Genomic DNA, 69,515 nt, shown 5'->3' on the forward strand with positions numbered 1-69,515 from the left:
TCCTAGGCTTGCGCCTAGCACTAGCAGCAACAGTGAAATACAATAAAAGAATTTAAAAATAAGTAAAATGAAAAGATGGTGGGGACCATCTTAATGATAAAACCGTGCAATTAAACAGACAAAAGAGCTTCATCTTCTTCCTCGCACAACGTCGGGCTCTGCAACAAATTTTTTTTTAGATTCCGCCGTTCTCCACATATGCCCGCCTAGACCCCGCTCAGCCCCGCCTAGTCCCGCCTAATCCCGCCCAGACGTCCGCCTAATATGCTTTCCGATTTTGTGACCGATTAGGGCTTAATCGTGGCGGTAACTGGCCGTTCAGCGCCTAGGTGCCGCCTAGACCGATTTTTAGAACACTGGGTACACCACATGTCACTATACAATAGTGTGAATTGTGTATTAAAAAGTTAATAACTTAAAAAATAAAATTTCTCGTCACTTACATAAAAACACGTGATGCACTACCCGTTGAATGTTAGCCTAGTTTTCATATATTTTATTAAGAGTGTTACTAGGCCCACCCCAATGTCTTATTTCTTCACCCACCTTTTTATAAAAAATTTAATGACATATTTACTTGTTGATGCACAAAACCGAAAGGTCTTGGAACAACGTAAATCCGACCGTGAATCATGCAAACGCCCAAGAACACAAAGATGTATCGTGGTTCAACCTAATGTTTGGGTTACGTCCACACTGATGTTGATTGTATTTCTCTGTATGGATGTATGGATTACAAGTGTGAGGGGGAGTCTCCCAGAGAAAGAGAGTGTTGTCTCTGAGTTGTTTGAGACTTGTTTTGGGGGTATACCCTAGTCTGATTTGTGAGGGGGGAGGAGTCCCCTTTTATAGAATAAGGGGCTCCTCCTTTTACATAATTATGGGTTGGGTAATAAGGCCTAAATGTTGAGGCCCAATGTGTCAAAGTCTGAGGCCCAATATGTGTGGTACCAACATTACTCTTATTAAAAGGACTTTTAGACCCCTATTTATAAATTCATTATAATGTTCTTATAGTTATAATAAAAAAATAATAAATAAATTGGCCTAGCGAACTTTTCCTTTCCCCCACCTCGTTTCTCTATCCCCTGTCTCCAACAACATTGATCAAACCAAAAAAAAAAACACAATTCAACTCATGGAATTAGGGATTCTGGGAATGAACTACAACTGTGAATTGCAAAGGAATGAGGGAGGGGACAAGACTTACGTGTCGGTCAACCTAGAGATGACCAGATCCAACAGCACATGCACGCACATGATGGAGAGTACTAAGAGAAAGACATCCAACCTCCGACCCATTTCTCACTCTCTCTCCGATCATTTAGTATGTTAGTCCCCTGTTTCTCTGTCTTTCCCCTGCTTCTTTCTCCTCGTCACCCTCCTATTTTGCTCTCTTCGATGGCGAGTACGAGAGGTCGATTGTTTCTTTTTAATATTTTTTTAAATCAAAAAAGAATTTCAATATATTAAATGTTATTTTAGGAATAATGGTGGGTGTAGAAATAACATATTACTTTTTTTTTAATATTTCATAGTGGGTGAATTTATAATGTGGGTATAAAAATAAGATAATTAGGTGGGTTTAGTAGCACTCTTTATTAATTCTGACCAAATTTATTGCTAATATACTGAAATGCCCTCACAACAAAATAAAGTGCAATTTTATTCAAATGCAAAAGTTGGGATTAATTATACTTAACACCCCTTGAAGTTTATCGTTTTTTCACAAAAACCTCCTCAAGTTTGAAACATTACACTAACACTCCTTCACCTTTTGATTCACTTTCACATCCACCCCTCAAGGACCCCTTAAGGACGAAATTAGCCTTGTAGTTAATTATTTAAAAATAAAAATTAATAAATAAATAAATTAAATTTTAAAAAAATATATTACAATGAAACATTAAAAAAAATAAAAGAAACCCTAGATGCATGGCTTTTAATTTATATCATTGAATCCAGACTAGGATCACCTTTGGATCCTAGCCTGCGGAACCACTTGACCACAACATTCCAGTCTTTCATTTTCATCTTGCCTTGTTTTGTGTGAGAATTTTTCATTATTCATGACCACATGATGAAAAATGGAAGGATGGGATGTTGTGGTCATGTGGCTCCACAGGCTGAGATCCGGAGGTGATCCAGTCCATTGAATCCCTTCCTCATTACCAATTTATTAGGCAGCACCCTAAATGCATATATATCATATATCATCAGCATTAAAGCTTTGAAAACAAGGGGCGATGAGCATCCTAAGCTAGAGAAACATTTTTCCCTGTTGATCTCATACTGTTCACATACTCCACCCAAAGACAAATGGGGCATATATGCAAGGTCATTTTTACTGAAGGAGTCATTAATAACATGCATAGCCATTGCTTCTTTTGCTATAAGCCTTTTCTGGTGATCATATCGAAGGAGCTTATCTAGAAAATCAATAGCCTCTGGAGAAACCAGATGCTGATTTCACACATTGATAAATCTTATAAGAGGATTTCTTTTGTTTTTACTAGTGTTCAAATGTAATTTTTTTTATTTGATTTATTTATCTATTAATTTTTACTTTTAAATAATTAACTACAAGGGTAATTTCATCCTTAAGGGGTCCTTGAGGGGTGGATGTGAAAGTGAATCAAAAGGTGAAAGGGTGTTAGTGTAATATTTCAAACCTGAAGAGGTTTTATGAAAAAACGATAAACCTCAAGGGGTGTTAGGGCTGGGTTCGGTTCATTTTTTTTCGGTTCGGTTCAGTTTTTTCCATGAAAATTGTTTTTTTTTTTTTAAATCTAGATATTGGTATGTTATTTAGCTGCCCTAAAATCATTCCCAAAAACATAATATCGTTTAGACCTTAAACTTGATAAATAGGGTGATAAACTATATTACTGAAACCTAGCTACTCGAACAAATAATATCAAATCAAGTTGTTTTCATGACTACCTGGAACAATAGGCTCTTATTCTGTGTATGCAAGAAAAACCATCCTCATGGCATGACGTCCATCCAAGCGGAGAACAGTCATCAACCTGTGATTTATAAATTCTCTCTGAGAAGCTTACGGTTTTCCTTGCAGTATCCGTGGGTGGGTGGGTTATATATTGCATAGGAGATCAATGAGATGGGAAAGGAATATATGCCTATTATCATCCTAATGATTGTTATTTGCTGCAGGTTTGATATACATAGAGAAATACATATCCAATGCAAAATAATATTTGAAATGTGGCATGCATATAGTACAGTTTACTCTTGTTTTCATGTTTCATCTTGTTTTTTTTTTTTCTTTTATTAAAATCTAGATATGGGTAAAGAAACAATATTTTGGGCTTAAAGTTTGGGTTTAGAGTTTCTAAATGTTTTATTTTTAATATTTTGGGTTTAAAGTTTGGCAACATATTGGACTTGGCATATTTGAGCTTACAAATTGGGTTTAGAAAATACTACCCAAAACAGATAATTAAATTAAAAAAAAATATATTAATTTAATTAATTCTGTTCAGTTCAATTTCTAGACCACTAAAACCGAAACCAAACCAAAAGAATTCGGTTCGGTTCAATTTTTTCGGTTTCAGTTTCGGTTTTCGGTTTTTTTAACCCACCCCTAGGTCTTAGTTCTTCCCTTCTCAACATTTTTTTTCTTGATTATTTTTCTTCAACATTATTTAAGCATGAGTAATGCGCAAAAAAGAAAGTCCCGGGCATATACTTTCCACATGTTGTACTAAGCTCAAGATTGTTTCCATTGTAGTGGTGAACGCCAACCTTGGCGAGCATATGTATTATATAGTACTCGATCTTAGATTTCTAGAAAGGTGGGCAATTGTTGGAAACGATAACCAGCTTCCCATCGGAGTTGCGGAGGGAATCGATGACATCTTGTAGCCGATACTGTGTACTTGCCACACTTCATTACGTGAGCAAACCGGGTGTTGATGCTCTCGTGGGTCTTCTTTGTCTTCTTCGGGGCCACAATTTTCGATGATGGAAGGTTCTTCATTTCTCGGAGGAACTCTCTGCGGCCGAAGGTGAATTGGTTTGAAGAAGTCTTCATCCCTTTTGAAATTGTTTTTTCTTCAATCATTTCAATCACTAAAAATCTCAAACCTTTTACAACTAGTTTCCAACAATCAATTCAAATAAGTAAATCCAAAAGGATTCAAATCAAGCTTGTGAGAAAGGAGACGGGAAAAGAAGACGGCAACAAAGGGAAGGGTAATTATTATTATAACAGTTTAGAAAACTTGGCTAAAATTTATTTTGTGCCTTTAAAAATGGCCAATTTTCCAAAGTTTCCGCCTTATTTAATTTTTTTAGCATAAAATTATTTTATTTTATAATTTTATTTTTTATTCACGTGGTCTTCCAGGTTAAAAAAATATGAACCTCCTTTTGCCACATCATCACTTAACGTCCAATTTAACAGATTAATTAATGGAGGTCTAACATTATAACGAATTCATAAATTGATATTCATAAATTAAGGTACGACATTCTAATGTTTAAAATATAAAGTATGAGATTGTGCTGCGACTTATAATTGAGGTAGATTTGTATAATTTGCTCTATTCTATAAAAAGGGCACGAACTGAGCAACTTTTTTTTTTTTTTGAACAAGCGATATTATTTTTACCAAGGAGAAGGGTAGGTTTAGCCTCACAACGAATTAGCAATAATACGGTTCAAATTCGCCTTTGACGAGAATCGAATATAAAAACTCCCGCTTAAAATTAAAAAAAATACCACTAGATTGTAATACGTAGAACAAAACCTCAGCATAGCCACAAGGATCCGTTGCTCCTAGGTTTAAGTCAAGTGAAGTTGGGAAGCCAACACTATTTGGATCCTTCACACTTGCAAATAAGGGTGAGTTCGGTTCCATTTGATTCGGTTTTTTGTCGGAACCAGAAATGAAACCGAAATTACTGTTTGGTTTAGTTCGATTTTTTTTTTTTTTTTTGATTTTTTTCAATCCGATTTCGGTCTAGTTCGGTTTTTTCCATGAATTTTTTTTTTTTTTGATAAAAAGTAAACTTTCATTACTAGAAAGTTACGTACATAACAAAAGGCCACAACTAACCACAAACAAAAAAAGGGCCAGCACAACAACAACCAAACCCAGGGTTGAGACCGAAAAAGAAAGAAAAAAACCTAAAAACCTGAAAACCCTAGCCGACGTTAAGCAAGCTCCGGCGACCATGAACCAGCAACCAACAAACACCAGAGGTGAAGACCAACCAAGCCCCAACAACAAAAAGAGAAGCAGACGTCGACGTCCTCCATCGAACTCCACACAAAACTCATTCGCCCCCACCAATAAAACCTTGATGCAGTTGTATTATATGTGAAGATCCGGTAGACAATAAAACGATTAAATGTAAAAACATGAAAGAAATAGCCAGAATCTTCAATTCTATATGACATACAAATATACTAAATATAAAGGAAACAAATAACACAATAAATAGAACCGAAACTGCATCCTACTTACAAGCTGCCGCAGGCTTCTCTTCGAGGCCACCAAGTCAGCCAAACAATAGTGAGCAAATACAGCACACCAAGAAATTGGGCAGTGAGTTCTGCCGATTTGACACGAAAACTGAGGGGAGGTGGGATTGGAGGTTGGGGAAGTGGTTGAGCTTGATTTCTGAGGTGGGATTTCTGGGTTTTGGTTGTGTTTGGTTGGAGAGAGAGAGAGAGAGAGAAGAGGATGATGAAAGATGGGAATTGGGAACGAAGTGGCTAGGATTAAAGTCTTAAAGAAAAGTTGGGATTGGGATGAAAGATGGGAATTGATAACCTATTAAACAATTATTTATGATCCAGGTTTTTTAAATATGCTACTCATAGTGGTATTAGTAAGAAAAAACTTACTGTCAAAATGGTTTTAAGTGAAAGATACTCAATCAGGAATGGGTTCGTCGACCCCCTTGGTTATAATTTTTTTTGTGTTTTTTATAATTAAAATATTTTTCAGTTCGGTTTTAGTTTTTCGGTTTGACAGTTTCGATTCTTTTTGTTTTTTCAGTTCGGTTTATTTGGTCTTGGTCCTGTTTTTAGGACTGGTTTGGTATTGTTGTGCTTTGAAAAAAAACTGTTGTGCTGTGAGAATAAGCGGCTGTGAAATAAATCAGCAAAGTGTTTGGTAAACTTTTTTGTAAAAGTGCTTTTGGAAAAAAAACAGTCTGATAGTGGGTCTTTTCATTAAAAGAGCACTGTAGCTCCGTGTGCTTTGAAAAAAAACCAGTTTTCCAAACCTGCAAATAGCAGCTTCAGCTTTTTCCTTTGATTTCAGCTTATTCTCACAGCAACTTCCAAAATAAGCCCCTTTTTTTTCAGTTTACCAAACACTTAAAACCCTCACAGCTTTTTTTCATGGGTTTTTTTTTTAAAGCACCTCACTCCCAAATCACCTCTTAGTCTAGTATTTTTTTTTTCCTGTTTTTAGTCTAGATTTTTCGAACCCACCTCTACTCGTAAAGGTAAGAGACAGATGAACCCATATTCATCTCCCTTCATCCCACACACGTCATTACGATTTTGGTTTCCCTTTCCCTGTTTGCGTCCTACACATTTGCAGGCCGCAAAAGTAGCTATCTTCACCTCCTTTTCATCCGACATCTTTAGGAACGATTTTGTTTTTCCCTTAACTCTGTTTGGATCCTACCCACTCGCAATAATAAGACCATTTTTGTTTTGTTAAATAAGAGTAATAATAAGGCCCACTTCACCGCCCTTTCCAACACACGTGCCGGCAAAAGTAAAGCTATCTTGACCTCCTTTTCATCCCACATCGAACGATTTTGTTTTTCCCTTACTCTGTTTTGGGTCCTACCCCCTTGCAATAGTAAGATGCGGAATAAATCTCATAAACGATGAATGAGCGTCATGACATATTAAATATGACATACGCGCAATGTCATATATAGTTTATGGAAACACGTAACAAACATCATTGAATTAAATAAAGCGCGTCATCTATTTCAATTTGAGACGTGGAATATGTGTTATAAACAAAGGAATAAGCATCATGGTATACTAAACATGGTATATGTAGGGGTGGATTTTTTTTGCCAAATTGCCGTACCAACCGAATTGCCAACCGTGCCATACCGATTTTGTGCCAAATTTTTTGTACCAATCGGTAATGGTACGGTATTGTACCGTACCGAAATTTCATGGTACGGTATTGGTAATGGATACAATTACCACGGTATTACCGTACCATACCGAAAATACAATATAATTTATAATTTATATAATACATAATTATATAACACATATTTATAATATTCCAATAATTTGAAAATAAAACCGTATTTATATTAGCATTGTTGTTGGTGACTTTGATCTCTTAAAATTGTGGAAATCAAACACAAAAGACTTCCTAATTCTTTCACAAATAGCCAAAATATCTTTGTAACCCCCACTTCTACTGTTGCTAGTGAAAATGCATTTAGTCTATGGATGAGGGTTGTGAACCCTTTTAGGGTATCCTTGACTCCTAAAATAATTGAGGCACTAGTGTGTACTAGTGGTTGGCTTAGGGCATGTGAAGTAAACTTCTATAAGGACCAACGGAAGATATGCTTCAATTTTACAAGGAAATAGAAGAAGAGAAAACAAGAAAGATATGCTTTAATTTTTTTAGTAAATTTGTTATTAAATGGTTTTCAACTTTAATTCTTCTTGCTACTAATTAATATGTTTTATTTGTTTGTAATGTAAGCTTGACACAAACTCAATCTTCTACAGGTTCAATGCCTCCTCCAAAAGCTTCGACATCTCAAGCTTGAATAACTGATCAATGAATTCTCCTTTTTGAAGTTTACTTCCAATTTTCATTTGGTTTGAAACTTTAATTTCTATTTGGATTGTTAACTTCTATTTGTTTTGGTTCGTAACTTTTATTTAGATTGTAAGCTTAATTTTCATGATGAATCTTGATCCTTCATTTGAATTATTATGTGTGTGAATTGTGAATAATGAATAATAGATGAATTTAATCTATAATGTATGAGATAAAGGTACAAAAAAAAAGTTTTGCCCTTGAATTGGGTTAAAAAAACAAAAACATATTTTGTCCCAAAACAAAATGGCAATTACCATTGCCATACCATGCCAACCAAACTTTTGGCAATACCAAACTTCGGTATACCGAAAGTTTGGTACGGTAATGGTAATAGATTTTTCCAAACCGAAAGTTTAGTACGGTAATTGGTACAAGGGTTTTGGTACGGTAACCGTACCGAACCCACCCCTAGGTATATGCACATAAAGTGTGTCATAAATCGTTCAATACATGTCCTGAAATATGTTTAATGACATATGTAATGTATTTTTTAATTTGAAAACAACATAATCCATCTAGAAAGCAAGATATTTACCTCAAATAAACTAGTATTGATTCCATTATCAAAGTATTACAAAAGACAATCTCACAATCAACACATTTAATAAAATGTGCAGAGCTATCCAACTAAAATAAAATTATAAATTCACTTAATTTAAAATTTCACACACTAGCTAGTCTAATGTTTTACCTATTGGGATGAAGTCATCAATATACTCAACCCACTATATTCTTAATGCATCAATTTCCCATTGAGTACATGTAGCTTTTTCTCTGAACTGCAACAAATCACAACCAAAGGAAACGTGTCACGACAAAAACTAATTTCAGTAATACATAATTCAATATTAATTGACTTGTTTTATTAACACCCCATATTTTTTTGACTACACCCCACATACTTAATACACCCTACATCTATTTTTTAACTAAAAATTTATCTTAATACACCCCACTTATTTTCCAATACTACCCTTACACCCCACACCCCTCTACATAAACCTCACACCCTACTTAAACCCTACAATCAAACTCTTCCTTAATTAAATTATTCAAATAGTTTTTTATGCTTTGTTTTTCTACAAAGAACGTGCTAGAGTTTTGGGGGAGAAGATAGTCATAGATTTCTCAAATATGTGGATCACATTATGAGAAGAAGTATATGCCCATATTGTCTTTCTTGCTTATTTTATTTTTGAATATTTCTGGGCAACTGTAGGATCAAAAAAGAAATTTTAATGTTACGATTCATGCCTAGTATCTAAAGCTCCACCCAAAAGTTCCCTTTGCATATCAATTAGAGATTTTAAATGATTTTCATGCAAAGGAAAATGTAAGTCAGGAGATGTATTTATGAAGAAATATATAAGCACATGCATTTTTTTTTAAATTCTAATAATACAAAAGTTGGAGATGACATTTTAGTTTCAAACTTATGGATGATATAGATGTTGGAATCTATGTCGAAGTTACAAATTATACAAATGTTGTAGTCAATACCCAAGTGACAGAGCTACGGACGACGTCGAAGCCTCCAAAACATTGATTTCATGTTTCATTCGTCAAAATTAACCTCTTTTTTCATTAACTATGTTGTGCTTTTAGTTAGGGTTTTGTTTTATAATGGAGGTGAGAGTATATTTAAGAGCTTGAAAGAAAACAATCTGGCCTCGTTTGGCAGCTCGGACTGTACTGATTATTTCTGTCGGATAGGATAAATAGCCATCGGATAGTACTGACTAAATTAGTCGGGCGTTTGGTGCAGTATCGGATTAATGACCGTATTATTTATACTGTGTTTGGTATTATACCGGATAGAAGGAATCAAACTTAAAATAAAATTAAAAAAAAAAAAAAAAGCTGAAATCATCTCTCTTGTTCCAGATCTCTCCGCCGTACCCCCCCCCCCCCAAACTCCCTCCCTTTCTATCCCTTCTTCTTCTTCCCCGTCTGCTCCCCTGAACTAAACCCCACCACAAAGGCAGCAACAAGAAACCCAGCAAAACCCACCTTTCAGATTCTCATCGTTTTTTTCCCAATCCTTCTCTTTTTTTTTTAGCTACAAATCAACCCAGCAAAAAAAACACACCACAAACCAAGAAAATTCACACAAGGGACTTTGTTTTCTATTAGTCCTAAAAAACAATTGGAAGGAAATTCACAGAGGACACCTTTTTTTTCAACAAACCAAGAACACTCATCGGAGAGAAAAATGGGGCTGACTGTGATTTTGGGCATTAGGTTGGGGAAAAACATTGACAAAATTCGATTTGGAGGAGGGGAAGAGCTGAGTGACGCCTCCAGTTGGCGAATTCCTCAGCTTCCATCCGCCCCTTTCTGTATATCCCTGTGGAATATGTTGTTTCGCTACTGGTCTCCTTTTGTCTCTCTTTCACTCTCTTCTTTGTTCCTCTGTATGCTTTCCGTCGGACGAGACGGGAAATTAGTCGGCGAATGACTGCAGAGGAGTGGCGCCCGGGGTGGAGAACTCGTCGAGGAACTGCTCGAAGGCCCACTTTGAGAAGTCGTTAACGGCGGCTTCGTGAAGTTGGAGAGGACAGCGCCCTGACTAATTATCCCGAGCTTTTGGGCTGTTTTAATAGTACGGTGTCAACTGTATAAAATTTGATGGGCCGGATAATTAAGTGGGTGCTTTTTTAGTACGAGAGTGCACTAAACAACTGCTCCCGTATTATTTATCTTATCCGATGCTTTATACGGCATGCCAAACGAGGCCTCTTAGAATACATATTGACAAATAGTTGGGGTGTATTCAGAAAATAAATTTTGTTTTTTTAATACATATATGGCCTAAATAGTAATTGCATATTAGGGTATATAAGTTATTTAGTAATAAAATATTATGTAGGGTTTATTCAACACTTAGTGGGGTGCTAATAAAAAAAACCTATTAATTTTCATGGTTTATATTTGTCAATGACGACTGCAGAAGCAGGTATCCCTTATCAGCCTCCCCAATTGCCGGTAGTGCATGTACAAATTCTTGAACTCGCCGAAATATAACCCCGACCATTTTATACACATTTGTTAATTGAAAATAATTAGTGATTAGACAATATTCTGAACACCTAGTTTTCAACAATGTTAGGAACATAAACAATGTTATATAAATGGAGGTGGATTGTCAGCATTTCCATGTCCATACTTTTCTCATCCCTTCTTGTTTTGTGTAGTCACGGTTAAGTCACGTCAACATTTTATATTCATATTACTTTTTGTTTTATTATTTTTGTAAAAAAATTAATATAAAATATTAACGTGGCTTAATCGTGACCACACAAACAAGAGGAATGCGAAAAGTATGAAAATGGGAGGGCATATAATCCACCTCCAGCAATATCAGCAATGACCAATAAAAAATCTCAAAGTCGAAGAAACTTATAGTTGAGTGATATATAGAGTTAAATACAATCAAATAGGCTACTCTTTAGGCCAGAAAGAAGTTGGAACAAAGAAGTATGCTCAGTCAAAAGTATAGTTATTTAAGAAGAATGCTTAATCCACAATTAAATGGAAGAAATAAGCTATGATATAAATTACTTACCATGGTCGTAGTTATCTGCTTGGTACCCAATCTGTCTTCAAACTTCAAGGTCCTTTCAAATTCGATCAGCGTAACATGTTCTCTACCCACTGTGCAAACATTAACTCTTTTGTAAATTAATTTCTACCAAACCGTCGTTAACTTTCTCTCTTCCTCTCTCCCTCTTTCCAGTTCACACTATACATGCCCGTCTCATGGCTACCCTCTCTATCTCTTCACAGTCACACAAAACAACCCAAAATTGAAAGTCACAATCTAACCAAGTTAACATATCACATTAAGATAAACAAAATTACCATGACGCACAAATCAAACCAAGTTAAAAATTTCAAAGAAATATATACAATAAAATATGAAAGAAATAGAACAACTTACAAAAGTGGAGATGCCAGCAAATGCAAAATTCCAAGCACTACAGCAGAACCTAACTAATAATAATCTAATAATCCGACCATAAAAATGCATATATGTTGATACATAGATATATACATGCACAAATAAATATATAGAAAGATTAGGGTTTACAAAAGTTAAAGCACATACCTTTAAAAGGCGAAAACCGTTATAAGAGAAAACGGAAGCTTACACCGAAATTAATTTTAGGGAAATGATAAACACACACCTTTTATAACTTCTTACACACTCCTGGTTAATCATGTTCATTATTTTTGTTTGATTTATTCAATCCGATGGCATGAAACAAAGAAAAAATATGGAAAAAACTATAAAATGTGTGTAAAAATCAGCTTCCTAATTTTATGAACACCTGGTGAGAGGGAGAGTAGTCATGGCAAATTCAGTCGTTTTCAGAACTGCACACTTCCCCACAAATTGAAAAGTCAAAAATCAAATAAATTAAAAGAAAAAAAAAAGAATTAACGACCGGTGGTTTGATGATGATGGGATGGAAGAATTTGACAATATGTTGATTTGGGTTTTTGTCGTTTCACGAACCGTGATGATTAGGATTGGAAAGAAGATAGCATGTTTGAAATGATTTGACAATAATTTGACAATATGGGATGGAATAATTGATGAATAGGTTTGGAAAGAAGATAGCATGTTTGAAATAATCAGAAGAGCACTGAGCTTTTAGGGTTTAAGGACAAAGAGATTTGAGAGCTTTTGAGGATTTGTTTTTTGAGAACTTTAACGAAAAGTTTTTGGTATTGTTTATTTTAACGAAAAATTATATTTTTACACTAAAAAGTCAATTTTGATACTATTCACTTTATCATTTATTTTGTCTTTATTGTTAAAACTAAAAAAACATCATAATATTATTATAATAACATTTTAAAAATGAAGGTCATTAAAATTTTTACTAGTGTTAAAGTCATACAAACTTTTGTAGTAGTAGTGCGAACGACTTTTGCTTTTCATGTACTTTGCATGTGTCTTACACAGTAACCACTATGAGATCCCATCTCCTCGGATGATATAAAACCGCAAACACCTCCTTCCCTCCCTCCTTCCCTCCCTCCCTCCTCCACAACACCACTCAACACATCCTCACCGTCACCTGAACTCTCATTTCTTATTTTCTCCCCCTTCTTCTCCCAGCTGCCTCTTTTGACCACCACTATGGCGGACGATGAAAACCAAAAACCCCTTCTAAATCCGCCTCCATATCCGCAACCACATTTGACTGTGACCATCCTCTTGACCTTAGCTACCATTTTGTTTCCCCTTGGGGTGGATCCGAGCTACTTTGTCAAACCTCCCTCTGCCGATGTGGCTAATTGCGAGTGCAAATTGAATAACTGCCCATGCCCTCCCCCTTTCTACATTTTCTCTGTCATGACCACAGCATCACTGTCTGTTGTTTGGTTTGGACTTTTTGTCCTCTCCGCCCAACTTATATACCGCTTCGTTATCTGGTTGGGGCTTGGCTTAGTGTGGGCTACCTATTGGCTCGCCCTGCGTGGCATCCTTGCATCCCAATTTTACAATCCAATGCTTTATTCCTTCAATCCTCTTCTGGCGGTCCTATTGTTGCTGAACCTAAGATTTCGAAATGTCTGGGACCGCGCAATCCATGTCATATCTGACATCTGGGATCGGGTTATCCGTGTCATATCTGACAACTGGGACCGCGCGATACATGTCATAGCTGGCATCTACTTTCTGTTTTGGAACTATATCACAGGAAACTACTAAAATTTGGGTATTAAAGTCTGTTCATACTTTTTTGCTTTTTTTTCTTATACCATTTCTTAATTTATGTGTGTGGAACATGTTAACCTTTTTCTAGAAGAATCATCACGAACTCTTGGGTTAAAATTTAAAAAATTTAACTCTAAAAATTTAGATTTTGTTTTTAGTACATCGATATTTTTACACTAAAATGAGAAGAAGTTCGGCTAAGCCACACAATGAGCAGCTGAATTTAGTATCGAATTTGTTATCCACGAGATTCGAATCTAAGACTTCTCACTTCCAAGTAAAGAGGAATATTACCAGACCGTAGTACCGAGTGACCCAAAAATTTAGATTTTAACCTATAAATTTTTTTTTGGTTAAAATTTTAGCCCAACATTATTAGACCATCTCCAACCCTTGGGCTAAAAGCCAAATTTTTTAGCCCGGAAAATTTAGCTTTTAGCCCAGAAACATCTTTTCTGCTCCAACCCTTCTACCCTAAAATTTTAGCCCGGAATTATTAAAGAATGAAATTAGCCTAAATTTTTTTCTTAAATCAATTTTTTTTTTAAAAATAAATATGTAGATTATTGTAAATTAATTTTATGAACATTTTAATCTAAAAAAATTTAAATTCCGATAAACATTTCGCATTTAGCCCGGGGGGAAAGCTGGGGGGTATTTGGCCCAGAAATAGCATTTGGCATTTAGCCTAAAATTTTAGCATGGATTGGAGAGTGTTTGGGGGGGTAATTTGGGGGGTAATTTGGCTTTTAGCCCAGGGTTGGAGATGGTCTTAAAGAATGAATTTAGGCTTTTTTTTTGGTAATTTTTTAATATAAAATTTATGTAGATTATCATAATTTATTTTTGTAAAAATTTAAACCTACAAATATTTAGATTCTGAGAAAAGTTAAAAATTCACTTAACGGATCATATAAAACATGTATTATAGAGTTTTTTGGTGAATTTTGATTCAAATATTTTTTTTTTCAATTGTTTTAGCAGTTGGATTTTTTTTTACCTTTAGATTTGATCGTTTTTTATCTCAGCCATTGGATTTACTGTATTTAAAAATTTAAAATTATCCAAATTTTAGGTTTCAACCCAAAATTTATTTTAGACCCAACAAGGATTGGGTTAGTTTAAAACCTAAATTTTACGTTTTAACCCAAGTATAAAACCTTAGTGATTTATGCTTTCTTCTTATAATTATTTTATAGAAAAAATCATTTTAATTAATGGGAACTTTAATGAAAACTCCCGGTACTGTTCACTTTAACGAAAAACCATATTTTCACTGTAAAAAGTCAATCATGGTACTATTCACTTTACCTTTTATTTTGTCCTTATCGTTAAAACTCAAAGTATTCAAGTCATTTTCATTATTTTTCCTTTTAATTAATTCATGTTCATCTTTTTTAGAGTATATCTCTGGCCTCAAAATTATTTATACAAATATTATACATGTATACAAATTAAAAAAAAAAAACCGAATAATACCTGTACACCACACGTATTCCATATTTTACTATGATTTGCGTATATATAATATAGGAGCGGTTGATGTTGCTCAAATACAAAATACACTGAAAAAATTGCAAATGCCACAATTGGCAACAAAAAATTAACAAACCTAAACCAATGTTTTTAGTTACCTCTTTCTTTTGTTTTTCGTATGAGTATCTTATTAATAATTATTTTTAATTATTTTCTCTTCCAATGTTATTTTCAGATCAGTAGAAAGATGGAGAGAGAGCTAGTTATCCGCAGAATGCCTGGTCCCCTCCTCTGGTTTTGAATGTATTAGAACAAGAGTCGTCTTTTCCGACTAACTACTTTTTTTATATTTATATCTCCATGCAAGACTTGTTATGTTTTATTCAGTGGTGTGTAATTTTAATATTTTGGATCTCTCCACATAAGACTTGTTATATTTTGTCCGTGGTGTGTAATTTTAATATTTTTGATCTCTATGTATGAGCTGCTATGTTTGTTTGGTCAAGTGTGTAATTTTGTTTTTAATATTTGTGTAAGTGTAATGTTTACTGAATATTTATGTTACCGTAAATTATTCCCTTTTTGTTAAATATAGAATATCGTTCTATGAAAAAAATCATCACATATTATAATCCGCTCTTACTTAAACGTCCTTGAGTATTCAAATCTGCTGCACCTAAAAAAAATTGGCCTTTCTAATCTGGTAACACTTGTCTACTCACTTGACCCAACTGGACGAGAAATTTTTCAATGTGACATTCATATCGGATGATACACCATATATTATTATATAAATAGTAGTTAAAAAATTAATAATTTAAAAAAATAAAATTTTTCACTACCTACATGTAAACATGTTACCGTCACAACTAAAAATTTCACCAACTGGACACTGTCAAGTCTCTCCGTTATCAACCTCACGCTGCCGTCTCCATCCCCAAACTGCCGCAATTCAAACCCAGAAAAGAAAAGCCACGCTCCCATCCCACCACGACAATCTCCAAATTCCGGCGAACAGATAACTCTGCACTAAAAAAGTACTGTTCTACTAAATCCTCTCCCAAATTCCAATGAAACCGATGGCGAACGCGAGCGCGACTTCGAAGCCTTCACCTCCCTTTAATTCTTCGCCTTCTCCATGATTTCTTCTTTGAACGCTCGAATGTCTGCAACCGCAAGCGATTTATCCAAGGATTTGCAGCAATCCGTTCATCATTTTCAGGTGGGTCACCGCCGCGATGCCCGATTCAAGATGTTCAGGTTCGAAAACGATGCTCTCGCTGTATCAATTTCATCGATTTTGTCCCCAATCTAGTAAATTTGTTTAATTTGTGATTGAATGATTGGGTTCGGAATCATTACCCTCTGCAAATTTGTAAATTTATTTTATCTATTACATTCGCACTCTTGTAAACCACGGAGAAGCCACTCGGAGGTGGTTCGACAGGTGAATTATGCAGATCGATCGAGAAAGCTCCCGTTTGGATTTTCATATAATTGTTTAATCAATCTTTCTTTTTGTTTTTGTGTTTGTTTGGATGTTTGTTTGGATCGTTGGTTTGTGGAGATCCTCTGCCGCATTTTTGCGTGCTTCTTTACCTGACTCGCACCTTCTTGCAAGCTCTTCCAATATCAAATTCTCTGCATCATTTTTAATCCCACTTTTCCTTGTAAACAAGAGTGTTGTCTCGTGTCCTGCGTTCGCAATGTCGCATTCTCCACCTAAAGAAATCAAAAGCTCGCACAGCGTAGCGTGGCCTTCTCTTGCTGCTAACATCAACGGAGTGTATCCATCGGCATCAGAAGCACATCAGAGCCCCTGCTTATCAAATGTATGAACAAAATCTGTGGGGCCGTGTTGTGCTGCCTGATGTAGAGTCCCATAAAACTCAACAGGACTATCAAGTACCTTTTGAGATGGGTGTTCTTAAGCAACAACTTTTCAAATTCTTCACCGTCGTGATTTGTATTGAATAGTTCCATTACCGTCTGACCATGTTTATTCTGCAGGTTTATGTCAGCCCCAACGTCGATAAGCAATTTGAAAGTTTCCAGTTAACCGCCCTCTGCAGCTATCATGGCAGCTGAGCATCCCCTTTCATCTTGCTCATTGAGATCAACGTCTGCCCCCTCAATCAGTTTCTTCAAAGCCTCAACATTGTTTGCTTGAGTCACAAACATTAGAGGAGAAAATATTGATGCATCACTTGATTGAGCAATTTCACCAGAGCGAATCACCTCTACAACTGCTTGCTGGAAGCCAGGAGCCCACCTTGCTGACACAGCTATTACGCTTGCACTCTGACCAGCAGAATTCACCAGGCCAAAATCAGCAGCGCCTGGAGCCAGGCTTTTAAGGCATTCCTGGGGTTATTATCTGGCACAGATCATTAGTGCAGTTTCTCCAGATTCTGTCTGAGAGTTGATAGTTGATATTGCACCAGGCACCAATCAATCGTTGAAGAATCTTATTTAATCCAAGTCGTGACACCATGTGAACGGGGCAGTCAGTTTCTGAACTTGTTGTCTTAATTGGAACTTCCATCTCTGCACCGTAATTTAACAGAACCTCTACTGCTCTTCCATTGTTACATAAGATGGCTTCCTCCCAAAGTGAGGAATGTTAGGAGAGTGGTGTTGCAAGAGCATGCGCAAGATAGAACCGCTGGCTTCAAAATACTCCACAGCACACCAGGTCACACTGTAAGCCTCGGCTAGTCCTGCACCCACCCGAAACTCTTCTCCTGTATTTACATCCTAACGCTCACTTTTATATCTGTTCTGGCCGCGGCCTGTTATTTCGTTCCAAAAGGTACGTAACGTTAGATAGGAAGTGTATGACTATAACGGTACGCATACTAGCCGATGAGTTAGGGTATAAACCTGCAGGTGGAGTCTGGCAACAGAAATTTGCTGGCTAACAAAGCGGAAATAAGCTCATTACAGTAAACAATAGTGTGTAGGAATGGTTTAGACGATTGAAGCAGCGCCCTGTCAGTTGCATCCGCATCCATCCCACACTGCCACCAAGAAATAGCATCACTGTCATGGAACAAAAGTTAAATGTTCATGCAATTACAACACACACACATTTGGGTGATGGCTTCCTTGATTGTACATCACACTTATTTATGTTGAAGCATACTTTAAGGCAAAATTGTAGTCTCAGCACAAGTCCTCCTAGGTTAGAAAAGCGCTTTCAGCATAAGCGTTTACTAAAATTTAAAACCATAAAGGAATTATGATTAATCTATGATGTTAAGAGACAATGCTACCATTCTGGTTCCCCTCGGGGTGGATCCGAGCTACTTTGTCCAACCTCCCTCCACCGATGCGGCTAGTTGCGACTGCAAACTGCCCATGCCTTCCCCCCTTCTACATTTTCTCTGTCGTGGACCCGGCAGTGCTGTCTCTTGTTTGGTTTGGACGTTTTGTCCTCTCCGCCAGACTTATATACCATACCAGGAAGCAAAGAATCCTTCAAAGCTAGTTCCAGATTTCTGTCATCCCTAGATATTGGATAGTGAATGGTGATTAACTTGATCCCGTCAGGAAAAATCCCTTCAACGTGCATTTAAATCTTACTCATAAAAATGATTTTAGGCAGCACGTTATGTCAGGGTTATGAGAAACTTTCAGCAGCCATCATTATGTTTAAGGCTTTTCGAAACATATACAAGCAACCTTAATGAGCATAATACCTGCACCATATCTAAAAGATATTGAACACCAGGAAGAACTTGTTCCCTGTTTGAAAAAGAAATATGCAGATCAATCTTGAGCAAATAGACGCATGATTCCGAGGTACGAAATTAGGGATACAAATTCGTTGATTGGGCAAAAGGGAAGGCAACCAAGATGCTACTCAACAATCAGAATCCAGAATTAGCATCCCATACACAAAAACAGGGCAAATTGATAGGATTTCACACTTCACACCATTACCTTCCCAGCAGCTGTCTCCCAATGTCCATCAATTCCGCCACAGATTTATCCATTTCGAACAAACTCCAAAATCTACCAACCCAAACACTAAACAAAAACGTTTCCTTTACAAAACCCATTACCATAACAAAAGATCAAGTTTTGGAGCTAAAAACACACCTGTGTGGCTATGAGAACTGCAGCTTCAGGGTGATTGAACCTCAACCCGCGAGCAAGACGCTTCTGTGCCAAAAACCCAGCATTGTTTAGGTTCAGTTTCTCAGCTTTCCTTGGAACCACCTTCATTTTTTGCAGTCCTTACTCTCATGTCAATGCCTGCAACTTTCAAAGAAATAGTATTTTGTTTGTTTTTGTTTTGTACAATTCATTACACTTGGATTGAACCCAGCACTATGCAAGTATGAGGTTTGCCTGTAATTCTAATCACTTGCACTCTCACTCACCCAGCACACCCATCATCCCTGCACACCTCTCTCTCTCACGCGAGCTTACATATACTTTTTGGCACTTTTACAGTGACGAACTTATTCTATAAAAACGGCACGAACGGAACAAAAACTTCGCATAGCCGTAAGGATGTGTAACGTGTTGCTCCTGGGTTCAAGTCAAGTGGTGTTGGGATGAATGCCATCATGACTAGTCACCTTTTGGTCTTGTGGCTCAAATCAAACAATTCTCAGCCTAGCCAGCATTGAGTCCCTATTGAGGATATTTGGGACTCATTTAAGCCCCTAAGAGCAACTCCATTGGGAACAAAATGTCCCAGCCCTCAGTCCAAAAAACAAGCCAGCCCTCAGTGAATTTGCTCCAGCCCACAAAATGTCCCAGCCCCCAGCCCAGGCCAGGCAACAGGCCAGCCCATTTCGGACAGACCCAGAGGCCGGCCTATTGGCTGGCGCATGCAGCAGAATCGCGCCTGTGCGCGAGTAGCAGACAGGGTTGCAGGCGGCGGGGCCCGCTTGTCAGCCCACTTGTGTTCACCCGGAATAGGGCTACGTGGCCCTCCTCAGTGCCGTTGAATTTCCAACGGCTATTTTTTGTAGACCGTTGGATTTCCAACGGTAAAAAAAATTTAAATTTGACTTTTAAAATGGACCGTCCGATCACAGATCAACGGTCCACGTTAATGAACTAAATTAAAATTTATTAAAAAATACAGAAAAATTATTAAAAAATAGAGAAAAGTTAAAAAAAAAAAAAAATTCTATAAATACCTAACCCTCATCTTCCACCTTACACCACATTTCAATATTTTCTACACTTTCTACCAAAGCTTTCATATACTTTTTGTGTGAAAAAAAATACCAAAAAGCTTGTGGTTGAAGAATAAAGTGTATTTGATGAGTTTATGTAATTTCATTTTAGTGTGTTTTTTTTTATAGTTTATTTGATGAGTTTATGTAATTTTATTTTAGTGTGTTTTTTTTAAAGTTTATTTGATGAGTATGTAATTTTATTTTAGTGTGTATTTTTTTTAAGTTTATTTGAAATTTTATCCGAAATTGGTTAAAAATCTTATCCGAAATAAACTTTAAAAAAAAAACACACCAAATAAATGCGCTGGGTGCCAGCGCATTTTTTTAGGGGTGGAGATGCCTTGGTCTATTACTATTCACTCCAGTCTATTACTGTTCACTTAAGTGGATAAATGCGCTGGGTGCTGGCGCAAAGTCCTTAGGGGTGGACTTGCTCTAATGTGATTTCCAATTCCTGATGGGTCACCAAGTCCGTTTGGTTGGGGCTAATGCCGCTATTGATGAGCTTTCACTCCTCTTGGTTGGGCTTGTTAATGCAGGATTGGGTGAGTGTCGATCTAAATTAGCTTTATGGCTTTGATATTCATGGAAAAATGATTTTTTATTTTTATTTTTAATTTTTATGGTCAGAGTCATACGAAAGTTATTGAGTATGGAGTGTTGGATTAGTGCGGGAGACACATTCTACTTCTACCTAGATATGATGCAGCCAATATGAATTTATATATTTTTTTTAACAATTCTCACTTTATTACCTTTAAGTATTTTGATATTCGCATATTTTTTTTTGTCTCAATTTCATACCTAAACTTTAATTTTTCTAAACACTTTAGTATTTTAGTTAAGTTTTCTATCAGGTTTTCTGTAAGTGATAACATGGTATAATTTTGATCCACCATATTTGCCATGTGGATGAGAGATTCTCTTGTATATCCAAGCCCACAGTGTCTAGTGATAATTCTTGGCAAATATGGTGGGCTATAGTTATGTCACGTCATCACTTAATAGAGAATTTGATGGAAAGACATAAGTACTAAAGTGTCAGAAAAATTTAAGTTTAGGTAGGAAACTAGATAAAATAATAATAATAATAAGAATAGTAGAGTGTGAATGTCATGATGCATGAAGGTAAGAAAGCCTTTGAATGCTAGTTTAGAAGAACCGCTTTGAAGAACCTTTAGATCCTTACCACAATAGTAGGAACGTGCTAATAACATGTTATAGCGCTACTTTACTAAGGTATTATAGAGAGATGGATTTGGAAGCCGGCGGTAAGAGAGAGAATAGAATTCGTGAATTTTGTGGTGTATTTTATCTTAATCTATTGTGCCTTATATATAGTGTTTAGGAAGAGAGAATCTTACTCCAAGGAATACAATTACAATCAAGAAACTATCTAAAAATAGAGAATCTTACTGCAAGGAATACAATTACAATCAAGAAACTATCTAAAAATATTATAGAATCTCAATAAGGATTTGCACTATCACACTAAGTGAGGTCGGCAATATGAAACATAGAATGCCACTGCACTCGTTTTTACACCAAGTCTCTTACTAGCTCCAAGTACTCCATATATGTTCATAAAGTTTCTTTCCAAGTCTTTGTAGGTCTTCCTCTACCCTTTTTGCCCTAAGCCTTCGTCTCATAGTCGCATTTTCTAACTAGACCATATGCAGGTCTTTGGTTCACATTTTTAAACCACCTTAATCGATTTTCTTTCATCTTATCTTCAATTGCGGCTACTCCTACTTTACCTTAAACATTCTCGTTATTTAACTGGAGCATAAATGGAGTTTATTTTTTGAATCCTACCTAAATTCTAATTAAGAGCTCCTAGGTTTTTCAAACTCATATTTTATGTGCATTTAATTGTGAGTATGCAAAAAATTCGATACTACAGTGCATGAAATATTTCTTAGATTTTGTGACTTTAAATTATGGATAAATAATAAGGTTGATATTTAATTTAAGTATTAATCTAATTTAGACTTTGTCTCATATTTTCATACTAATAATTCTATTTATACACACAAAATTAATATGTTTGTTTCACATATTTTTTAAAGGAGATGAGATCTACACACGAGACCCACCTATCTAAGAAAATGGAAAATTGTTGTTATAAAGTTTTAAATTGTTAGATTCTTAATATATAAAAACATGATAACCAAAATTTAACGTTTAAAAGCTCTAATATAAAATGGGGTGTGCTATCCACACATCCTAAATTACTTCTCACACACCCCTGGTTAATTTATGTCTGTTTATCTTCTTCAATTCATCCGATCCAATGGCCAAAAATTAGAAGAGTGTGTGAGAAGTAAAATGAGATGTGTGGATATCGCACCCCTATAACATATTCCGGAAGGGATTCTTTTTCTAAGTAGCATAGTAATATAATATTTTTATTATTTTAAATTAAACACAAATAATACTTAACGAAATTTAATCGCACGATATACAAGAAATGACTGAGATGTGGAAATCCTAGTCGTTGATTGCAATGTACAATAGTTTATAAATTAAGAAGCCAACTCTGAAAATTACGAAGCAGTCCTCCCACGACTTTCTTTTTCAGTCCCTCCTCCAAGAAGCACTTTCTTTTCCAGTCCCTCCTCCAAGAAGCACTCCCACGACTTTCACTCCCATGACTTTCTTTTCTAGTCCTCCCCCCCTCCCCCCCCCCCAAACAACAAACAACAAATTGTCTCAAAAAATCTCAACCGGTTTGTCATGCAAAGCCAACTCTGAAAATTACGAAGCAGTCCTCCCACGACTTTCTTTTCCAGTCCTCCTCCAAGAAGCATTTACTTTTCCAGTCCCTCCTCCAAGAAGCACTCCCACGAGCGCAAATTGTCCCACGACTTTCACTCCCATGACTTTCTTTTCTAGTCCTCCCTCCCCCTCCCCCCCCCAAACAACAAATTGTCTCAAAAAATCTCAACCGGTTTGTCATGCAAAGCCAACTCTGAAAATTACGAAGCAGTCCTCCCACGACTTTCTTTTCCAGTCCTCCTCTAAGAAGCATTTACTTTTCCAGTCCCTCCTCCAAGAAGCACTCCCACGAGCGCAAATTGTCCCATTCTCCCGGGTACAAATTGTCCCATTCTCTTTTGAGTAATTATAATAATAAGGGTCCCAGTCTCTTTTGAGTTATCATAATATAAGGGTCCCCCATTCTCCCGAGAACAAATTGTCCCATTCTCTTTTGAGTTATTATAATAATAAGGGTCCCAGTATCTTTTGAGTTATCATAACAATGTCCCCCATTCTCCCCGAGAACAAATTGTCCCATTCTCTTTTGAGTTGTTATAATAATAAGGGTCCCAGTCTCTTTTGAGTTATTGTAAAAAATCTTTCGCCGCTATATATATATATACTGTCTCATAACTCTTTCTCACGCTACCTTCTTACCTGCCTCTCTCTACACCACTTCCGCCAACTCAGCTCTCGTTTCTTATTTCTCCCTTTCTTCTCCCAGCTGACCACCACTATGGCGGACAATGAAAATCAAAACCCTCCTACAAATTCACCTCCATATCCGCAAACACACATAACTCTGACCATCCTCTTGGCCTTAGCTACCATTATGTTTCCCCTTGGGGTGGATCCAACCTACTTTGTCAAACCTCCCTCCGTCGATCCGTCTAGTTGTGAGTGCAAACTGAATAACTGCCCATGCCTTCCCCCTTTCTACATTTTCTCTGTCGTGACCACGGCGGCACTGTTTATTGTTTGGTTTGGACTTTTTGTTCTCTCCGCCCAACTTCTACACCGCTTTGTTATCTGGGTAGGACTTGGCCTAGTGTGGGCTACCTACTGGCTCGCGTTGCGCGGCATACTCGCACCCCAATTTTATAATCCAATGCTTTATTCCTTCAATCCTCTTCTGGTGGTCCTATTGTTGCTTAACTTAAGGTTTCGAAATGTCCAAGACCGCGCTATCCATGTCCTATCTTACAACTGGGTTCGCGTGATCCACGTCATATCTCACAACTGGGACCGCGCGACCCATGTCATAGCTGACATCTCTGTTCTATTTTGGAACTATATCACATAAAACTATTAAAATTTGGGTATTTAAAGTCTCTTCATACTTTTTTGCTTTTTTCTTATAATTTTTTTTCTCAGAATTACCATTTATTGATTTATGTGTGTTTGGGACATGTTAAGCTTTTTAGGCTTTAACTCAATAGTTAGTTTAAAACCCAAGTGATTGGTGCTTTCTTCTTATAGTTACTTTATAGAAAAATCGTTTTAATTAATTCATGTTTATATTTTTTGAGAGTATATTTCTGGCCTCAAAATTATTAATACAGATATTTTACGTGTATACACATTTAAAAAAAAAAAAACTCCCAAATAACACCTATACACCACACGTGTTCCATATTTTACTAAACTATGATTTGCGTATATATAATATATGAGTTGTTGATGTTGCTCAAATAAAAAATACACTAAAAAATTACAAATGCGACAATTGGCAACAAAAAATTAGGCAAACTACAACTAAACCAATGTTTGTTAAGTTGCTTATTTCTTTTGTTTTTTGTCTGAGTATCTTATTAATAATTATTTTTAATTATTTTCACTTCCATTGTTATTTTCAGATCAGTAGAAAGATGGGGAGAGAGAGCTAGTTATCAGCAGAATGCATGGTCCATTCCTCTTCTTTTGAATGTATTAGAGCAATAGTCGTCTTTTCCTACTAGTTACGTTTTTATATTCGTATCTCTCCATGCAAGACTTGTCATATTTATTCAGGGCGTGTAATTTTAATAATTTGGATCTCTCCATGTAAGACTTGTTATATTTATTCAATGACATGTAATTTTAATATTTTTGAACTCTATGTATGAATTGCTATGCTTATTTGGTCAAGTGTGAAATTTGATTTTAATATTTGTGTAAGTATAATGTTTATTGAATATTTGTGTTCATTAAATTATCCCCTCTCGTTAAATATTTATCGTTATATAAAAAAAAATTCATCATATATCATAATCCGTTAATACTTAAACGGGCCTTATGTCTTGTTAAAGAATAATGTGTTACATATTTGTACTATAATTTGTACCAATTTTTAATAAAAATAAAGTCGACCAACGCAAGTAAATATATCTCTCTTAGGGCACATTTACATAAGGGTAATGGGAATAAAAAAAGGGGAATTGAATTCTGATTATGGATTACTCCAACATTTACTAAATACTAGGGAATCAATGGTGTGGTGGACCGCACCCGAAACAAGAAATGCAATTCATGAAATTGGGGGAGTGAGATTCCTTGGAAAACTAGTGTGTACCAACAACCAGGAGAAGTTAGACCTAGTGAAGTGGAAGTATCAATTCCATGATCACAACTAAGGAGGTCAACAAGAATACTGAAGCCAAATCCCAAATACGCCAACGCAGCCATAGTAGAAGAAGCAGTTGAAGTTGAGATGCGTAAAGAAGCATCACAAATTTCTTAGTGGTGTAAAGCTAGGAGAAGAGGTCGATGTGTTAAAGAAACATCAAACATGGGATCCAGTGGCAAGGCCAAGAGATGTGAAACCCATATCATGCAAATGGGTGTTCAAGATAAAGCGTTGACTCAACGAGAAGAAAAGAATGAGCTGGTGTTGAGGGGGAGTGTTAAAGATCAACACAAGCCCATTAAGATCAATCGGTCCAAATGAACTAGATTGTTCTAGTTCAAACATGCATGGAATTGTTCTAGAAGATTCTAGCATGCAAAGTAGGATGGCTAGTCTAGAATTATCTAAGCTAGAGGTTTGTAGAATATACTAAAAACTAGAAACTAGTTCTAGTTTGTAGAAAGAACTAGAAACTAGTAGAATGCCAAACCCTCACCTATAAATATGGGTGTGATGTTGAATCAACAAATCAAGAAAGTGGCTAAGAAGATACTTAAGTAAGAGAGTGAGAAGCCTTGTAAGTGAGTAGTCTTTTGAAGAATGTGAGTAGTCTAGAGTGTGTCTCTAGAAAAAGTGAGTGTCATAACTTCTAAAGAGTGTCCTTGAGAGTTTTTGTGTTGTAATCTTTTGTAAGTGTAATACAAGTAATTTGTTTACTTGTGTTGTCTCTTCAACACTTGTGTTACAGTTGTGTACTCTAAGTTTTTCCCCAACAGTAGCTTACTCGCCTTTTGCTATTTTCTGCATGATTTTAGATAGCTGTTTCCTTACATCCTCGACAAACTTCATCCCTCTTACCTACAATCAATGAGTTCCAGAAACATAACAAGCAAATTCTAGGATCATGTCACCAATGCCCTGAATATATCAGGTTTTTCTTATACAGAATATTAAAAAGGTACCTACAGCGATAATCCTTGCACCAATCAATGTCATAGTCAGTTTGATGCCAACACTCATATATCTGTAGCAACTGGATATGATCACCCCAGCCAGAACCATCAGGAAGGTCCAAATATTCATGCTTCCTCTTCTTCTCCTTGCTCTTGCTGCAAAAGGAGGCATACTCAACAATAATCATCTCAAACGAAATATTCATACCTCAAGTGCCTCGTGGAAAGTGCAGAGGTCCACAAATATCTTTCTAATGTTTAGAGGTACGCAACTTTAACCATATGTGTGGTAACGTTTGTGTGCAGATGCGTGTGCATTTAGTTCGACGTATGATATTTGAGTATTTTTCAGATTCTTAGAACACAACGCATGCTATTAACTTTCACAACATACATAAGGGCAGGGCACCACCTTCTGGGAAAAATTTAACAAGCTTACCTTCGACCAGGAAGCAATGTGGTTTCTGCAGATAATATAGCAGCAACAGTCAAAGCCTGGGATAATCAGCCATACTCATTTGCCTCCACTTAGGTCTTTGACAGTGAAGGTTCTAGCGGAAGCTCCGCTAAAAATCAAGGAAAATACTTGGCAGACTCATCAAAGATTTAAAAGGAAGATGATCAACGTGTACAAAACCAAAGGGGAATCACTTCTAACACTAATAACATATAGTACAGGAACAAAAAGCCCAAGTAGGAATGAGTTGCAAAACTTTTGTAAATACATATCTGACACTTCAATTACGGTCCAGCTAAGGTTATGAATGATCTATAAAATTTTAAGACTCAAAAGTAGCATGCAATATTAAGATTCAAGCAATTGGCAAAAGAGTAACAGTGCAGGAATTGCGTTACTAAAACCAAACTCTAGATGGGTATATTTATACCAGTCGAGAAGAGGACCTTTTAGAATAGAATCCTTATTAAACCTGGAGATTCAAAAGGATATCTAGCTAGGAAGTAGATATTGCATAGTGTGATTACTTGCGAGGCACACCAATCCTTAGATGGTAAGGACTCCAAGATTGGGAAACATGATTCCTTGCAAGATTAGGTTTTCGTATCTTGCGGAACAAGATGATCAATCTTAGGGGTGGTTTGGGAGTGAGGTGCTTAAAAAAAAAGTACTCATGAAAAAAAGCTGTGAGGGTTTTAGGTGTTTGGTAAATTGAAAAAAAAAGGGCTTCTTTTGGAAGCTGCTGTGAGAATAAGCTGAAATCAAAGGAAAAAGCTGAAGTTGCTAATTGCAGCTTTGGAAAACTGGTTTTTTTTTCAAAGCACACGGAGCTACATGGCTCCTTTAATGAAAAGACCTACAATCAGACTGCTTTTTTTTTCTTTCCAAAAGCACTTTTACAAAGAAGTTTACCAAACACCCTGCTAATTTATTTTACAGCGACTTATTCTCACAGCACAACCGCTTATTCTCACAACAGCTTTTTTTCAAAGCACGGCAATACCAAACCAGCCCTTAGTGAAGTCGTTGGACTTTGCCCGCTGATTCCAGAATATGATGATGGTGGCATCGTTGATATATTTATTCAACTCCTTACTGGAGACTGTTAAGTCCATGACTAGACTTTTGAGGTATGCGTATTCTGAGCCGCCTTACTCTGCTATGGAAAATCATGGTCCCACAACCTCTCAATTAGATTGAGGCGTTCACTCTATGATTGAAGCAATTATGACGAATGTGGTATAACCATCTGAGTGAGTATTTGATAAAGGTTATGTGAACAACTAATTATGTCCATGCATGTTCATTAAGAAGTCACATTCTGGTTTTGACAATCGTCATCTTAGCTAATAGTTAATAGGTATGTAAATTTTTTAATTTTGGGATGAAAGAATTCAATTTTTAAGAATTTTGGGAACAAAAGAATCGCTTTTAATTCTTTTGAAATGTAAATTTTGATTTTTGTGTTACAAATTTAGGGTTTTTAGGAAAACTCATTTGAAAGTATATTAATACTTTCATATTAACTTATGGTTATAATTATCAGAAGTTTAAATCTATTGCTATAATTCTATGTGAGATCTAAATTTTCATTATTTTTTCAAATTTCCCCTTCTTTATTACCATCGGTATCAGGACTACTTGTACAAAAATTATTAAAACACGTCACAACAAATTTCATATGAGACCAAGAGAAAAAAAAAATTCAAATATCTCCGTAAATATAAATATTATTCACATAATAATGTCAACAATGAGTGTTGTGCTGTATCCTAAAACCCTCGGGCATAATGTCTGTAAGTATGCAAGTTAAAGAGAAAAAAAAAAAAAAAAACCAAATAAGCTGATAAATTAAATAGGGTAAATCTCAATTTACTACCTTTAAGTTTCGTGTTTTTCAACATTTAGTCCATGAAGTTTTTTTCGTCCCAAAATTATACTTAAATGTTAATTTTGGGACAGTCTCATACATCTATTAGTTTAGCTGTTAAGTCTCCAATTAACTGATGACGCCCATGTAGATAATGACTGAACGTCACGTGTCATTAAGGGATCCACTTGGAAATTAAAAATTCAAAAAAAAAATTCTCTCTCAAAAATATTAAAATAAATAAATAAATAACCCGAACCCTTGCGTCTTCCCCGCCCGACACCCCTCCATCCCCTCCATCCACCGACACCCTTCCCTTTCCCTGATACCCACCCCTAACACCAAGCTTTTTCTCCTTCCCCAAAAACTCAGCCCATTCCCTTCCTCCAAAAATAAGTCTCACTAATCAAACAGCCAACCTGTCGAGCTCATACTAAAATAACACTAACTAATCAACACAAAACAAACCCCACAATTAATCTATATACCAAGCAACATAGAAGAGCCAAAAGATTCAACATTTAGCAGAAATTACATAAACCCAGAAAGCAAACAACCAAAAGAACAAACAAAACACAAACTTTAGCAAATTGAGCAAAATCCATGAATACCCAGAAACCCCAAAAACTCAAAAGTGAAACTAAACGATTACAGAGAGAGAAAGAGAGAGAAAGAGAGAGATACCAGATAGGGACATGACTACGAGCTGCTCGGGCTTAGGAACTTTGATTGTGATGCTGCTGCAGGTCCCTGCGACCTATCCGAGATTGTAGAACTGGCGGCAGAGGTCGGATATCAGAACCTTGGTGTCGCTCACTGCTTTGCCTTCCAATAGGCCTGCGACGTCGTTCCGAGTTTCAGTTCGTTCACTGCCACTGCTGCCATTGCTGGTCTAGAGAAAGAAACTGTGAACCTGTGATTGGTGTACTTCAATACTAGGCTAAAATAAACTGTGAACCTCCGCTTTTGTATCCGAATACACTTTCGGACCGATTCGAGCGCGAGGTTGACATTGCGGGATCTGTTTTAGGCTTCAACGAAGGCGTCGAGGGAGGATAGAAGAGGGAGGTCGACAGACTGGAGCTTGGTGTTGGAATCGGAGAGAGAAGACTTGAGAGAATCGACGTCGGAGAGAACAGATCGGAGTCCGTCGACGGCGAGGATGAAATCTTGGTAGTGGACCTTGCAGACCTCCTCGATTTTGGACTTCTTGGATCCGGCGAAGTGGTAGAGGTGCTGGAGCGGCGTCTCGGGCTTCCCGGAAGTGAAAGCCTTGCGAACATTTGTGGTTTTTTTTGCTGTTTGTCGCAGAGGAGAAAACGGAAGGATGGAATTTTGGGGTTTTGGGGGAAGGGAAGGGGCTGGGTTTTTGGGGAAGGAGAAAAGGCTTGGTGGTAGGGGTGGGTATCAGGGAAGGGGAAGGGTGTTGGTGGGTGGGAGGGGTGTCGGCTGGGGAAGACGAAGGGTGTTTTGGGTTTATTTTTTATTTTTTATTTTTTATTTTTTTAATTAATTATTTTAATATTTTAAATTTGGGGGGAGAAATTTTTTTTTGATTTTTAAATTTTCACGTGAACCTTTTAATGACACTGGCGCCTAGTTATTGTCTACATGAACGTCACATCATCAGTTAACGAAAGACTTAACAGCCAGACTAATAGATGTATGAGACTGTTTCAAAATTAACACTTTCGGTATGACTCTGGAACAAAAAAGTACTTATGTATTAAATGTAAAAAACTACTAAACTAAGGGTAGTAAACTGAGATTTACCCAATTAAATATTTTAGGCTTTTTAGCCAAAATGGTCCATGAGATTTGCATGACACATAACTTTGGTCTCCGAGATTGAAAATCAATAGAAATGATCACTGAGATTGTCCACCATCTATTATTTTTGTCATTTCATTAAAAAACTCCGTTAAGTGGTCTCGAAGCTCGTATCAGAAACTGAAATTTTTTGCCAGATGTTTGGACAATTTTCAAAACTTCGTAACTCAATCGTTTCTTAACCAAATTCAACTCATAATATATCATAATGAAGATAAGAAAGTGTAGAACAAGATTATACATATTTGGAAGGCCAATGGTTGCTGCAGATGGTCGGAAAATAGCCTGAAATGTGACTAGTCAGCGGAAAAACTGGGAAATTCGCCGGAAACTGGTTAAATTTTAAACATTCATAACTTCTTCAATACTCAATGAAATCGAGTGATTCAACTAAAAATCATACTTCTCAACGAGACGAAGAAAATAATACATTTCTCAACGGCTAAAACATTTTTTTTTACGCTTTCTTATATTAAGATATTTCTAGTTAAAGAGAAACATCCTTCCTAAATGCAATCTAACCTTTCTCTTATATACGATAGCACCAGACACGCCCCACGTCATTGTGCCTGCTCTGATCTTGACTTATTATAGTAAAAAATTACTAGTAAAAAAGAAGGACTTGGATTGTCTGCCCTCCCATTTCGGTGCCCTTCCCGTGCCCTCCTATTTGTGTGGTCACGGTTAAGCCACGTCAACATTTTATATTACTATTTCTTTTTGTTTTATTATTTTTATAAAAAAATAATATAAAATGTTGATGTGGCTTAATCGTGACAACACAAAACAGGAGGGCACTGGGAGGGCACCGAAATGGGAGGGCAAACAATCCAAGTCCAAAAAAGAAAGTATGAACTTGTGACTGTTTGTCGTGGTTTGGCAGGAAAACGGCTCGAAAGTGGCTAACTCAACGAGACAAAGATAACCACTTTCGAACATTTTTCTGGCAAAACCACTGCGATTTAGCCGTCGAGAAAGCTACCATTTTCTTCGTCTCATTGAGAAGTATGGTTTTCATCTTTGAATCACTTGATTTCGTTGAGTATTAAAGAAGTATGAACGTTTAAAGTTCACCCAGTTTCAGACGAGTTTTCCAGTTTTTTCTCAGATCAGTCACATTTCAGGCTATTTTCAGGCCATCTCCTACAACTATTAGGCTTTTAAATATGTATAATCTTGTTCAACAATTGCCTATCTTTATTTTGATATATTATGGGTCGAATTTGGTTAAGAAATGATTGAGTTATGAATCTTTAAAATTGCCTAAACTTTCGGTCAAAATTTTTTGTTTCCGGTATGAGCTTCGGGACCACTTAACGGAGTTTTTAACGGAATGACCAAAATAATGGATGATGGATAATCTCAGGGACCATTTAAATTGATTTTCAATCTCAGTGACCAAATTTATATATTATGTAAATCTCAAAGATCATATTGGCTAAAAAACTAATATTTTACCATTATCATATTATTTGACTTTGGAAATCGTTGCTTCTTTCAACTTTCAACTCAAGACGGAGACGGAGGATATTTTATGTTTGGTCGAAAGGAGAGGGAGGGAATACAACCAAATGTTTTGGATGCGTCATACTGTGCTGAGCATGCTGTTATGCGCAGTCGGTGCATGCTTATGCAATCACCCATGCATTTTCACGTTATATTACAAATTGAGCATACCAAAAAAAAAAAAAAATTAATGCTACGAAGTATGGAAGTTGAAGCGAAAAGAAAAAAAAAAACAAATGGGTTGTGTTTTAGTAAAGTCTTGGGTACATGATTAGGGCTGGAAAAAAATCCCAAAAATCCCAAACAAAACCAAAAAAATCCCGATCCCAAACCAAAATTCCCGAAATTTTCGGGATGTAATCCCAAACCAAACCGAAAGTTTCGGTATGGGATTCGGTATTGCATTTCATTTTTTCGGTATTCCCATACCGAACCGAAAAAAAAAATATATATATATATATAATTTTTTAATTATAAGAGAATTATTTCAACCGTTGATTGTTTTGGATTTAATCTGTGCCGTTGATTTCTTTTTTAGGTCAGATCACATTTGAACATTTCAGTTCCTCCGTTCATTTGTTTCGAAGTGCAGCCCTGACCCTTAGCCTCCGGCCCTCACCAACGTCGTCCGTCCCTCACCAGACTGTCGAATTCCGACCAGCCACCGGCCCACCACCACACCATACTCTCGTCTCTGACTCTCCAGCCTTCCTTCACCACACAACCACCACTCTCTCTCGCGATCTCTCTCTCTCATGGTCACAGAACTGCATTGATTCGAGGGTTCTCTCTCACGGACAGAACTGGGGATCTCTCTCACGGTCTCACTTGGTTTTCTGAAATTAGGTAATTAATTTAGTTTTCTGAAATCTCTCTATCTCACTGTCACACACACACCTCTCGCTCTTTCTCTTTTCTTTTGTGATTTTGTCTCTTCACAGAATTTAGGCAGGTCTGTTGTGGTTTTCTAGGGAGCATTGATTCGAGGGTTATTAGTTGAAGTACTGCGTGAGTTTGGGTCAGAGAAGGTCATGCTGCAGCTTTCGGAGATGACATTGCAATTGAGTGTCTTGCCACAGAGTTTAAGCGAGAGATTTATGTTGTAAGGACAAGGAATGATTTTGATTGTTGCTCTGCATTTTTCTTCTTTTGCAATGGTGAAGTTTTTGCAATGTGTATGGGTGCAATTTCACATCACTATCGGTATAATTTTATACATGTTTGTATAGCACCTCTTCTCTTATGATGTTTTGTTGAATTTTTTTAAGTAGTGCGAGTTACTCTTAGTTTCTGAACTTAATATTGAGTAAATGCTGAGTTCGAAAGCATGAGTGTCTAAAATAGTCTCACTCTAAAATCATTGAGTGAATGCTTATTTCGGAAGTTCAACTGTATTAACACTTATTGCACCAACTCCTGGGAAAGCTGAGTTGATATTTGAAGACTGCATTTTCCTACATTTTAATTTGTAAGATTTTAGTTTGGAATCATCAACACTTGTTTCCTTTTGAGTCAAAAAGCTACCGCCCGCCTTGTCCGTGTGCCATATGCTGCTATAGGCAGAAAAGGATAGTTATTCTCAGTTCTAGTATTAGTACACAGGCTAAACCTGTTTTTTGTGCATTTGATCATTTTTCCATTGCACTTTGTCAACATCGGGATACTGGCAAGTATGGATTGGTGAAGTTTTTGAGCATGAACCAGATTATTCATCTTCTTATGAAGCATTCTTGTCTGAAACTCATCTTCTTACAGGTTCAAGCACATGGTTCAGATGCGATGGTTGATGAAGAGAATTGTGTTTTCTTCCTTCCCCACCGACCAAGGAGTCAAATTTGTGAACTTCCCTTCTTTCTTTTCATGAAAGGAACAGGTAAAGAAAAGAAAGATCTTTGGCTGAAAATACATTTCTAGGCAATTGATTAATTTTGTTCATTACCACTCTCAGCCTACGTATAATTCTGAACATTTATTGTACAGGTTGGTGTGGTGCCCGAGCTGCTGGCCGGTCTTGTTGATCATCGTGCCGGCCGTATAAATCAAGTTTGAGGCTGGGCCGCTTGCCAAAAGCCCAAAATTATTTCGGGATTCCCGATTTGTCCCGAAATCCCGAAACTATTTCGGGATTCCCGAAAATTAGGATTCCCGAAAATTTGGTTTGGGATCGGTATTGAAATTGGGATTCCCGAAAATTTCGGTATGGGAATCGGGACAAGGGTTTCGGTATGGGATCCCATACCGAACCACCCCTATACATGATCGCTTAGTACTACGGTCTAATAATATTCTTTTTCATTTGTAAGTGAGAACAAAAAAAAAAAATTAATGCTACGAAGCATGGAAGTTGAAGCGAAAGAAAAAAAAAACAAATGGGTTGTGTTTTAGTAAAGTCTTGGGTACATGATCGCTTAGTATTACGGTCTAATAATATTATTTTTCATTTGTAAGTGAGAACTTTTAAGTTCGATTCTCACCAACAGCGAATTTGAAACATATTATTGTTAGCCCATTGTGAGGTTTAGCTTACTCTTCCACCCCCTTAGTGTATATAATATTGTTTGCTAATAAAAAAATTAAAAAAAATCTTGGACACGTGGGTAGAGATGAAATCACTGTTTAAATAAATGTAAAAATATAGAGAAGAAGTCACTATTTAAATAAATGTAAAAATATATAGAATAATCTGAAAATGACTTTGACATACGATTTAGTCGTTTCTTTAAAGTGTTATTTGTCCCACTCAAACAAGTTTGCTAAAGAGTTCTTGGCAAATCACAACAAAGTTTGGAATCTACAAACAGTAAAATTAAATACATTCCTTTAAAAATGGCTAGAAATAAATTGTAGAATTAAGATGTATAGGAAGAGAATAAGAAAGAGTTTTTATCTGAGTATATGATATATAAATTGCGGCCAACGTGGACTCGTGGACATTTCCGAAGTGTGCCTATAAAAAATCATGTCCTTCAATTGAAAGTGTGCGTGAATACGTGCCTCCTGCATACTTTCATTTCCACCGAATGGATGCAAAGCCTACCGTTTTTTCATAAATGTGCCTCTTGCCATAAATCATAACCTTCTGATTCAACATATCCCTTAATTGTGCTTGTTTCAAGGTTAAAAATCACGCTCAGAATTTAAAATTTAGAAAATAATAATGCATGTTTCCGTCCAATGACTGTAGCAAAATTTGGAAAATAATAAATCAATAATGCATGTTCCCGTCCAATAATAACTATAGCTGGAAATCCTACGGGAACTCGCTCGAAAAGCGAGTAATCAAATTTGCTAAAAACCTTTTTATCTTGAATTTGTTGTATGCCTAATGATTGAACTATTTTAAGTGAATGGGGAAGGGGAGGGCGGCGGTAAAATAGGGAAGAGAGAGATTTAATTGTGAGGTGTATTGTATTTCACCTTATTGTGTCTTCATTTATAATAGTATGATAGGTTAAATCCTTACTTTAATAATATTACAACTCTAATAGGATAATATCTATTACAGAAAATATTCCATGATATTCCTAAATACACTAGGATTTACACAATCACATTCATATTCTAAATATGGTTTTTATCACCAATGGTCCCTGAGATTGACCAAAACTCATCATTTTGGTCCTTCACTTTCAAAATCAATCAATGTTGTCCCTGACATTCGCCATTGCACCTCAATTTGGTCATTCCGTCAATTATTTCTGTTAGTTTGCATGTGGGACTCACAAATCTAATAAAATTGTGACACATGGATTACACAAAAGAAGGATTTTTATCACAAATGGTCCCTGACATTGATCAAACTTCTCATTTTGGTCTTTGAGTTTCAAAAATCAATAAATTTAGTCCCTAACTTTCACTATCGCACATCAATAAAATTTCGTCAATATTTTTTGTTAGTGTGAAGATGTGGTCCCACTAGTCCAATCATATGGAGCAAGTGGATTAACTATAACAATTTTTTTTTTTAAGTGAACCAATGGCGAGTATTTCGCGCTGACATTTCTCCCGCATCCCACAATCCCGATTGGAAAATAAGATTCAACCTAGATTCCATAAAATCGAATCCAAATTCAATTCAAATTTGATAGGGTTATAACCAATTAGAGAGAATGAGAAGTGAGTTCACGGAGGACAAGAGATTTAGTGGTGTCATGGTGCGTTCCTTTTCTTTTTTAGCATACCTAGATGAAGACGATGATGTCTTTTTTTTTTCATTTGAGTTTTATTTTTTTTATTTCTTATAGTACTTTTAATTTTAAATCTTAAAAAATATATATATTTTTATAATTAATCCATGTGGTGCCATATGATTTTACCAGTAGGATCATATTATCACACTAACAAAAAATTTAGACGAAATTTAACGGAATGACTAAATTGATGTGCAGTAGTGAAAGCCAATGACCAAATTTATTGATTTTTGAAACTTAGGTACCAAAATGAGGAGTTTGATCAATGTCAGAGACGATTTGTGATAAAACCCCTTATTTTGTGTAATCCACATGTCACTATTTTATTGGATTTGTGGGTCCCACATGCAAACTAATATAAATAGTTGACGGAATATAAATGGAATGACCAAATTGATGTGCGGTGTTGAATGTCAGGGACGACATTGATTGATTTTGAAAGTGAGGGACTAAAATGATGAGTTTAGACAATCTCAAGGACCATTGGTGATAAAAACCCTTCTAAATATTACTACAACACTCCCCTTGACTGTACTCAAACAAAACTTCACATTAGATCTTCAGCAGTTGAGGTAGAACATTTGATGAAGTCGTTGTCACAACGGGCGAATGCGAGTTTCAAATTTAAAGAAAGTATGCATTGGTAGTAAAACTCACAAAACCTTACTATGGTAAAACCTAAGGCAGGTAAAAACACATAGACTAAGGAGAAAAGTGAGAAGTATGCATACTGTAAAAAACAAATGTCATAAGGGACGAAAGTAGTGAACTCAATGGAGTATGATCATCTCAGAATGGGTGCCTTATCAAAACCTCGTTAGGTAGCAAAAACCCAGTAGGAAAAATGCTCCTAATCGTAGGAAAAAAAAATACATTAAGATCAAGTAAGTATGCTTCTGGATACTCCCCTTAAGCTAAATATAACTTCCAAATAAGAGAACTACAAGCAATTCAACTCAGATAATTTACGCATACTAATTCATTGGACGAGCTTATGAAAAGTAGACTTGGGCAATGACTTGGTGAAGAGATAAGCCAAGTTGTCCTTGGAACGATTTTGCTTAACTTTAGTGTTCTGATGCTGTTGTTGCTGGTGAGAGTAAAAGAACTTCGGCATTATGTGATTGTGTTGTCTCTCTTGATGTATCCTTTTTTTAATTGCTCAATACATGCTGCATTGTCTTCAAAAATCGTCGTAGGAAGGTCAACGATGGAAGTAAGACCACTAGTGCTTCGAATATGTTCCATGACTGCTCTCAACCAAAAGCATTTATGCGAGGCTTCATGCAAGGCGAGAATCTTAGCATGGTTCGAAGAAGTTGTAACTAGTGGTTGCTTGGCAAACCTCCAAGATATAGTGATGTCTCCAACGATAAAGACATAGCCCGTTTGAGAACGTGCTCTATGTGGGTCAAATAGATATTCAGTATATGCGTAACCAACAAGGTGGGAATCAACCCGATGACCGAGGGGCAACTGTTCCTCTCAAGAATTCATGGATGTAGGACAAGCCTAAATTCGTCGTACCTTTGAGGTAGCGGAAAAATGTCTTTAACATCATTCCAGTGTCTGCATGTAGGCGCATTGTTATATCTAGCCAAAAGATTAATAGCGAAGAAGATGTCGGGTCTAGTGCATTGACTTAAGTATAATAAAGCACCAATTGCACTTAGGTATGGAACTTCAGGCTCCAAAATCTCTTCCTTATCCTCCTTGAGACAAAAATGATTTCTTTTAGCATCTAGAGTCCGAACGACCATAGGAGTACTCGAAGGCTTCACTTTATCCTTATTAAAATGTCGCAACACCTTTTAGGTGTAATTCGATTGATGTACTAGGATTCCATCTGAATAATGCTCGATCTCCAGGCCAAGACCATATCGAGTTTTCCCAAGATCTTTCATCTCAAATTTTAATTTCAAGTGAACGACAATTTCCTTAAGCTCTGCGAGAGTTCCGATAAGGTTCATGTCGTCGACATAAACTGCAACGATCGCAAAACCAGAATGTGACTTCTTGATGAACACGCATGGGCATAGTCATTGTTCACATAACCCTGACTTGTCATATATTCACTTCGATGGTTATACCACATTCCCACAGATTGTTTCAATCTATAAAGTGATATCCTCAATATAATCAAAATAGTGTTCCATGGTCTAGAACTATTAGAACCAGTCAACGGAAGTCCGTATGGAACTTTCATATAGATTTTTGTATCTAGATCCCCATATAGATACGCGGTTACCATGTCCATAAGCAGCAGATTAAGTTTTTAGGAAATTACCAAACTGATAAGGTAGCGGAACGTTATGACGTATATTACGGGGAATATGTCTCCTCGTAATCAATCCCAGGGCGTTGAGAGAAACCTTGTGCTACAAGGCATGCTTTGTATCGCACTATTTCATTCTTTTCATTACACTTCCTCACGAAAACCCACTTGTAGCCCACGAGCTTCACATGTGGTGGAGCAGGAGCTACGGGCCCAAACACCTTACGTTTCACAAGCGAATTAAGTTTGACCTAGATTACTTGTTTCCAGCTTGACCAATCCGTTCTACGTCGACATTCATCAACGGAATGTGGTTCAATGTCATTCGCTAAACATGATGTCAGTACCTATTGTGTACGTAAATGCATCGTCAACGATCATCTCATTCTGATTCCAAACCTTATCTAATACGGTGTAATTTCACGCTTCTTGGGAGGCTTGTTTATCTCATTTAAGACGTCACCATAATCTAGAATAACCTCATGTGTTGGAACATATGAGTAAGCGATGATCGGATTCAAATTAGGGTCACTAGTTTGTGCCGTTTTCCTTTTTTGAGGTTATGAATCATTTGAACCAGGGGGTCTATCATGCTTCATGGTATGAGCAGTTGATGAAGTCGTGGGAGGTGTGGTTACCCCACCCTTAGGGACAGTTTAGCATTCCAAGGTGGTGTTACGACGTACCTATAGTATGTTGATCCTTACAAATGTGTTTGCAGTCGATACATGTGATATCGTCACATTTGCTAGATCAATAAAAGCATCTGGCATACTTTGAGCAATGCTCTAAAGGTCTAAAAAACAATGCATTTCAGTTTCAAACTGAGTAGTGTGGGGTGATGCGAAATACCTTATCACACAAATTAAACCCTCTTATTGTCAATTGTAGTAAAGAATGTAAGTAGGGATCGTTCTAGGTCGGAGATTAGGAGGGATTGCTAAACACTTGAAACTGACTTAAATATGTGAAAACAAACTTAAAAGCATGAAATTAAACTTACAAGACTCAAAACAAGGTCACCAAGACTCAAAACAGATTATAAAGACTCAAAATTGCCTAAAAACAACTCTAAGGCAGTTTATGCCACTAACACTAAGTTTGGATGAAAATTGATTTTATCTTGACGTAAAACACTTAAAAACACAATCTAAAACAAGTACTAACTAATATGACTTTAATAAAATAAGGGGATTTTGGTTTTGGACGAAAATAAGGAAAACAAAGCAAGAATAATTTAAACAGATTCTTAGACAAATTTAGGTGAATTGATGGGTAATGGGTTAAACTATGGATGATGGACTAGCTAGAGGGTTCTTCTCCACACATGACACACTTGCATATAAAACGATTTCCAGTTGCTTTTCAATAAACCATGAACCTCAACACCCCAGATTAATTAGGTACGTTTAAATTAATCCTTAGATTTTCCTAATTTCATTGAATTGGATGATTGCATACAACAACCCAAAGCATTCCCCACAAGTTCCCTACATGAATTGCATAATAGAGATACAAGCAAGAATCATTAAGTTCTATGAAAATCATAAGCATTGACGAAACACTTGTAACTATGAATTGCATGAAACTTATGCCAAGAATTTACTTAACACGGTTGTGACGAACAACCTTTACTACTTGTGAATATAAGTTCATAACAATTAGGTGAAACTCCCTTATATCCTAGCATCATATTTATGCATGGAAATTAAGCGTGCACTCTCAACCAACATACACAAATCAGTTTTAATTCAAATGGATAAGTAAATTGAATTCACAACTGAAAGTAATCAAATCATATTGCAAGCATGAACATGGTTTCGAATTCCCCCTAGCTAAGGGGGGTTTAGTTTCTCATACTTACAAAGCAAAGATAAACAAATTTAGACATTGAAAACAAAAGAAAGAAAACACCTAAAAACGCTCCAACAATCCAACTTGAATGGCAAGCACGTCCAAGGGTCCTCATTCTTCTCTTTGTTGCGGCACAAGGTGTAGTTTGATGGATGCGTATGGATATATGGAAGGGAATGGCTAAATGTGTTTAGGTTGGATGGAGGTGTGAGATGTGAATGTAGTGTCTTTGGATGGATCTCTCCCAAATTATGGTGAATGGTGGATGTATTTATAGGCTAGGGAGATGAGTGTATGGAGTTGTAATGAGTGGATGTAATAGGTGTAGTGGGTGGATGTTTGGTAATGAATGGATGTAATGGGTGTAGTGGATGAGTGTTTGGTAATGAGTGGATGTAATGGGTGTAGTGGGTGGATGTTTGATAATGAGTGGATGTAATGGGTGTAGTGGATGAGTATTTGGTAATGAGTAGATGTAATGGGTGTAGTGGATGGATGTTTGGAATTGTAGGTCAACACACTTGCACACACACATGCTGATTTCTAGCCTTCAAATCTTCAAAAACGTCCATCCTTATGTCTCCATGCTTGCACTATCCAATCTTGGCTAAAAAATGCTCAAAAATGCTCCAAAATGCACTTTTTTGCCAACTTTGTTATTATGACCTACAAACACACAAAAATAGCTTAAAATACATAATTAACTAAGAAATAACCAGACAAATGAACAAGAACAAGCTAACTAAGTCGCATAAATATGCTCCTATCATGGGGTTCTAAATGAGACATAGTGGGAGTATACCATGATAATTCGCAGTTTTTATAGGAATGTTAACATTCTTATCTCCCCCTAACGATGGGAATATTGTCTCTTCAAAGTGACAATCCACAAAACGTACAGTAAAGAGATCTCCTGTCAATAGCTCTAAGTAACGAATGATTGATGGCGAATCATAATCGACATAGATTCTCATTCTCTTATAAGGACCCATTTTGATGCGTAGTGACGGCGTTATTGGCACACAAACTGCGCACCCAAACACACATAAATGCTAGATATCATTCACATATCCAGTAATCAACTGTAACGGTGAATGAGGTTGGGTGGCGGTGGGCCTCAAGCGGACCAACATAGCTGCGTGCAATATTGCATAGCCCTAGGCAGATACCTGCAGTTTGGTTCGCATAACCAAATTCCGAGCTATCAATTAAAGCCGCTTTATGAAAGCTTATGCCAAGCCATTTTAAGTGTGAACATGGGGTACAAGATGTTCAACATCAATCCCAATATACATGCAATAATCATCAAAAGTTTGTGACGTAAATTCTCTAGCATTATCCAGTCAAATCGACTTAATCAAATAATCAAGGTGGTGAGCCTTAAGCTTAATAATTTGTGCTCAGAGTTTCGCAAATGTAGCTTTGCGTGTGGACAATAAACATACATGTGACCAACGTGTCGATGCATCAACTAACACCATAAAGTATCTAAATGGTCTGCATGTTGGTTAGATAGGTCCACAAATATCCTATTGAATCCTCTGAAGAAACTTAGGAGGGCTGTGAATAATCTTTGTAATTGAGGGTTAAGTATTCAACTTCCCCAAAGAACAAGCTTAGCAAGGCGGAAATCCAACGTAGGGAGGTAAATGATGCCCATGTGATGATTTGAAGATACGACGCATCATGTCACGTCCAGGATGTCCCATATAGTCATGCCAAAGCAGCAAAGTGTTCTAGAACACAGGCATAGGGTTGGTCACAGAGTGGGCTTCTATGTCGCAAATGGTTGTAATGTACAACCCACTCGGGAGACGTTCCAACTTCTCATGAATACATTTTTGGCCATACTCATAAGAAATGATACAAAGAAATTCAAAACCATTATCTTCAGTAGTTTCAACATGATATTGATTATCTCGAATATCTCTAAAGCTCAGCAACATTCTTCCGGAACGTGGAGAATAGAGAGCCTCTTTAATAGTTAAGACAATACCAATGGACAACATTATACATGCCTTTCCGTATCCTTCCATCAGGTTGGATAAGCTTGAGAGGGTTGTCAAATGTGCATTTTTAGGTACGAAGTTAGTAAAATAGTGTCGTTCACGCAATATAGTGTGTGTGGTAGCACTATTATCCAGACAACTAACTTCCCCACTAGTCATACCTAGGAATAAATTAATTGAATTGGTCACATGCATAAATATAATTCCATTCATTCAATTAATCAATCGAGAAATGATATCCATAATTCAAAACAAACCAAACCAAACAAATGATTCCAAAGACTTAGAAAAACTGTCCAATAAAAAAATTGGGGGGTTCGGCCACTCCTAGTGGTTCAGCCACTAGGGGTAAAAACACCTTAAAGACATGTCTAGAAAAATAAAACTTTATTCTTCCATAGGAGCGGATGCCTCATGAAAATCTGATATCTCTATGGATGTAGTAGTATCTTCGGGATGTTCCACATGGGCAAAGTTAGACTCACAACAGGAATGATACTTGGCAATGTCCTCGGGCGTAGCTCTACATACGGGTGACCAATGATCATTTGATCCACAGTGGTAGCACATGTCTAGTTCAGTGGAAGCCGATTGAACGGTAGATTTTCCCTTGTTCTTGAAGTTTGGGGCCTTAAGGGTAAGGGTTTGGCATTTATGGGTCAAATTTCTTCTTTTGGGTAGGCCTTGGCTTAGTGGACCTTGGACCCGTGGGTGGGCTTGCCGCCTATTACCACGGCCACGATGATGTTTTCGTCGTTTGTGGCTGCTAGAATTAGTTGCATGCACTTCAAGCGAAGTGTTCGAGCTAGTAGGTCGGGTTTGATGATTCTTCATGAAAAGTTGGTTATGCTTTTCAGCGATAAGTAAAACAAAGATCAAATCTGAAATTTTGGTGAACTTATATGCCTTATATTATTACTGCAAGAGAATATTGGTAGCATTGAAGGTCGAATAGGTATTCTCTAGGAGAACCTCATCTGTTAAGTCCATTTTACAGAGCTTAAGCAGTGATCGGATTCTACAAACTTCAAAGTTGTATTCATTCACGAACTTAAAGTCTTGGAAACGTAAATGATGACAGTTGTGTCTTGCTTCAGGCAAGTAAATATCTTTCTGGTGATCGAAACGATAAGCCAGAGCAAGCCAGATGGTGCGTGGATCCTCCTCAGCAAGGTACTCGGTCTGTCGTGCATCATGGATGTGTCTTCAAATGAAGATCATAGCAGTAGCTTTGTCAGCTTCATCGACGAGTTCCTCGATGGTGGCTCTAATACCCTTTGCGGTGAGATGGAGCTTTAAGTTCAACATCAGTGAAATTAAGCTTGTTTAAGTTCGACATGTCCCTAAAACAGAGGGTACAAAAACGTGGTTAGTCATATGGAAAACCATAGACATACATCATAGAACATTCGGGTTCTATAGACATGTATATGTTTAATTTAAGCATGAAAGCTACATGTTTTATGTGGTCAGTTTTGAATGAAAACTTTGGATTTCAAAGGCACTATATATGAAACAACAGGTTTGATTTAGTTTTATGAATGATTAGTTCATAAAGGAGAGGTTTCTGCAAGAACACATAATGCATTATGCTGATTGAAGTGTAGTAGATTTGGGTTGCTTCGGGAACTCATGTATGAGAGTTTTGAGACAACGAAATGATGCTAATGGTTCAAAGTATAATAAAAATTATTGAATCGTTAATATCCAAAAGTGGTCTTCAGTTTAATAATTGGATTAATTATCAGATTAATGGACTGTTGATCACTTTTAATTAATTCAATAGGTCAGGACCAAAAGGGGTCGATTATGGAAGTAAAATAATGACAGACGGGTCATATTAGCTTCAGTTGGCGATAAATCAAGTGATAATTAAATTATAATTAATTAACGTAAATCAAAGTACCCCAAACAAATATTTGGGTATGATTTATAATGCAGGGATGCCAAAACTTGGCATTTGGTTGAAAAAAAAATAATGCGGCCTAACTAAAAGTGGATTGGCTGCGATGTAGGGACGGACCTTGCATCATGACTGCAGGTCATTAGGCCGTGAAAGAGCTGCATGCTTCTGGCCGTGTGGTCTGGGTGAGCCCAGCAGCAAAAGCTACTGGTTTGGGCCAAAAACAAGGCACGGGGCAAGCCCAGCCTAAAGTTGGCTTGCGGGTTAGTGCGAGGAAGGCCCAGCCGAGGCTGGCTCCTAAGTTTTTGGGTCAGGGTAAGTCAAGCCTAGTAGTATAAGCTACGGGCAAGTGGGCCGAGACTTGGGCAAAGCTTAGCAAACGATACGGGCTTGCTGCAGGCGAGCCTGGGGCACAGGGTCGACCTAGTAAGCTACGGGCTTGCTGCAGGTTTGGGCCATGGACTTAGGACAAAGCCTATCAACTCAAAAGTTGTTGGTTTTGGGATTGGATGGGTTGCAGGCCCATGGTAACCCATACCAGGCCGAATCCTTGTGTCTGTGTAGGCGCAGCAAAGCCCAAAGGGCTGCTGCCATAGTCCATATGTCATTCTAATGGTGTGCTCCATGCGGCTGGGCTGCAAGCCAGCTGCGGTGATGTCGGCAACAACGTGACAGCGAGCCGCAGCCATGCCGCATATTGGCCAGTTTTTTTTTTCGACATCATTAGGGTTTGAAAAACCCTAAATTGCTTCTAATTTATTTATATGCTTTGACTCACAAATTCCACATGGCAAAATAATAATTGTGTAATACATAAAGCGTGTGTGTGTGTGTGTGTATATATATCATAAGGAAAATATAAATATAGGGGATTCATACTTCATGGACGTTTCAAATATCTTACTTTATTTTAAGCGTACCTGATTGATATAAAACAAATAAAAGTCTTTGAATTTTGTACAAGAAGGCCTCCTCTTACAATTCTTCAATTTCTTAACTTTTGGCAAGAGTTTGCTGATAACGTGTTGTAGGCCTAATTGACTAAACTATTTTAAAGGAATAGACATGGGAGGCCAGCGGCAAAAGGGGAAGAAGAGAGATTTAATTGTGAGGTGTGTTGTATTTTACCCCATTGTGCCTTTATTTATAGTAGTATGATAAGTTAAATCCTTACCATAATAGAATTATAACTCTAACAGGATGATATCTACTAAAGAGAATATTTCAAGATATCCCTAGATACAGTAGGATTTACACAATCACATTCATATTCTAAGTATGATTGCAACAATATTCTATTTATTAGTATTTCTTTAGTGGGTAAGTTATAACTTATAACTATGGTTCCCGCCACTAACACAACAAAAGAAATTAAGAATTTCGGGATATTTTCTCTCTCTAACAACTTTATATTCTAGATTTGTCTTCATAGCATTTTGTTTCCCTTGACACTATTACAAATTTGTCCCCTAGCATTTTCCTTGTGTCAATTTTTGTAAAGGAAGAGATGGGACCTTTATAGTCGTTACCAAAAGAAAAAAGCTCTTGTGTCAGTGACAAAAAAAAATAAAAGTAATGATATAGAGATTAAATTAGTAGATAAAATTTACAAACTAAATGATATGTCACAATAGGCATGAACACGTTTATGAACGCTTAAATCGTAATCAAGGTATAAAATATCGATGATATCGGAAATATCGGTAGTCCAAAAACACGGAAATTTGGATGGAAATATCGGGATATTATCGATACCGATAAAAATTGAATAAAAACCACGGAAATTGTAAGAAAAACTTGGAAATTTTTATTGAAACTTTGCAGGATATTTATTTAGTCAATTATCTATTAGTCTATCACAAAAAATTAGAAGGAAATGCATTGCATGATAGATACAACTGATTTAAGTTGATTATATAGCGAACTAGCAAACATTGTGAGTGTAGAAAATATGTAGTAATTAATGAAAGAAATTCAAGCACACCATAATCATTTATATATAATGAATGAGTACAATATTTTACACTTTATACATTGCATGGTAAGATACATGAGTGACTTAGCAAGGTCTAAAATATCGATGATATCGGAAATATCGGTAGTCCAAAAACAAGGAAATTTCGATGAAAATATAGGGATATTATGGATATTTTAGATCATGGTCGTAAAACAATCATCAACTTTCATGCTATTAATTTATAAAATTTTGTCTACAAATTTATTCTCCTTAACATTACCAAAAAAAAATTGTTGCGTCATTTGGGTTGGATGCTACTTGGCCGCTAACACCATACCGCTAAGACCATCTCTAAATGAGATGTCAAATCCTAAGTAAAATGCTATGTAATCAAATTTGAAAGTAGGAATAAAATTCAACTCATTTGTTAATCTCATGTGGATTGTCATATGAATTTTCATATGTCAAATTTGATATAGGAGAAAATGTGATGACAAATAAATTTTTAATTATTTTATTGTGTATGTCCTATTAATGCACCAATTATAATCTGCATGTAGCTTTTCCACCGGGCAAGATGCCTAATATTTACAACGCTCCGGTAGATGCTATTTTATTGGTCAACAAATTAGTGTGACTTGTGAAGTACAGAGGAAAGATCGATCATCCGAATCTGACAGTCCAAGTTTTTTATTGGAAGAAAAAATCGACCAACATTTCTTATGTACCATGACATTCCAAGTTTTTGATTGGAAGAAGAAATCGACCAACCATGACATTCCAAGTTTTTTATTGAAGAAATCGGCCAAACATTTCTTATGTACCATAAACGCTTTTACTCTTTATCTTTTGTTATGAAAGAGAGTACAAGATTCGATGCTTTCTTGTAAAAGTTTTGAGGGCAATTTCTCATATCCACCTCAGGAACAACTTTCCAGCGGCCCATATACTACCGGTATAAAAACGAACGCGAAGTCCAAACCCTACATACACCACTCAACTGCTCCTAACGGCCACCTCAACTCACATTTCTCATTCTCTCCTGCTGCTCCCAGCTGCCTCTTTTGACGAGCAATATGGCGAATGATGAAAATCAAAACCCTCCTCCAAATTCAGCTCCAAATCCGCAACCACATCTAACAGAGACTTTGACCATCCTCTTGGCCTTAGCTACCATTCTGTTTGCCCTCGGGTTGAATCCGAGCTACTTTGTCAAACCTCCCTCCGCCGATGCGGCTAGTTGTGAATGCAAACTGAATAACTGCCCATGCCTCCCCCCTTTCTACATTTTCTCTGTCGTGGCCACAACAGCGTTGTCTGTTGTTTGGTTTGGACTTTTTGTCCTCTCCGCCTGACTTCAATATCGCTTCGGTATCTAGGTAGGGCTTGGCTTAGTGTGGGCTACCTATTGGCTCGCGCTGCGTGGCATCCTTGCACCCCAATTTTATAATCCACTGGTTTATTTCTTCAATCCTTTTCTGACGGTCATATTGTTGTTTAAGCTAAGATTTCGAAATATCTGGGACCGCAGGATCCATGTCATAGCTGACAACTGCGGCAGGTTTTGGAACTATATCACGGGAAACTACTAACATTTGGGTATTTGTCTGTTCATACTTTTTTTTTATAATCTTTATTTATTTATTTTTTTCAAATGATAGATACGTTAGATTAGATGTTAGATTATGAGATTAACGGAATTCAAACTCATACAGCCCTCACCAACTATGTTGCTAAAAAAAAATTTTCACGAGAAGACTTCAAATGAGCTCTTTTGCCGCCAGGATGCCCACAAAAAAAATCAATGAGAAAATTGTCTTTAATGGCCTTTCATCCAAGTTGATTACACTATTATCCACAGATTTCATACCATATTGAAAGAAAGAAGCATCATCATTGTCTATTTCACATAATCTATGTGATGTAATTCTTAACTTTTTTTTTTCAAAAATTATTTTAAGCACAAAAGAAACCATATATAAAACCAGTTAGTATCATACCTATTTAATATCTCATCTTCACTAAACGTTTGAGTATCTTATTAATAATTATTTTCTCTTCCAATGTTATTTTTAGATCAGTAGAAAGATGGAGAGAGAGAGAGAGCTAGTTATCAGCAAAATGCCTGGTCCATTCCTCTTCTTTTGAATGTATTAGAATTAAAGTAGTCTTCTTTTCCTACTAGCTACTTTTTTATATTCTCCATGCAAGACTTGTTATATTTATTCGGTGGTGTGTAATTTTAATATGGGCAAAAGACTGTTTACTACCCTCATGTTTCGTGGTTTTCAACATTTAGTACATCAAGTTTTTTTCGTTCCAGAGTCATACCTAAAGTGTAAATTTTGGGACAATCTCATACATCTGTTAGTCAAACTGTTAAGTTTTCCGTTAACTGATGATGTGGCACCCATGTGGACAATGACTGGATGCCACGTGTCAATAAGGGTCCCACGTGGATTTAAAAATTAAAAAAAAAATTACAAAATTGCAAAAAAAAAAAAGAAAAAAAAAAGTTGTTGTCTATGCCCGCCAAACCCTCTATACCCGACCCATCTTCCTCTCCTCCACCCTTTGCAAAAACCCTAACTCCCAAAATCTTTTGAGTTTTCAAAAAAATTGAGCAAACCCAGCATGAAATCCCTAATCCCCAAAATCTTTCCGACCCGTTTGAATTTGACTTCAATTTCATCAAACACAGAATGAAAACACAAAAAGACTTTGATTTCGTCATACCAAAAAACTGATCAGTTAGGACTCGGACATTCATTTTTGTTTTGATCCCCCCAAATTTTCTCAGCAACCAAGCAGTCCATTTCAAATTATAAACAACAAAAGCAGCAGAATCACAAAGATCAATACACAAAATCTGAAATTTCTTAGCTAATCCTTAACTCTGTTTGCGGGAAACAAAGCAGCTCTAAATCACTCGCCTTTGAGTTCGAAATGCATACCTCGATTTCTTAGAGATAACGACGCTTTCTCAAACGTCGTCTATGAGAAGGCCATCCCGGCAATGATCAGCGAAAATCAGGAAATGCAGTGAAATTGGAAGCTGAAAGGACACCGTGACCTAGTTGGTGGCCAGACGACGGCGGATATGATGAAATTGCGGCAAAGAAAATGACTTTTAGGGTTTTAGAGAGGCAGTGAGTGCGGTGAAGAATCTGGAATTTTAGAGAGAGAGAGAGAGAGAGAGAGAGAGGAGAAGGGGGTCTCTGTAGCTTGAAAATGGCCTCAATAAAGGCGTATCGTTGGTGAATCGCCTAGTCGAGGAAGCCGCAGCGCTCCCGGCATAAGGCGACGGCCAGAAGATCGTCGAGCTTGGAGCTCGTCCAGCCCATTGGGTTGGGTATAGAGGGACTATGAGAGGGATGGGTCGGGTTGGGAGGTGGTGGTGAGGGAAGAACGAGTACGAGTGGGGAGAGGGAAGGAAGGGGGAGACCAAGTCGCTCGGGGTGGGGAAAACAAAGGGGATCTGGAGAAGGATGGATGTGCAGAGGTGCATAAGGATCTAGGGATTTGGGGAGTGAGAGCGGAGATTGAGAGCGAATGTGCAGAGGTACGTGTCACAGCAAATATCTCGGGGTGGGGAAGACAAAGGGGATCTGGAGAAGGATGGATGTACAAAGGTGCATATGGATCTGGGGATTTGGGGAATGAGAGAGAACGGAGAGTGAGGGTGAGAGCGGATGTGCAGAGGTGCAGAAGGAGAAGGGAAGCAGATCGGGGTGGGGAAGACAAAGGGAATCTGGGGAATTTTTTTTTTAATTTTTTATATTTTTATACTTTTATTTAATTAAATTTTTAATTGTTTATTTATTTATTTTTAAATTTCCACGTGGTGCCTAGTCATTGTCCACGTGAGCGCCATGTCATCACTTAACGGGAGACTTAACAGTTTGACTAACGGATGTATGAGACTGTCTCAAAATTTAAACTTTAGGTATGACTCTGAGACGAAAAAAACTTGATGTACTAAATGTTGAAAACCACGAAACATGAGGGTAGTATACAGTCTTTTGCCCTTTTAATATTATAGATCTCTCGATGTAGGACTTGTTATATTTATTTGGTGGTGTGTAATTTTAATATTTTTGAACTCTATATATGAGCTGCTATGTTTATTTGGTCAATAATGTAATTTTGTTTTTAATATTTGTGTAAGTGTAATATTTATTGAATATTTGGGTTACTGTAAATTATTCTTCTCTCGTTAAATATACATAATATTGTTGTGTAAAAATAATCATCATATATCATAACCCGGTCATGCTTAAACGTTTTTGTTTCTTATTAAAGAATAATGCCACATTTTTATACAATGATTTGAACCCCCCTCTAATAAAATAAGGCCCACAACATGGACTGTTCTGAACCAGGATTCTCTCCTGAGCATTCCTTAGGGATCCTGCAATCATGTTCGTTCATCGTGTATCGTGCGATCAGAAATTATTTAAAATTTAAATTTTAAAATTCAAATATGAATAGTACCTAACGAAAACGGACCGTACAATATAAAATGAACTGACAAGATTGCAGGATCCCTAGGATCCCTAGGGAAATGCTCAGGAGAGAATCCTGGTTCGACTGTTCTACTAAACTGCCGGAATTCAAACCCAGAAAAGAAAAGTTAGGCTCCCATCCCACCACCACCATCTCCAAATTCCGGCGAACAGATAACTCAGCAAAATTCTCTGCACTAAAAATGGACTGTTCTACTAAATCCTCTCCCAAATACCCATGAAACCGATGGTTAACGCGAGCGCGAGTTCGAAGCCTTTACCTCCTTTTTATTCTTCGCGTTCTCCATGGTTTCTTCTCTGAACGCTCGAAGGTCTGCAACTGCAAGCGATTTTTACAAGGATTTGCACAGTAATCCCTTCATCATTTTCAGGTGGGTCGCCGCCGCCGATGCCTGATTCAAGAAGTTCAGGTTCGAAAACGGTGCTCTCCTGAATTAATTTCATCGATTTTGTTCCCAATCTTGTAAATTTGTTTAATTTGTGATTGAATGATTGGGTTCGGAATCATTACCCTCTGCAAATTTGTAAATTTATTCTATCTATTTCATTCGCACTGCTGTAAACCACGGGGAGGCCACTCGGAGGTGGTTCAACAGCCAGGTAACCGCAAAGTGAAGGCTCAGCCCCAGGATGAGGTGCTTTGAATTATGCAATTCAATGGAGAAAGCTCCCGTTTGGATTTTCAATTAATTATTTAATCAATCCTTTTTTCTTTGTTTTGTGTTTTTTGTTTGGATTGTTGGTTTGTGAATTTTTGAAGGGAAATTGGCTGATGTTGTTCTTGGATTTGTCTTTGTGGAGCCCTGTGTGGTAAATATATTTGTTTTTTGGTTCGCATCCGCCATCGTTGTTGTTGGTGTTCCTGATCCAAGGAGAGAGAGTGATGCTCGAGGAGCGCTCACGTTTTGTACGATTGGTTTTTTAATTTTTAATTTTTAATTTTTTTAACAAAGTGAAGGAGATAACAACAGTTCAACACTGTTAAAATGGTGGACAGATGTCACAAAACTATTAAAGCCACAGTGAGACCACACCTATTTGGATGCAGAAAATTTGAACTCAGATAATACAAATACGTGTAAGAGTAGTATTTTTGCTTGTTAAACGGTTGCTTGTTTATCCTACTTTTCCTTACGATTTCTTGTGTATCCTACTTTTCCTTGCAAGCAAGAGTGCTGTCTCATGTCTAGCATTCGCAATGTCGCATTTTGCCCCTAAAGAAATCAAAGGGGTGTATCCATCGGCATCAGAAGCACATCAGAGACCCTGCTTATCAATGTATGAACAAAATCTGTGGGGCCGTGTTGTGCTGCCTGATGTAGAGTCCCATAAAACTCAACAGGACTATCAAGTACCTTTTGAGGTGCAGCATTCTTAAGCAACAACTTTCAAATTCTCACGGTTTTGATTTGTATCGAGTATTGCCATTACCGTCTGACCAAGTTTATTCTACACGTTTATGTCAATGAAGGCTCATTGGGGGCAGATGCCCCCCCCACTCACTCAAGTAATTCGTTTGTTTAGTTGTAGACTACAATTATATAATATACACGAGGTTATCTTTGAAGAAAATATATCTATCTAATATCCAACATATATTCATTCTACTTGTACTCTATATATGAGCAATATTGCTCTTGTTCTGTCATTCAAACAAAAAAACCCTCTCCCGCTTATCATGTACGTATATTTTTCTCATCACTTTGCCACTTTCCACTACTATATTGAAATTTTTGTAACATTTGAATTATGATACATTATCATTTGAAACCATCCTTAATATCATATTACGTATAACCATACTATAATAAGGTTTTCTTAGTTGTTTTCGGTTGCCCCCACTAGAAGAAATTTCTGGCTCCGTCCCTGAATGACCTCAGTGTTAACCTAAGTGATAAAGAAGAAGGCATAAGCACATTTTATCAATTTCCTAGAAATTTTCTTCCAGAACGACCTGTTGTAATGTGAGATCATATTTACCCCAATGATCATATTTAAGCCATTCATAACATCTGGATTGCCTGACTTTCCAAGGGCAAAAATGCTACCCTCTTTGATACCAATATCTGCCGTATATATCCCACTATAATCAAAGATCACAGCATTAGTTATAACCGTATCCAATCAGCTGGGAGTTCCCAGTTGACTGGCCCATTCCTTCTCTAATAACCTCCAAATACCGATTCATCCCATAAGCAGTAAAATCCTTTTCAATTTCAGCAAACAAGTTGGTATCACCAAGCCCAATTTTATCCCACCTTCACTGCAAAATTAGTACTGAGGTAAGGCATCTCCAATTTTTCCTTAATCATCTTAGTGAACTAACTAAAAATCATGCAACTTTATTGACCTAACAAAACTGAAGCTAAGAGACAAATAAACATTTCTCAGGAGGAAAGCCTCGACCTAACTTTTGGTTCTTCCTCACGTCCAAATTCTCTCGCTTGTATAGTTTCCATGACTTCCTTTAGTTTGCCATCATCTACTGAACCATCCACAATGTCACTTCCTCCTCTGATTACTCTTTTACCTCTTACAAGTGGGACATGTTTGCTTTTCCCCCGGCTGGCACAAGAAAACAAGCACCCAAATTATTGATTTAAAAGATGAAGGCCAAATTATTGACATCCTTGCTAGACTTTGATCAGAATAATATATGATAGGCTAACATAAGTACTAAAGTGTCAGAAAATTTTAAGTTTAGGTAGGAAACTATGATTAAATAAATAAGAATAGTAGGGTATGAATGTCATAATGCGTGAAAGTAAAAGTATCCCCTCATAGACACAAAATGTATCACCCTCATAGACAAAAAGTGTATCAGAACCAAAAAAAAAAGTGCATCACCCAAAACAAAAAAAAAAGTGCATCACCCATGACAAAATATAGCCCTCATAGACTAAAAGTATCCCCCACATAATAAGTATCCCGAGTATCCCCCTTATAGACAAAATGAACCCCTCATAGACTAAAAGTATCCCCCCCCCCCCATTCTTATTTAATCCCTTCCTCTCCCACCCCACCCCCCCCAACACACCGCCAACTCAGCTCCCGTTTCTTACTTCTCCCCTTCTTCTCCCAGCTGACCACCATTATGGCGGACGATGAAAATCAAAACCCTCCTCCAAATTCACCTCCGAATCCGCAAACACACCTAACTCTGACCATCCTCTTGGCCTTAGCTACCATTATGTTTCCCCTCGGGGTGGATCCGACCTACTTTGTCATACCTCTCTCCGTCGATCCGGCTAGTTGCGAGTGCAAACTGAATAACTGCCCATGCCTTCCCCCTTTCTACATTTTCTCTGTCATGACCACGGCAGCGCTGTCTGTTGTTTGGTTTGGACTTTTTGTTCTCTCCGCCCAACTTCTACACCGCTTCGTTATCTGGGTAGGGCTTGGCTTAGTGTGGGCTACCTACTGGCTTGCATTGCGTGGCATCCTCGCACCCCAATTTTATAATCCAATGTTTTATTCCTTCAATCCTTTTCTGGTGGTCCTATTGTTGCTTAACCTAAGATTTCGAAATGTCCGAGACCACGCTATCCATGTCCTATCTTACAACTGGGTTCGCGTGATCTACGTCATATCTCACAACTGGGACCGCGCGACCCATGTCATAGCTGACATCTGTGTTCTATTTTGGAACTATATCACAGAAAACTATTAAAATTTGGGTATTTAAAGTCTCTTCATACTTTTTTGCTTTTTTCTTATAATTTTTTTTCTTCTCAGAATTACCATTTCTTGATTTATGTGTGTTGGGACATATTAAGCTTTTTAGGTTTTAACTCAATAGTTAGTTTAAAACCCAAGCGATTGGTGTTTTCTTCTAATAGTTACTTTATAGAAAAATCGTTTTAATTAATTCATGTTTATATTTTAGGGTATATTTCTGGCCTCAAAATTATTAATACAATATTTTACGTGTATACACATTAAAAAAAAAAAACTCTCAAATAACACCTATACACCACACGTGTTCCATATTTTACTAAATTATGATTTGCGTATATATAATATACGAGTTGTTGATGTTACTCAACAAAATACACTGAAAAATTACAATTGCGACAAATGGCAACAAAAAATTAGGCAAACTACAACTAAACCAATGTTTGTTAAGTTGCTTGTTTCTTTTGTTTTTTGTCTGAGTATCTTATTAATAATTATTTTCACTTCCATTGTTATTTTCAGATCAGTAGAACGATGGAGAGAGAGAGAGAGCTATTTATCAGCAAAATGCATGGTCCATTCTTCTTCTACAATAGTCGTCTTTTCCTACTAGTTACGTTTTTATATTCGTATCTCTCCATGCAAGACTTGTCATATTTATTCAGGGCATGTAATTTTAATAATTTGGATCTCTCCATGTAAGACTTGTTATATTTATTCAATGGCATGTAATTTTAATATTTTTGAACTCTATGTATGAATTGCTATGCTTATTTGGTCAAGTGTGAAATTTGATTTTAATATTTGTGTAAGTGTAATGTTTATTGAATATTTGTGTTCATTAAATTATCCTCTCTCGTTAAATATATATCGTCATATAAAAAAAAAATCATCATATATCATAATCCGCTAATACTTAAACTGGCCTTATGTCTTGTTAAAGAATAATGTATTAAATATTTGTACTAAAATTTGTACCGATTTTTAATAAAAATAAAGTCCACCAACGCAAGTAAATCTATCTCTCTTAGGGCGTGTTTACATAAGGGTAATGGGAATAAAAAGGGGAATTGAATTCCGATTACAGATTACTTCGACGTTTACTAAATACTAGGGAATCAATAGTGTGGTGGACCCCACTCGAAACAAGAAATGCAATTCATGAAATTGGAGGAGTGGGATTCCTTGGATAGGTGAGGTATTTGAATTCCATGAGGGTGAGAGAATTAGGAATGCATTTTTTTCTTCCTATTATGCCCTCATTCACATTATGCACAACTTCATGCTCATTCATATTATGCACAACTCCATGCACATGTCGAAGAGAATAAACTACAATTTAAGCAAGAAAATTTAAATATTAAAGTAAATACTTAAATTTATAAATAAATAAACAAAAACATTTTAGTGTGTCTATGAAATAGAAAAGCAATTTAAATTTTTTTTCCTCTTACTATTATATATTATATCAAATTTTATGAAAAAAAAGTATATAAAATATTTGATTTGGGACAAGGACATTTTAGTAATCATATTAGTTTATATTCTGATTCTGCTGAATTAGTAAACAACTTTATGGAATTAGTGTCATTTCTATTCCGATTCCAGAATATTTAAGCAAACAGTTTCAACAGGAATCTGATTCTGACTTTTCCTCATTCCAACTCCTTTTCAATTCAATTTCTCATATTTTCATCATAGTTACGTAAACGTGTCATTTAAGTAATTCTAATCTTATGCGCCTAAAAAAGAATGTGCCCTCTCCAATCTTGTGACACTTGTCTACTCACTTCACCCAACTTAACGAGAGATTTTTTAATGTAACCATCACACGAGATGATACACCACTTGTTTCTATATAAATGATGAGACATGTATGTTAAAAGGTTAATAACTTAAAAATTAAAAATTTTCACCATTTAAATAAAAACCGTGTTGTACCACCCGAGTTTCCATCACACCTGAGAATTTCTCCAACTTAACACTGTCAAGTCTCTCTGTTATCACCTCGACGCTGCCATCTCCATCTCCAAACTGCCGCAATTCAAACCCAGAAAAGAAAAGCCACGCTCCCATTCCACCACCACCATCTCCAAATTCCGGCGAACAGATAACTCTGCAAAAGCCTCTGCACTAACAGAGGACTGTTCTACTAAATCCTCTCCCAAATTCCCATGAAACAGATGGCGAAGCCGAACGCGAGTTCGAAGCCTTCACCTCCCTTTTATTCTTCGCGTTCTCCATGGTTTCTTCTTTGAACGCTCGAATGTCTGCAATGCAAGCGGTTTCTACAATGATTTGCAGCAATCCCATCATCATTTTCAGGTTGGCACCGCCGCGATGCCTGATTCAAGAAGTTGAGGTTCGAAAACGGTGCACTCGTTGAATCAATTTCATCGATTTTGTTTCCATTCTTGTAAATTTGTTTATTTGTGATTGAATGATTGGGTTCGGAATCATTATCCTCTGCAAATTTGTAAATTTATTTTATCTATTACATTCGCACTCTTGTAAACCACGGAGAGGGCACTGGGAGTTGTTTCAACAGCCAGGTAACCGCCATTGTTGTTGTTGGTGTTCCTGATCCAAGGAGAGAGAGTGACGCTCGCTCGGGGAGCATTCATGTTTTGGACGCTTGGGAATTTTTTTTTTTTTCTAATTTATTTACAAAGTGAAGGACATAACAACAATTTAACACTGTTAAATGGGTGCACAGATTTCACAAAACTATTAAAGCCATGGAGAGGCCAGGGTGCAGAAAATTTGAACTCAAATGGTACAAATATGTGGTAAGAGTAGCATTTTTGCTTATTAAACGATTTCTTGTGTATCCTACTTTTCCTTGCAAACAAGAGTGCTGTCTCGTGTCTAGCATTCGCAATGTCGCATTTTGCCCCTAAAGAAATCAAAAGCTCGCACAGCGTTGCATGGCCTTCTCTTCCTGCTAACATCAACGGAGTGTATCCATTGGCATCAGAAGCACATCAGAGCCCCTGCTTCTCAATGTATGAACAAAATCTGTGGCGCTGTGTTGTACTGCCTGATGTAGAGTCCCATAAAACTTAACAGGACTATCAAGTACCTTTTGAGGTGCAGCATTCTAAAGTAACAACTTTTCAAATTCTGCACTGTTTTGATTTGTATCGAACAGTTCCATTACCGTCTGACCACGTTTATTCTGCAGGTTTATGTCAGCCCCAGCGTCGATAAGCAATTTGAAACTTTCCAGGTAACCGCCCTCTGCAGATATCACGGCAGCTGAGTATCCCTTTTCATCTTGCTCATTGAGATCAACGTCTGCCCCCTCAATCAGTTTCTTCGAAGCCTCAACATCATTTGCTTGAGTCACAAGCACTAGAGGAGAAAATATTGATGTATGGCTGGTGTCACTATTTTCTCTTTTAAGACAAGCGTGCATATGTTATATATTGTCATGATCAAATAGCTCAAGGGAGTCAAGTTATATGAATTTATGGTATCCACTCCCTCCTGGGTTCAAAGATCTTTCGTTATCAACAGGCCGACAACATACAAGTTCAGAAAACTCCAGAAAGGGGTAATGGATGGTGGAATCGTGATGATCTGTGCACTCTTGGCAAGGAGAGGACTTAATAGATCCTTGCGGCTTGAACCCAGGAGCAAGAGATCATTGCGGCTATGCTAAAGTATTGTTCCTTTTTATTACAAGCGAGAGTTTGGATCCGAGACACTGTTTGAAAATTAATTGGAAAGAGAGAGGGATTGCTCTGTGGGTAAGCTTTGAGTGTTGAATGCCATTACCTTATATTTTTGTAAATATACAAATATTCTCCCCTTCTCCATGCCACAATACTACTCCCTTAAATAAAAGTAAAAGATACGGTAGATTGATGAGATTAGTAACACACATTCTTTTTTCTTCTCTCTCTCTCATTGGTCCTCAATTGAGGATTTTTGGTATTGTTATATATACAAGTACTGAATAAGCTCATTTATTTTCTTTACGAGCACGAAGTCGTTTCCTAGCTGCCTGTATTATACTCTCACGATCATCAGGAACTGCTGCAACATCCACTTTCTTTGGCAAATCAGAAAGATTTCCCTCCAGCTGCTCTTCAATATGACCGATCCTGCCACTGCATAAAAGGTTAAAGGTTCAATCTCTGCAATGTTCATATACTACCTTGAATTAGAAACAAATCATTTTCTACTTATAATGGTGGTTCTATGCAAACTGGCTTCACCTCAGCTTCTTGATATCTAGATTATTTACTTTGTCCAAAATGAGTGTGACCCAAGCAATATTTACAGCACATACAATGCGCAGGAATGGGCGGGTTGTTGAATGAGTTCAGGTACACAACATAGTCACTTCATCATCTGGTTTATGCAAAGAGGATGGATGCACCGGAAATAAAAGTATTTGTGAGTGTCAATTCTAGACTTGCAAAAGACTCACTACTCAAACCTTTGACTAATTCTAGTGAGATATGCCTAGCCACGATCAATTTCCAGCTCAAAGTTTCTCGTTTTCCTTTCCCGGTTTAAGTAACTTAAGTGGTCGATCGGTGCTTTGATAAACCAGAAATACATAATGATAATCTCAATCCAATTTTGTTCCATAAATCACGCACTTTGAGCATGTTACTTATTCAGCACTTATCAGTATCAGTAGGCTGCAGTAGACCATTATATATAAGAGCTTCATGTTATCAAGTAACATTCAGGAGAATAGTCATTTAGTCAGTTCATAGCGGTGTTTCGTGAACATGATATAATTGCAAGCTCTTTAATAATGTAGCTTACTCGCCTTTTGCTATTTTCTGCATGATTTTAGATAGCTGTTTTCTCACATCCTTGACAAACTTCCTCCCTCTGACCTACAATCAATGAGTTCCAGAAACATAACAAGCAAATACTAGAATCATGTCGCCAATGCCCTGAATATATCAGGTTTTTCTTATACAGAATATAAAAAAGGTGCCTACAACTGATAATCCTTGCACCAATCAATGTCATAGTCAGTTTGATGCCAGCACTCATATATCTGTAGCAACTGGATATGATCACCCCAGCCAGAACCATCAGGAAGGTCCAAATATTCATGCTTCCTCCTCTTCTCCCTACTTTTTCTACAGAAGGAGGCATGCTCAACGATAATCATCTCAAACTAAATATTCATACTTCAAGGGCCTCGTGGAAAGTGCAGAGGTCCACAAATATCTTTCTAATGTTTAGAGGTACGCAACTTTAACCATATATATGTGTGGTAATGTATGTGTGCAGATGCGTGCGCATTTAGTTCAACCTATGATATTTGAGTACTTTTCAGATTCTCAGAACACAACGCATGCTATTAACTTTCACAACATACATATAGGAACCTTCTTCTGGGAAAAATTTAACGAGCTTACCTTCGACCAGGAAGCAATGTGGTTTCTGTTAGGATATAGCTATGCCATTTGTCATAATTGTATTGGAGGTTGTGAATGTTAGTCATAAGGTGTGTTGTATTTATAAGAGATTAGTTTTGTCATAAACATAAGGAAATATAACAAGATTATTTTTCCCTCTCTACTTTCTCTCTCTATCTCTCTGTTCGATATCTTCTTCTCTAAGTTTCTTCCATATAATTGGTTTGTTAACATGGTATCATCGCCGGCAATGGCTAACGCCGTCGCCTGACGATCCCGGTGCTTCCGCGTCTCTTCGTTTTTGCTCCGGTGGTTTTCGCTTGTTCGCCGGAAGTCGATTGGTCGTTGTTTTTTGGGCCTGTTCGTGGACTCTAGTGAATCTTGGTTACTGAAACCCTAGAATTTTGGTGTTTTCTTAACTGGGTTAGTAGAAGTCGGTTGTTCTTCTTGCAGTCGTTGTTGTTGTTGATCGTCGCCTTGGCTGGAGGTATTGGTCGAATTTCTTACCTTCTTGTTCAGATTCGTGTGGTGATTTTGTTGAACTTCTTGTTGCTATTCTGTTGAATTGTGTGGTATTCTCTTCAAAATTGAATTGGGTTGGAGATTTCTGTTAATTGTTGGTTCTTGATTACTTCTGATTGACGCACAAATTGTTGTGTGGTGATTAAGCAGTTTTTTATTACGTGATTAACCAGTTCTTGATTACTTCTATTTTCTGTAAAGATTGTTGTTTCTTGATTAAGCATGGTGACCACAGCCCAATTAGCTCTTACACAGTCTCCTATTTCTTCCCTAATACCAAGTATTGGTAATACAGTCACAGTCAAGTTAAATGATTCTAACTATATCACATGGAATTTTCAACTCGAATTACTGTTAAAAGGTAATGGTATTATGGGATTTCTTGATGGCTCTATCTTCTGTCCTGAGAAATATACTGCTACTGAAGATGACATTGTGATTAATTGCTCTATCATAACTGATGCTTATAAAGTTTGGAAGATTCATGATAAAGCTTTGATGACTCATATCACTGCTACCTTGTCTCCTGCTGCCCTATCGAGTGTCATTGGGTGTCAAAGCTCTAAGGAAATGTGGATTAACTTGAAAGAGAGGTTCTCGAGTATGACTAGAACAAGTATTGTCCAGATGAAAATTGATCTGCAGAATATTAAAAAAGGGGCTGAATCTATTGATCTTAATCTTCAACGCATCACAGACTGTAGAGACCAGTTAGCTGCAGTGGGTGTTGCTATGCTTGATGAAGATATTGTCATAGTTGCTCTCAAAGGCTTACCAACTGAATACAACACTATTAAGGCTGTTATTCGAGGAAGAGAAAATCTTGTGTCACTGAAGGAGCTGAGGTCTCAGTTGAAGGCAGAAGAAGCAACCCTTGAAGAAAATCTTAAACAACCTCTAATGGCCGCAATGTATGCTAATAGTTCTGGTTCCATACATGAGTTTGGAGGGTTATCTGGTACCAAATCTAGTTCGGGCAACTATGATACTGGCTCATCATTATATCATGTACCTCAAATGACCTTATTTCCTCAAATGCCACAACTAGCTCAAATGCCTACCATGAGTCATATGTCTAACATGGCTCCGGTGAATCAACTACCTTAACTTCCACAGTTTCAGCCATTCTCTCTTCAAGCTCCACATGGTCCTTATGCATTTGTGTCTCAAGCAGAATCTGGCACTTATAATAATTTCAAGGGGCAAAATTTCAAGTACAAAGGAAAAGGGAAGAAATTTCACTCAGGTTATCAGGGGTATGTTCAAACTAATGTTCAGTCTCAACCACAATCTAGTTTTCAAACTACACAACCTTATAATCCTATGTTGATTTGTCAAATTTGTGATAAAAATGGACACTCTGCACTCCATTTTTTTCAGCGTGGGTGCCAAACCTGCAATAGGGTTGTCACACTGCAGCTACATGTTTCGACATGGGTACTTCTTCTATGCCCATGTCTCAGCCTATGTATTAGTCTCAATAGTTTCAGGTTCCTGCTTCTGTTCAACAATATCAATCTCCACAGTTTCAGGCTCCTGCTCCAGTTCAACAAATGCATCCATCGTATGTGCAGCATCAGAACATGTCACAACAAGCTACATCTCATGTTGCTTTCACTGCAAGAACCAACTTCTCACCTTCTGACCTTCTGCACCTCCGCAAGAGTATTGGCTGCTTGATTCTAGTGCTACCAATCACATGACCTCTGATATGTCCTGTCTACAAGCTCCTACCCCATATCCATCCACTGAAACTGTAACTGGGGCTAATGGTGAAAGTTTACACATTTTATATTGGACAGTATTCTCTTATTACTCATTCTTATAAACTTCAGTTAAAAACAGTGCTTTATGTTCCACAATTATCTCAACATTTACTTTCCATGGATCAATTATGTAAGGACAATAATTGTCGATGCATTGTTGATGAGTTTTTTGCGTGCATATAGGACAAGGTCACTAACAAGGTTCTCTTTCAAGGACTGAGTAACAATGTTGTTTACCTATTTCCCTTGCTCAAACAACCACAGATCAAACCTGCTGCTTATCTTGGCCAGAAAGTTAATACTACACTGTGGCATTGCAGATTGGGTCATCCAACCAATTATGTAGTTAGTAAGGCCGATATTTCTTTTCATTGTCATTCTGTTCCTCAAACATGTACCTCTTGCTTACAAGGCAAGTTTACCAAATTACCATTCCCATTAGCAGCATCTAAGTCCAATGTATCATTTGAAGTCATTCACACAGATGTGTGGGGACCTACACCTATCATGTCTATAGAGGGTTATAGGTACTATGTGTCTTTTATCGATGAATGTACAAGATATACATGGATTTTTCCAATGATGAATAAAGCTGCAGTTTGTGAAATCTTTATTCAGTTTCATGCCTTCATTCAAAATTCATTTTCTGTCAATATCAAAGTCTTACAAAGTGATGGTGGTGGAGAGTTTATTGGATCTGTGTTTCAAAAGTTTCTTAGAACCAAAGGTATATTGCATCAAAAGTCTTGTCCCTATACCCCTGAACAAAAGTTGAAATTTGATTCTAAATTTAAAAAATGGAACTCAAATAGAATATCAATTGGATCCTAAATTGTATGGGTTTGAAAATTTTAAATTTTAACCCAATAATTAAAGAGGGTCTAATACAAAATCTAAAACTTTAGCTTTTGTGTTAATTTTGTAAATGTAGAGACGAAATTAATTACACTTGAGTCTGGGCTTCCAAAAATAAAAAATAAAGAAAAATAAAAATTCTTTTGCTTTGTCACAATCACATTCCGCTCGTTTCAATTGTATCGGACGTCCACGAATTAATATTCACTTTGGGTGTAGAATATAGCTTCTATGCCATTAATTACACTTTTGGATTTCTATGCCATTAGTTTACTCTTGGAGTCTGAAAATTCTTATTTCTCCAGATTATTATTATTATTAATTTTTGGAAGCTTCTATGCCATTAGTTACTCTTGGAGTCTGAAATGTTGCTTCTATGCTATTAGTTTACTCTTGCAGTGTGAAATATTGCTTCTATGCCATTACTCTTGGAGTCTGAAATTTCTCCAGATTATTATTATTATTATTATTATTATTATTTGGGAAGCTTCTATGCTATTAATTACTCTTTTTCCAGATTTATCATGGAATAACCAGCCACTGACCTATAAAAGTAAAAGGATGTGCTATCCACACATCTAATTTTACTTCTCACACATATTTTTAATTTTCGACCGTCGGATAAGATGAATTGAAGAAGATCAACGAACATAAATTATCAAGGGGTGTGTGAGAAGTAAAATGGGATGTGTGGATAGCACACCTCAAAAGCAAAACACCAATCAACCTTTACACCACTTAACGCTTCCTCCTCAGCGCTTATTTCTCATTCTCTCCTTCTGCTCCCATCTGCCTCTTTTGAGCACCACTATGACGGACATTGAGAATCAAAACCCTCCTTCAAATGTTAAAGGAAGCTATAAATAAAAAATTAAAAAAAAATAGAAAACTTCATTTTAATCTTTAAAAAGATGAGTTTTAGACTATAACCTTGTTTAAGATTAAAATCTAATTTTAGTCCCTTGTACGTTTAATCATCTCATTTATTAGTTCTATTTTGATGTTTTATTTATCTTTTTATTCCTATTTTAATGTATTAATTACATTTAAATTTAATTTTCAAGGACTAATGTCCAAATGGACCAAAAAACAAAAATAGTAGCTTCTCTATATCCCTAGTTACGTGTTTGACCACATACAAGTGACGAAATGTTTAAACCCAAACCAAAAGGAAAAAAAATCTACCCCAAACTCCCCAACACCACTCAACACATCCTAACCCCTACCACCACCTTAACTCTCATTTCTTATTTCTCCCCTTTTGCTCCTAGCTACCTCGTTCGACCACGGAGGGCGATGAAAATCAAAACCCTCCTCCAAATCCACCTCCAAATCAGCAAACACAACTCACTCTGACCATCCTCTTGGTATTTAATCATATGATAATTTTTTTGCTTGGGTAAAGTTGTATAATAATCTACATAAAAATAAGAACATGCAGTGCTAATCCAAACAAGTCTATTAATTACTTTCCAACTAGTTTTTACACAAATAAAACATGCATACAAAAAGACAATAGAAGGAGAACAAATATTATCATTTTTGTTGATAACAGGTACCCAAAAGAAAAATAGGTTAGGGGATACCTGCCTTTAGATCCTTAATGGAAGTGAAATCTTTTGTTATTATCAGAATCAATATTGTCGTCAAGCTCTTTTTATTAATTACAATTACTAGAACCATGAAACATGGATTATTCCCCCCAAATCTTTAACCCTAATAGACAAATTCAAGGACCAAAGAAATAATTAACCTAACGATTGAATCAAGAAATAAAATAAATGACGAGATGAGGAACTTACCCGATGTTGAATTTCATTAGAAAATAATTTGATAGTGATTCATAGTTTTTTTTTTTTGGAGAGCAGCACAGCTTTCTCGAATAAGACAGAGGTTTTTTTTTTTTGGTTTTTGTTTTGAATGAATATGGTAAAAAACATGGGAAGTAGAAGAAATCTAATTATGTATTAATTTACCATTTATACTTTTAGCCTAAAAATAATAAAATAATATATAAAGTAAATTTTTTTTTTTTTAAAGAAAAAAAGTAGTATTTATGAATTAAGAAACATATTTAATAATACTTTAGCATGAGTTGGGTGGACTATTATACCTACAATAAGCAAAAATAAACTCATATATAGACATTGTAGATGCAGTCTGCAAAAATCCTGATAGTGGCGAACTTTACATTCGGTTGTTTGGTTGGTTCTGATTGTATTTGGGTCCTGCAGCTGATTTTTATTTTATTTTTTTTTATTTTTGGTCAATAATCCTACAGACGACTTTTACATGGTTGATTGGTTATAACTTATTTGGTTCCTGATAGTATTTGGGTCCTACGGGCGACTTTTACATTTGGTTATTTGGCCCGTTTGATAGCAAAATGCCACTTCACATTACGTTGCTGATGTCATTTTGGCACGAAAATGGCATTTTATTGGGTTGCTGACGTCCTTTTGGTCATTTGATCCGTTTGCTACCAAAATGCCAATTTACATTTCGTTGCTGATGTCATTTGGCACCAAAATGCCACTTTATATTACGTTGCTGATGTCATTTTTGTCATCATTTGGTCGTTGCTGATGTCATTTTTGTCATCATTTGGTGGTTCCTGATAATATATGTGTCTTACACGCACCGGGGAACACGAGCAAGAGTATAAGACTACCACTACCCCAACTCCCCAACACCATTCAACACATCCTCACCTCCACCGCCACCTCAACTCTCATTTTTTATTCCCCTTCCGCTCCAAGCTGCCTCTTTCGACCACCACTATGGCGGACGATGAAAATCAAAACCTTCACCTCCAAATCCGCAAACACAGTTGACTCTGACCATCCTCTTGGCCTTAGCTACCATTCTGTTTCCCCTCGGGGTCGATCCCAGCTACTTTGTCAAACCTCCCTCCACCGATGCGGCTAGTTGCTATTGCAAACTGAATAACTGCCCATGCCTTCCCCCTTTCTACATTTTCTCTGTCGTGGCCACGGCAGCGCTGTCTCTTGTTTGGTTTGGACTTTTTGTCCTTTCCGCCCGACTTTTATACCGCTTCGTTATATGGGTAGGGCTTGGCTTAGTGTGGGCTACCTACTGGCTCTCGTTGCGTGGCATCCTTCCTTCCCAATTTTATAATCCAATGCTTTATTCCTTCAATCCTCTTCTGGCGGTCCTATTGTTGCTTAACCTAAAATTTCGAAATGTCCGGGACCGGGCGATCCATGTCATATCTGATAACTGGGATCAGGTTATCCATGTCATATCTGATAACTGGGATCGGGTGATACATGACATAGCTGACATCTGCGTTCTGTTTTGGAACTATATCACTGGAAACTACTAAAATTTGGGTATTTAAAGTCTGTTCATACTTTTTTGCTTTTTTTCTTATAATTTTTTTTTCGAAATTACCATTTCTTGATTAATATGTATGGGACATATTAACCTTTTTATGAAAGAATCATTCTAAGACCATCTCCGACTTTTAGTTAAAACTTAAAATTTCTAACTCAGAAAATTTAGATTTAACTTAGAAACAGTTTTTGTGCTCCAGTTGTTCTGGGTTAAATTTTTAGCCCAGATTATTAAATAATGAATTCAGACTAATTTTTTTTGGGTAATTTTTTCAAAATAAAATTTATGTAGATTATCATATTTATTTTTATAAAAATTTCAATATTCAAATATTTAGATTTTGAGAAAAGTTAAAAATTCACTAAATGGATCCTATGAAACATGTATTATAGAGATTCTAAGTGAATTTTGATTTAAATATTTTTTTCCAATTGTTTTAGCAGTTGAATTTAATTTTTGGCCATTGGATCCTTTTTTTTTTTACCATTAGATTTGATCTTATTCGATCTTAGCCGTTAGATTTATTGTATTTAAAATTTTAAAATTACCCAAATTTTAGGTTTTAACTCAAAACTTATTTTAAATCCAACTATTGAAAAAGGATTGGGTTAATCTAAAACCTAATTTTATATTTTAACCCAAAGGTTGATTTAAAATCGAAGTGATTTATGCTTTCTTCTTATAATTATTTTATAAAAAAAAATCTTTTTTTTTGTCAAAATAAAAAAAATCATTTTAATTAATTCATGTTTATCCTTTTTCGGGTATATTTCTGGCCTAAAAATTATTGATACATATATTATACGCGTATACACATTTAAAATAAAAAATACTCTCGAATAATACCTATGCACCACAAGTGTTCCATATTTTACTAACAATGATTTGCATATATATATATATATATATATATATATATATATAATATCCAAGTTGTTGATGTTGCTCAAATAGAAAATACACTAAAAAATTACAAATGCTATAATTGGCAACAAAAAATTAGACAAGCTACAGCTAAACAAATGTTTGTTATGTTACTTCTTTCTTTTGTTTTTTGTATGAGTATATCTTATTTATATATATATATTTTAATTATTTTCTCTTCCATTGTTATTTTCAGAGTAGAAAGATGGAGATATAGCTAGTTCTCAGCAAAATGCCCCGTCCATTCCACTTGTTTGAATGTATTAGAACAATAGTCGTCTTTTCCTACTAGCTACGTTTTTATATTTGGATCTCTCCATGTAAGATACTTGTTATATTTATTTGTTGAATTGTGTAATTTTAATATTTTGGATTTGTGTATTTTTTTTGTTTTAATATTTTGGATATGTGTATTTTTCTTTTTAAATACTAGTGTAAGCGTAATGTTTATTGAATATTTGTGGTACTGTAGATTATCTCTTTTTCGTTAAATATAAAATATCGTTATATAACAAAAATCATCATTTATCATAATCCTCTCATACTTAAACGGCTTTGTGTCTTATTGTGGGCTCCTCTCTATCAAATCTTGTGCACTTAAAAAAAGCCAATAGAATCTCTTCGGATCTTCTTTGTGAGGATTTCGAATTTTTTAATCGTGTCTGTTTATCATACATTGTGTGTCAAAAATTATTTTATTTAAAATTAAACAAAAATAGTACTAACGAAAATGACTGCACTATTAAAAAATTCTCATAATCTAGAATAGGAAGAGATCCTCATTCCTAAAAATAATGTGGCCTCTCTAATCTTGTGACACTGTCCACACCTAACTCAACATAACTGTCAACTCAAGTCTCTCTGTTATCAACCTCGACGCTGCCATCTCCATCTCCAAACTGCCGCGATTCAAACCCAGAAAAGGAAAGCCACGCTCCCATCCCACCACCACCACCTCCAAATTCCTGCGAACAGATAACTCTGCAAAATCCTCTGCACTAAAAAAGGACTGTTCTACTAAATCCTCTCCCAAATTCCGATGAAACCGACGGCGAACACGAGCGCGAGTTCGAAGCCTTCACCTCCCTTTTATTCTTCGCGTTCTCCATGGCTTCGTCTTTGAACGCTCGAATGTCTACAACTGCATTTCTACAAGGATTTGCAGCAATCCCTTCGTGTATCCTACTTTTCCTTGCAAGCAAGAGTGCTGTCTCGTATCTAGCATTCGCAATGTCGCATTTTGCCCCTAAAAAAATCAAAGGCTCGCACAGTATCTCCTCTTGCTGCTAACATCAAATAAGTGTATCCATCGGCATCAGAAGCACATCAGAGCCCCTGCTTATCAATGTATGAACAAAATCTGTGGGGCCGTGTTGTGCTGCCCGATGTAGAGTCCCATAAAACTCAACAAGACTATCAAGTACCTTTCGAGGTGCAGCATTCTTAAGCAACAACTCTTCAAATTCTTCACCGTTTTGATTTGTATCGAATAGTTACATTACCGTCTGACCACGTTTATTCTGCAGGTTTATGTCAGCCCCAACGTCGATAAGCAATTTGAAAATTTCCAGGTAACCGCCCTCTGCAGCTATCATGGCAGCTGAGTATCCCTTTTCATCTTGCTCATTGTGATCAATGTCTGCCCCCTCAATCAGTTTCTTCAAAGCCTCAATACCATTTGCTTAAGTCACAAGCATTAGAAGAGAAAATACTGATGTATCGCTTGATTGAACAATTTCACCAGATCGAATCACGTCTACAACTGCTTGGCGGAAACCAATAGCCCACCATGCTGACTCTGCTATTACGCTTGCATTCTGACCAGCAGAATTCACCAGGCCAAAATCAGCACCGTCTGAAGACAGAATTTTAAGGCATTCCTGGTGTTTATATCTAGATAGAGAGGGGGAAGCTAGCCAAATGTGGGATTCCATGGCTAGTTGTATCTGAAAAGTAGCAAAAGAGGTATTAGGAGAGTCCAAGGGCTTTGCCCCACACCAAAAGGAATCTTGGTGGTGGAATGAGGAGGTACAAACAAAGGTGAAGGCTAAGAAGGAATGTTGTAAAG

The 69,515-nt window shown here is 36.7% G+C and overlaps 3 long non-coding RNA genes and 1 pseudogene across 4 annotated transcripts; 1 reads left to right on the top strand and 3 right to left on the bottom strand.

Moving 5' to 3' along the window:
* Positions 1-5,034: 5,034 nt before the first annotated feature.
* Positions 5,035-5,940, bottom strand: LOC126608769 (uncharacterized). The gene is made up of 2 exons (XR_007617963.1): positions 5,492-5,940; positions 5,035-5,323 (listed from the first exon to the last, which is right to left on the bottom strand). It is a non-coding gene; the product is annotated as an uncharacterized LOC126608769 (long non-coding RNA).
* A 10,624-nt stretch (positions 5,941-16,564) lies between these two features.
* On the bottom strand, positions 16,565-18,633 carry LOC126607874 (uncharacterized; annotated as a pseudogene).
* A 7,617-nt stretch (positions 18,634-26,250) lies between these two features.
* LOC126608768 (uncharacterized) lies at positions 26,251-30,353 on the bottom strand. 2 transcript variants are annotated; one of them, XR_007617962.1, is made up of 3 exons: positions 29,590-30,353; positions 27,018-27,144; positions 26,251-26,734 (listed from the first exon to the last, which is right to left on the bottom strand). It is a non-coding gene; the product is annotated as an uncharacterized LOC126608768 (long non-coding RNA). The 2 variants fall into 2 exon arrangements; XR_007617961.1 differs by lacking the exon at positions 29,590-30,353 and having other exon boundaries at positions 27,018-29,022.
* A 2,217-nt stretch (positions 30,354-32,570) lies between these two features.
* On the top strand, positions 32,571-34,152 carry LOC126608775 (uncharacterized). The gene is made up of 3 exons (XR_007617971.1): positions 32,571-33,087; positions 33,213-33,343; positions 33,997-34,152. It is a non-coding gene; the product is annotated as an uncharacterized LOC126608775 (long non-coding RNA).
* The last annotated feature ends 35,363 nt before the right edge of the window (positions 34,153-69,515 follow it).

This window comes from Malus sylvestris, chromosome 16 (genome assembly GCF_916048215.2).
Source record: "Malus sylvestris chromosome 16, drMalSylv7.2, whole genome shotgun sequence".
Lineage (NCBI taxonomy): Eukaryota > Viridiplantae > Streptophyta > Magnoliopsida > Rosales > Rosaceae > Malus > Malus sylvestris.